This window comes from Protobothrops mucrosquamatus, unplaced genomic scaffold (genome assembly GCF_001527695.2).
Source record: "Protobothrops mucrosquamatus isolate PMUCROS unplaced genomic scaffold, P.Mucros_1.0 scaffold1795, whole genome shotgun sequence".
NCBI classification, from domain to species: domain Eukaryota; kingdom Metazoa; phylum Chordata; class Lepidosauria; order Squamata; family Viperidae; genus Protobothrops; species Protobothrops mucrosquamatus.
Genome location: NW_015387933.1, coordinates 77,252 through 149,340, shown reverse-complemented (window position 1 = coordinate 149,340; position 72,089 = coordinate 77,252). Strand labels below are relative to the sequence as shown.

Here is a 72,089-nt window from a genome sequence, read left to right as displayed (position 1 = left end):
CAATAAAACAAACAAAGACCGTATGTTTTTATCAAGCGGCAATAAGACTGTCTCAATTTCTGTTTCTCAATATTAATTGGATTGAGGATGAGAAATATCATCCCGCTCTACACATCCCACTCTATTTTTTGTCAGTTCCAAAATAATAGAATAGGAGAAATCAATTATATTGATCTTGCTTTCCATTTTTTTTAAATGCATTTCCATATAAAGCAAAAAGCATTTCTTTGGATTTAGCAAAGCCAATTGTGGAATGCAAAATTGCTGAACCTTTGTCATGTTTAGCTTACGTAAATAAGGGTAATAGATTATGAAATACAACAGTGCATATAGATAAGGTATATGTATTCATCTACCATTTTCCTGCTGCGGCATCAAGGTAAGAAGAATTTTGAAACTTTCTTCTGTTTTCATTATTTTTTTTAAATTCTGAATCCCACATAGTTTAATTTTAATCCTTTGTTTTAAACCAACCTATTTCAAACAAAATTTTATAAAAGTGGCTTGTTTTACCATACCATAAAAATTAATGATTATTGAGGATTTGCATATAAAACTAAACATTGGTTAGAAAAAATGTTCAGAGCTTTATCTCTTAGTTCTGTTAGGAAACTATACCCTTCATTATGAGAAAAGAGAAAGTGAGTATCCAAATCTTAGTGAATATCAGTACAAAACACATCTTCATTTAAATGTGGGTATGAACAGTTAACCTGTCCTATGCATATCCATCTTCCCTTCTCTTAATATATTTGAATAATAATTTTTAAATGACTATCACAACTCAAACATAAGTTTTTTCTGGACATCATAACATATACTTCTATATCTGTTCTTTTTGTCTTCAGTGTTAATTTGTGAGTTAAATATTGTAATAATTAGGTAACATATATATAATGTACAAAATTCAAATTCACCTAAATGACTTTTAGGAAAATGTTCCAGCCCATCTCGCAACATCGCCGATACCTACAGAAGATCAGTTCTTCAAACAAAATTTGATGAAGTCAGGTGAAAATGAAAAAATAGATTTAAGCTCAGAAATTCCGCAAATTGTAGAAACAGAGCCTTTTTTCCCCTCTGGGTCAGTGAAGAAAAAAAAACGAAGAAAGAGAAAATGTAAACAAGATGTGAAAAAAGAAGAACAATTCTCTTCTCTTGGAACTGAGGAAATCTTTGAAATGGAAATAAGTTCAGATGATGACAGGTGTATTCTACCTTTGAGGTAAAAAAATTTTCAAAAAGTTCTGTTTAGTCAAACAGCCACACTGTAAAACGTTCAGTAATAATATTTCTTTTATATTATATAAATCCTAAACTAAAAAAATAACTTTTATTTTATAAATTCAATTAGGTGTTTAACTTACCTTTCAAAATTCATATTCAGAGTAATATCTGTAATAATGACTTTAAAAATAGCTAATAGAATAAGTAATGAGCAAGATTAAATACAGTAGGTATGTTTGCTACAAAAACAGATTTTGTAACTGCTATATCAAGTAAAAAAGTATTACTTTTTTATTATAAAATAAGAAAAATGAAAAGGTAATCTTTCCATAAGGATACAACTTTAAATAATATATCTAGTTAATATTAAGTAACCATTTGTGGAGCTTTGTAAGGATTGTAATTGAAATCTAAAGTTTCTATAAAGACTTTTATATTTACAGCAGTTAAGGTATGGATAGATTTATTCTGCATACATTTTAGGATGTATTAATAATTATTTAAAAGCAGGCATATATATATATATATATATAGGCTATTTTTCCAGATCCACTAAGAAAACATACATTTAAACACAATCCAAGTAATTATAATACCCCCAAATATACATCATTCTATAGAGATATTTGCTATATAGACTTGAATGTTCTATCAGGGACCAAAGACAATTAACTAATCTTTCAAGCTTTGATCTGTTAAAAAAAGCTAAAACAATAGAATAGTTAACTGAATTGCTGATACTGGGATGAAAGTGTCTACCAGCTTACCCTTTTCCCTATGTGAATCTATATATAAAAGCAGATTGTTACGTTAGTCCTTTAATGCTGTCATTCAGTACTAAATAAAAGTTCCTTTAATACATCAATTCTATGTTACAGAAACCCTGCAGATTCTCCACCAAAGGTTGAAGAGTATAAAGATACATTGATTTATCCTTCAAAGGATGATTACCCTTTATCAGATGGAGATTGGCCTGTTTCAGAGAAGTAAGTTATCTTCATGTATCATTCTTTTATGAAAATGGTATTAAAGGTTAAATATTTTTGACATTAAATCTGCAGAAAAAGGATCATTAGGTTAGTAACTGTGAGCTGCCTCAACTTTTCAGTACTGTTAGGGATCATGCATTTTGACACATTACTGTTAAGATTCCTAAGATTCATTGTACAAACTTTTCTGACAAAGCACCTCTTTAAAGTATTTTTAAAATTTTTTGGGCACTTTTCACATATCCTTAAATTCTCTTACAATTTAACTTCCCCTTATATACCTATGTGCTATATTGCAATGCAAATATGAAAGGACAGAGCATGTGTTGTGATATCAAGATGCATATTCAACATTTTTGAATCATCGTAGTTAGATTATATGATTATATTCAAACTGTGTAGTTAGGGCACATCTCTCTTTACTGCCCTTTTGAAATATATGGACTAAAGCAGAAAAGATTAGTATTGAGGAGATTGAAAGAGAGGGTGAGCAAAAGGGTAAAGGTTATAATAACAGGAATTTAGCCAATCTCCCATATTCCTCCCAAAATAAGTTATATTTCAGTGTAAATTATGTGTAATTTTCAATCATACCAGTCAAATCAGTGATTTTTTTTCATTGCGTTTGAATCTTTTTTATGTATGAAAAAAGCGTTTTGCACGCACTGGAAGTAACTGCCTGTAAACTGAAATAAGGCTTATCTGGCCAGACACTTAAAAGTCTGTTAGTTGTGCTGGTAAAAAGATGTAAACTGGTTTTGAACATTTCATTTCATATAATTGAATTAATGCTAGTACAGTAGCCCTTGGTTTGAGAGAATTCTGGCTTCTGCAGATTTTGCTACAATTCTGTTGAATATACTGCTTTGTTCCTATTTAAATCTGTTACACAATGATATTGGCAAGCGGTTGTAGATAAAGCTGTTTTGGAATTCAAGTATACTTTCAGAGCATTTAATCTGAAAAGCAGCAAAACATAATAAAAAATGGAAAAAGATAAATGTTCACACTGTCTGCTATGATTTTATTTTAATTTCCTAGATCTGTCTAAACATCAGCTTGGCTTTCTGCTTTGCTGCTGAATGTTAATTAGAGAACATTCTTTGTATAACCTTGTACAATAAATGTCTTTCCTTTGTTTTAACAGCCCTTTTAGCCAGTCCACTTGTCCTAAAAGTGATTCAGAACTGGAAGTTAAGCCTACAGAGAACTTGCTTATTAGAGGAGAATCTCACATGGAATGGACATGGGGAGGCTTTCCTGCATCTACCAAGGTAAAACTTTTTGCAAATCATTCTGTTTTCTGAAAACATTTGATAATACAGTAGGAACATGTTTATCAGTAATAATGTTATGAATAATTTTCTGAAGAAATACATGAAAGATGCTGCTTCTTGTGGTTCACTATAGGTCATTTTATAAAATAGTCAAAACATTTAAAGGAAGTGTCTGGAAAAGTGTTAGTTAAAAGTCAGTGCAACAACACCTCCCCGCCCTCAACTTTTGCTTTTGTGAGCAATTTGGATAATTCTACTGGTTATTGTAATGATTCTTGTTGATCTAAACCTTGAAATTTGATATCACTCATCTATGTGACTAAGTAAACTTTGCAAATGTTTAATATAAATAGCCATAAGCTCAGCAAGTAAAATAGTGCTAAAAGTTGTGCTGATTTGTTTAACTCGCACTTTTATACAGACATAATATATACCGGTTTCAAATTTTAGAATTTTATTTAGGCTTGCAGGGAATATTTTGCTTAGTGAAGTACTAAGCAGTGGTTTAAAAGTTATTGAAGTCTAACTTCATCAATAAAGCCTATTCAGCAAACACGAGCAAAGGTTTGATTTCATTTGAATTAGAATACTAACAGTACACAAGTGTGCGCCACCTAGAGGATTCTGAATGAATTACCTATATTTTAGTTACAGAGCATGGTTTGCCAGGATCAAGCTACATCTTACTAAAATATGCAGCTGCTTCTCTGTGTTACTATAGAGTAACTCTCTATAGTTACTCATTGTAACTATAAGTTACTGTGTTCTATTAGTTTTATTAGTTACTCATTGATAAATATGTAAGGAATATACTATGGCCTTCTTACAAGAAGGGTAGGATATAAATATAAGAAGTAACCAACTATAGAGTAACAAGGTGGTCTTAGGCCACACATTTTCTGTCACTATATTTTTACAAATAAAGTTTTGTGAAAATAGAAAGAAATGGGATCTTGAAAGTTTGTTGCATGTGGTATAAACAATAAACATATTTGAGCATCTTATAGAAATAGTGAAATTTAAGGTGCAGAATAGCTTATAAATCAGTAAAGCACCAGGATTCAACATTTTACTTTCTGTTTTTGATATGAATATTGATGATAAATTCATGTATTGTTTTCTTTGTGAAATTGATTTTTTTCTCATATAAATTGATGATATATAGATATTATATAAAAACTGTAAAACAAGTTAATGTAAACATTAAAATAAGTATTTATATGGGCTAGTAATGAGGAGTTTAACCATTTAAGCTTGGGCTAACTGCAGAGACTCATAATTGCTGAAGTTTTCTTGTATTTGGTTTTTCCTACTTCAAATTATAGAAAAGGGTTTTTAAAATTCAAAGTGACTTATGTAATCAATATTAAATATTTTTATATTTAATATTGATTAAAACAATATTTAAGATTGATTAAAACAATCTTACTTGCTTTTTAAGACATGAGTATAGATTATACATGTAAGAAACAATGGCTTGTAAGTTTCATGAAGCTGAGTTAAAGGACAAGCAGCTTGCACATTATTGCAAGTTTTTCCACTGATTAAATTTCCCATTTGCAGTTATATTTTTATCAGTGATTTGGCTCTTCATATGAGATTGCTTCCTGTTGAGCCAATGCATTACCATATCTATTTCTATAGTATCTATTTCAGAATCATGAAGAGGGAGAAAACGTTACTGAAAAATATATTGAAAGTGTGGGAATAAACATCATATCCAAATTGGGACAAACAAGATGTCTATACTTTCTATAACTTATTTTATGATAGATCATCATAGTCAAATATCCTTCAAGCTTTGCTAATTTATAGGTTTGATCAGTTCACACAGTTCTGAACTGAACAACACAGATGATGAATGACCATTTTAGAAAAAGGATGCTTTCCTTTTCAGATAAGCAAGAAGGAAAAACTGGAACATCTTAGAACAGCTACCATCACTCCATCAGAGAAGACTCATTTTAGGGTTATATCTAGCAATGATATAATTGAAGATGATATTCTGATGAATGATTCAGTTTGTACAGTTTTCAAACCGGAGCCAAGAACACATCCACTACTTAAGGAGCTAGATATCAAAGATAGACTTGCTTCTGCAGTAACAGAGCCTGTTCTGGAAATTCTTGAGCATTCTCCTGACTTAGATACTGATATACTCCCCAGCCCACTAGTGGAGTCACCATCAGAAATTAAGCCACCAACAAAGCTTGACTCTCCATCGAAGAAAAAAGGTATACACCTTTAACTAATTGCTTTGTAACATTTTGAAATACTTTTCATTTTTCCTAGCTTTCAGATATATAACCAGTTTTGAGAGGTAAGTAACAAATGTATATAGTAGCTTTGCTCGCAACCATTCCTTTAGATTAGGATACAGAATAATTTGTATCTCAGATATGAGCATTTTGATTTTACATATAACATAGTGTAATTGTTTTTCTATAAACATTACAGAAGAAAATATTCATCTCCTTAGCCCTGGTAGCCATCTTAGTGCTAGTTGCACTAGTTGCACTTAGCCCTGGTAGCCATCTTAGTGCTAGTTGCACAAATACTCATTAGTGACCCTGTCCATATGTTTTACGATACTTTTAATTATAAAAATGTAAATAGGAAGCAGACCTACTACAGAGCTCCAACTAGTAGATAGTATTATCTTTATAGTTATGCCTATCACTGGGATGGTAGAGATCATCATAGGGAGCTGTTTTGCTTTCCAATAAATGAACTTTTTGTAACTGGTAATGGCAGCCATTTTGTGAGTTACCAGTATACTCATTTTGTTAGTATACGTAGTCCTCAACTTACAATCATAATTGGAACTTTCATTTCTAAGCAATGCAGTTATTAAGTTAATCATGCCAGCTTTTACAGCTTTTTGCCATAGTCATTAAATGAATCTGGCTTCCCTGTTTACTTGGTCGGAAACTCCCCAGGAATGTTGTAAAAGGCGATTGTATGATCCCAGAATGCTGCAAGCATTGTAAATACATTCCAGTTGCCAACTGCCCAAAATTTAAATGTCACTGCAGAGACAGTCTTAAGTGCAAGGACTGGTCACAAATAACTTCAAATGGTTATTAAATGAAGGGTCATAAATCAAGGACTACTTGTATAATATGTGCTCTTAAAATTACAAATTTTAGAATTTTGTTTATATGCCATATGTCTCTCTTCTTAAGAAGCCTAAATAGAGGAAAGTCAGATTCTTTTTGAACAATATGGGATAGAATGCAACAGTATTGCCAATAGAGTAGAATATATGGAGCTCAGTCTGAACAGCAGTTGTTGTTGTTTGAACTTGGTTGTTTGCTTGCAGATGTTTCATTGCTTGCAGATGTTTTGTTACCAGATTAGGTAACATCTTCAAATATCTGCAAAGAAACAATCAAACTTGGAGGACTCCATATAAGAGGGTTTTCAGAGAAAAAATACCCCAGATCACCTGGAAATATGTTGCTTAGCTTGCTGGTTAACTTCTAACTTAACGGTAAAAGGTTTTTTTTTCCTTTATAGAAGCATTTCCCTTGAATTTCTTTTCCTACTGTATTTTTTAGATTCCTCAGTTGGTCAATATAATACTTTTTTTCTTTTTAGGGATACATAAAAGAAGTCAGCACCAAGGACCTGATGACATATATTTGGATGATCTGAAGGCTCTAGAACCTGAGGTTGCTGCTCTTTATTTTCCCAAAAGGTATTTGACAAAAATATAAATATTGCAGCACACATTTCAGTAATGCTGTATATTTAATATCTCTTTTAAGAATATGTATGGAATCAAAGAGAAGTCTATGTAGATTCTCAGTCATCCAAGTCATAGTTATCTCAAAGGTGCTTTTTCATTAGGGAACTAGTCTTTAGTTGTCCAGTTGCCTCATGAAAAAGCATCTTTGGGATAATCAAAGAGAAACTTCAAAAGGCATTCTCAACTCTGTGACGTCTTAAACTGCTTAACTGCTCTCTTTAAGTAGCAGCTGTATCTTTCACCTTGTTATTTTTCTTTTCAATAATATACATTCTTTTTATAATTACCCTAGTACATGAATAAATCTTAGGCTAGTTTGAAAAATAAGTTTTTAATTCATCATAGTTCTCGGACAAAAATTATTAGATATGGAGGATGGGAATGCACTCCCTGACTTTTTAATAGCAAAGCTGACTGTGAGACTCTCCTATTCAGATACAAGTGATGTTACACATTCACTTGTTCAGTAACTGTCCAAAGTTAGGTTGGTGATGGATGAGGAGGACTTACAATGGGTCCATATAGTTGCATCCATTGCAGCTTCCCTGTGGTCACATGATTATGATTATGATTTGGGTGCTAGGCAACAGGCCTACAATTATAACATTCCAGTGTCGTATGTGATCACATGATCACCATTTATGACCTTCATTGCTGGATTCCAAAAAGAAAAGTGAATGAGGAAGCTGGCAAGAGATTGCAAATGGTAATCACATGACTATGAGAGACTGAAACCGTGCAGGATTTTGCTAACAATGGCAACTCGGGGTGCTGGGATTGCCATCATAAGTTGACGCAGTCATAATGTCACGCTTTAGGATTGTGTCAGCAACACTGCTAATTCTATTCAGTCCCAGTTATCATTGGTAAATGAGGATTATATATAATTCTACAACTCAAATAACTGAAATAATAATAATAATAATCCTTTCTAATTGTATAAAATAATTTCTACGAACTTACAATGTAATGAACATCTAACTGATCTAAAAATGGCTGTATAAATAACATTTAAGGTTTTTCTTTTGTTTTAGAACTATATTTTTATTGTCAGTTTTGTACATTTATATATAAATAATTTTTATTTTAACTTTCATTGATTTTATTCTAATTTCTTTTATTGTGGTGAGCTGTAGTTGAGAATCAGGCAGCATGCAAGTTTAATGAATTATTATTATCATTGTTATTGTTGTAAAAGGCTTCTTTTATGCTCTTTAGTGATTCTGATCCAGGTACTAGACAGTGGTTGGAGTCTGACACTTTCTCTGGTTCCCAGTCTCCACAATCAGTTGGAAGTGCTGCTGCAGACAGTGGTACCGACTGTATGTCTGATTCTGCAATGGACTTGCCTGATGTTACATTATCTCTTTGTGGAGGTCTTAGTGAAAATGGAGAGATATCTAAAGGTATATTTTTATCTTGTTATTACTTATATAACTTGGCAAGATGAAATGAATAGAAGAATCTCCAGTATGAAGCTACAAAAGTATACTACATGTAAGATAGAAGCTTTCTTTCTGAAGATAATTTCTATTGAGATGTGCAATGTATAAAATGTCTAATTGTATCTACTGGAAGTGTTTTGTACTGTTTATTTTCCTATGTTAGAAAACTTTAGTGTATATAGAAATAGAAATTTACCATATTTACTTTTATTTAGTTTAATTATATGTTTATCCCTAATGTTCAGGGAGAGAACATATTATCCTTGTTCTTTTATCTTGAATGTTTTAGCCATTATAATAGAAATGAATGTCTTGTGGATTATGTTCCTATAGTTGGTGCAATGAATTGATGGATTGATACAAACAAGCTCTGCCATATATGGACAAAAGTTATGTCTATTTGCTGCCAAATTTTTAAACATAGTAAGGTCATGTAAATCAGCTGCCCCCAACCTGTCCAGCTCCGTGGACTGGCAGGGGGGAGGGTATGGTTTCACATGCACGAATGTTGCTTGTGCAAATAGAGCTTTGCATGCTTGCCTGCCACTTGTGCAGCTGGTTCTCAACGGGCCATGGACGGTACCACTTCAGAGACTGGGGATTGGGTACCCCTAATATAAATAGTTACATACAGTTGCAAGAAATATATCAGCCTTTCTTTTACTTGCAGCTTTCTTCATTATTTTTATTAATTGTTTTAAAGTGTGGCATACATATTTTAACTATTATTATTAAATTATTTTAGGCACATTTTAGATTTATATGCTCTTATTCCCTACTACCTCCTTGAAGTAGTTAAAATATATAATGCTATAATGGAACGTATATGCTTCTCCCTGTACTAGAAAGTGCATGCAACGGGTATAGACAGAGCATAACAAATGAATGGAAATATTCTCAACAGCACAATGAGCATAACTGTGGCAAAAAGAGCATAATTATATAAGAGGAGCTAAAGGAAGAGATTGTTCGCAAAGAAGATGAAACATGTTTCATTCAATTGATGGAATATCTTTGCATTGCAGAAAAATTCATGGAACACATAATTACTTATCATGAATTTGCTGAAAATCCAAGTCTTATAGATAATCCTAACTTGGTAATAAAGATATACAACAGGTAATGTTATCTAAGTCTTCTGTTGCTAAATTATTTTATTCTAATTTTACTGTATTGACAGATAATGTGACTGGATACTTATTGGATATTTATCCTTAAAATAATTTAAAATTAAGGTTGAATTTTACTCAGAAAAGATAATGAGGCAATCTTATACAGTTAGTCCTTGAGTTACGAGTATAATGGAGCCTGCCCATTCCACTCGTAAATTGAAAACTCATAGAGTGAATCTCGTAAATCAAACGAGATCATTCCCTTGCTCGTTAAGACGCACACGGCTCATTAAGACCACACGAGGTATCTCAAGGTGGGGAAGGCCATGTCGGGCCTAGAGATGGAACAGGCCCCCAAGGCCTCCTCGACAAACTAAGAAACCTCATGCTTCCTCCTCCCTTCCTGCCACACCGGAGTCACTTGCCTTGCAAAATCTGTCTCCTCTCTGCTGCGCTTTCTTTCCTTTGCAAATGCTTTTCGTGCTGACAATGGAAGCTCCTGGGTGCCATAATATCGTGTGAGTTCAAACACCCATTCTTTGCAGAAGATACCATGGAAGCTTCCATTCTCGGGGAGGGAGAAGTGTTTGCCTCATTTGCATGGCTATGGGGCAAAGCGTGAAATTGGAGTCAATCGGGTGCAGGAACCAATACCGTCCGTGGCCCGGCTGAGCAGCTCGCTTGTGTGCACCGGAGTTAGTTTGAGGGCAGGCACGAAGCCTTCAAATGAGTGGGGAGGCATTGCAGGGTCAGGTCTTTTGCACCCGATCCAAGCCAGCAGTGGCGGCAACCACCTGAGCGGCCATGATCTCCTTCCCCAACCAGCTGCCCAACCTAGTCCTTGCCTGGCCGGCCGGCTGGTACAAATCCTCAACACTCTTCTCCTTGTCGTCCTTTTCACTCAAGTGGCGTCAGGATCTTGGGTTTCTCAGCTCCGTCTGAATGGAGGAAAGTGGAGGCGCAACAGCAAGATTGCTCTCAAACAATAAGACCCGGGTGCGCTGCTTGCTTGTGTGTGCCGGCCTTATTGAGAGCAATCCTGCTGCTGCACCTCTAGCTTTCCTCCACTAGATGGAGCCGAGAAACCCATACCGCTGCAGCTAATAAACTTCTTATCCAAAGGGAGACCTTGGGGAAACTGGATTCTCCCTCTCTGAGCAAATGGTTCAAAAGGAAGCAAATTGCTTCGTTTTCAAATGCCAGATAGGCGCACATAAACTTCTTATCCACATTCACTGGGTTTCCAAGGCTCCCATAGGCACTCAAACACCTTTTATCTGAATGGAGATCTTGGGGAGATGGGGAGCTCCATCTGTGTGCGAATGCAACACTTGAAAACTCAGTGAATTTGCTTTGTTCTGAACTGCCCATTTGCTCACAAAGGGAGAATCCAGTTTCCCCAAGGTCTCCCTTTGGATAAGAAGTTTATTAGCGGCAGCGGCTTGGGTTTCTCAGCTCCATCTGAATGGAGAAAAGCAGAGGCGCAGCAGCAGGATTGCTCTCAATAAGGCCGGTGCACACAAGCAAGCAGCGCATTTGCAAGCTTTCCTCCTCTCCCTCAAAGGAAAGAAACCGCAGCAGAGAGGAGACAGATTTTGCAAGGTGACTCTGGCGCGGCAGGAAGGGAGGGGGAAGCAGTTGTGAGGAGGGGGGAGGGGAATAGGGTGAATAGTGCAGAGCCTCTGTGGTGACTCGTAAGGGCAAACGACTGCCGTGGTGCTGTAATAGTCATAATTTCGGGACTTGCTCGTAAGCACTAGGGGGTGCTGATCACGTAACTTTGAATGTGCGTTAAGTGAATGCTCGTAACTCGGGGATTACCTGTACTTGCCAGAAATCTGAGAACAGACTACAAGAAATAAAACATTTTGATAAACTGTTATGTTTACAATAGGTATTATAATTGGGCATTGGCTGCTCCCATGATTCTCAGCTTGCAAGTGTTCCAGAAAAGCTTACCACAGGTAATTAAATGACAGTAAATATTCCATGACTATTCGCATTGTCATAGATGCAGAGACATATCAAAGTTTTGCAACAAGAAAGTGTTCAGGAGGGACAATCTCTGACAGAAAACACACCCAAAGAGATATTTGTGAAGGTAAAAATGCCAACTAAACAGTACTGGTGTGCATGGTGTAATTCAAAACCGGTAAGGTGGGGATGAAATGTTGAGATACAAAGGCAAAAAAGGCAAGGGTATGGGTTATGACATTGTCCTTCACATTTTATCATTGTTCAACAATGCAGTTTGTATTGGCTGTTCATGCAAACAATATATGAAAGATAATCAAGGTTCAGTTCCATATTTATCTGTGAAATTCACAAGATGAGTTGTTCTCAATCTAGACCACTTGAGAAAATGTAAGTATAAAAATCTAAGGAGGCCTCATATAACCTGCTTTGAACTGCTGTTACTACTGAAATATGATCATCCTCAAAATTGCAATCCCTTCTCTGATATAATAGTTAATTTGAAAACAGCTTTACTTCTTGTAATTTGGAACTGCATTCATACATGCGCCCCAGTGGTGGGATTCAAATATGTGAACAACCGGTTCTCTGTGTGGCTGCCGCTTCTGGAAGTCCGTTCTGGGCCTGGGCAACAAAAAATTAGCTATCAGTTCTGCCAAAGTGGTGCGAACCGGCTGAATCCCACCACTGCTGCGCACACATTAATGGATAAGTGGTGGAAGGTGTATGATATATTTAAATGAGGCTTAGTTTTGGTATTGCCATATTCATTGATATATCTTTGCCCATTATTTTTATGTGGTTGGATCATTTTTTGCCCCAAGTTCTGAGTTGTAGAAGAATTTTTTATTTTCATTTTTTTCCAGTGAGCTGGAAGAATAATAATATGCAAGTCAGAAAACATTATGAGAAATTAATGTGCATTGATATGACAGTGTCCTGCAATATGTAATACTGAAATGTGGTCAGGCAGAGGGGAGCTGTTTCTCTTTTTCTAGGGAGAAGAGAGTCCATGAAGGTTATACAATTGTCTCCAAATTTAAGCATGAGAAGTAGAAAGTTTAATATAATCAAATAATGATATTATTTGAAATATATTTCTGCATGTATTATGTTATGTATGTTGCAAAAAAGAAGATGATATTATGAATGTACATTAAAAATTCTTTAGACAACAATTGAATCCTGGATTAAAGATAAGATGCCGAAGAAGTCTGGAAGATGGTGGTTCTGGCGAAAAAAGGACAGTTTGATTAAACAGGTAAAAAAAAAACATGTTAGCTGTAAATCTGGATTAGTTTAGAGCAGTGGTTCTCAACCTTTTTAATGCCGCGACCCCAACCGGTCGTAAGTCGAGGACTAAACCGGTCGTAAGTCGAGGACTAAACCGGTCGTAAGTCGAGGACTACCCAACCGGTCGTAAGTTGAGGACTTTCCCTGCCCGGGAGCCCCGCTCATGCGTGGTTCCGCCCCCTGCGCCGGCCGAGGCGTAGCTGGCAAGCGGCAGAGACGGAGCAGGCCGACCACCAGCTGGCCCAGCCCAAGAGAGGTAAGGCACCCGCTGGAAAAGGGGGAAAAATGGCAGACAAAAAAAATGGCAGACAAAAAAAATGGCGGACAGCCTTGCTTGGCGACCCCCATGAAATGGTCGATCGACCCCAAATGGGGTCCCGACCCACAGGTTGAGAACCACTGGTTTAGAGGTTATATCTTAAGCTTTATACTTCATAGTTCAGAAATGTAGGTTAAACACATTCAGGTATGGAGTGAATTTTTATTTGTATAATTCACTTTGTGTCACTTGCATCACATACTCTCATATTAATTTAATGCAGTTTATATTTAATTTTAAAGTATTTATCATTAACTATATTGGCTGCAGAGATCTGTGCTAGGTTTGGGAGGGTTAGAAGATAGTGATTTTATTAGTCACATCAAACTGCTGACAATGTGTCTGACACTTTGCAGTATTAAAATATATGTCAGGTTTAACTAAAGCTGACAATTGCAAATTAACTCAACATCAGAAATGCTACAATGCATCTTTATCACATTCCCCCATCAACACTGTTTACTCCACATCTTCACATGTTATTGCATTTTTTCCTTTGGTGTTATTAGCAGTCTAGAACTGTCAAGAAGGAAACTTTCAACATAATACCAGAAAAAGTAATACATTTTGAAAATGCATAAGCAATTGCAGGCATTCTTTTCTAAAGCTCCTAGTTGAGTCTTATTCATCAATTGTATTGCTCTATTTTTCATATCAAACACCTTTTTTGTGTGTCTGTAAGTGTAATTAAAAAATTGTTGTATTCACAGTGTATGTTGTTATTTATAACTTTGGAGTCTGCTCTATAAATGTTGCATCCTGTTCTTGGTTTAGGAGTGATGTTAAACAAATGACTAAATATAATAATTGATGCTATTACAACTTTTTACAGCTAGATTGATACGTATTTCCGAAATGCAAGTTATCTTTCTGTTCAGGTGGTAATGCAAAATGATGTGGTCCTAACATACTCTTCTGATGCTAGCTTCCAGAAACAAAGGATGGGAAATCTGAGGCTCCAAAAGACAACCAATCAACAACTATAAAGGAACAACTTGAAAACCAGTATGTCACTTTGAAAATCAATTTGTGCTTAAAGACAGTATCTTGCCTTTCTAGAAAATTGGATTTTTTTAATCCATAATGTTGTGATATTTTGGCAGGATTGTAGGTATTGATAGTGCCTTTCATAAAAAAAGATTTTACCCTCAGTCTGTGGAATCTTCTAATAACACTTTTAAAATCCCTGTCCTGAACCCTGAAATGTGGTTATCAATTCTGAGCTACATAGACTAAGAAAATTTCATGACAATACTCCATCTTAATTATTTGCTGTTTCAAAAAGTGCTAGAATGCTATGGCCATTGTGGCATTTTTTATTTTTCTAAAATTCAGAATGTAAAAAAAAATAGTTGAGAAAATTACCAAAGATTAACTTCCAGGATTAAGGATCAACTTGAATTTGGATCTCTCAGGTCCTAGTCAAATACCTTAATAGCTACACAAGTTCTATATATTTGAATAGTTGTCACTAAACAGTATCTTAGCTAGGCTTAATTCAAGCAATGTTATAAATCCACTTTTTAAATTAAGGCACTGATTTATATATGTGTGTGTGTGTCTCTGTGTGTGTGTGTGTGTGTGTGTGTATGTATATGTATATATGATGAAAGCAGAACAAGCTAGAAATGGCCATCTTAGTCTCCCGATTTAATTCTTTAACTCTTTGTCAGAAAAAGAAATTTGGATATATATGTATATATATATATATATATATATATATATATATATATATATATATATATATATGTGTGTGTGTGTGTGTGTGTGTGTGTGTGTGTGTGTGTGTGTGTGTGTGTGTGTGTGTGTGTATATGTGTGTGTGTGTGTATATATATGTATATATATGTGTGTATATATGTGTGTGTGTGTATCTGTATCTAAATTGGTTTTGTCTTAAATTAGTAAAAATTATTCTTCCTTTTGCAATGTTTGATCCAAATATGCTGTTACATATTACAAACTATCAGGTGCTATAGTTAAATAAATCTCTGAAATATATCTTGGTATGTCTGCATCATCTTAGGCTTCCAGATGATGAATCTTCTAGTGATGATGAAGGTTCCCAGGAACTGAAACAATCCTTAATGGCAGATCCCATTCCATTTGAACATTCAAGCTCCGGGAACACAATGTCTTATAGAAAGTCACTTAGATTGTCTTCAGATCAAATTGTAAGTTGTTATTTTATTCCAACATTAAATATTTATGAATCTAGTTTAATAAAACTTAGCTAGAGTAGTTTTGATGAAAAAAAATACATCAGTGAAAAATTTCTGCATTAGATTACTGTTCAGATTGCAATTGAGATTATTAAAATCTGTTTGGATTTTGATCCTTAGAAAGATTTGATAAGAACTATATTTCAAGCATCTCTCAATTTGGTTTTTAATTGGAAAATTAATAATAATGAATAATAGGAATTTAAAAGTATTTGGGATATTAATACATAATCAGTGGTGGGATTCAGCCGGTTCGCACCACTTTGGCAGAACTGATAGCTATTTTTTTGTTGCCCAGGCCCAGAATGGACTTCCAGAAGCAGCATCCACACAGAGAACCGATTGTTCATATATTTGAATCCCACCACTGTACATAATGTATGGATTATTTTAAGGGGTGTGATGTCTCCATAGTTAAAAACTGAGCTTGTTAGCTGGAAAGCTGACAGCCCAGGTTTGAGACCCAAGTGCCGCATGATGGGGTGAGCTCCCATTACTTGCCCCACTTCCTGCCCACCTAGTAGTTTGAAAGCATGCAAATACGAGTAAATAAATATCACTTTGGTGGGAAAGTAACAATGTTCCATATGTCTCGGTATATAGTCATGCTGCCCACATGACCATGGGAATGTCTTTGGATAATGCTGGCTTCCTTGGCTAAGGAATGGAGATAAGCACCGCCCCCTAGAGTCAGGAACAACTGGATAGGGGAAACCTTTATTATGAATTATTTTACAATATTTTAATGCTATTAATTATTACTTAATTAGTACTAATTAAGTAGTACAATTAGTAATATCTCATCTCAATTTTGTCTCAATTGTATGCTGAGTGAAATAAGTACAAAACTAGAAACAGTTTTAAAAAATATCTTTCTTGTATATCCGCTTTTAATGTTCTTTTAGAGTTTAGAGTTAAGACTGCCTTGCATCTTAATTATTGTTCTGTTATTAAGGCTTGCACTGTTTGAAAAATAATGCTAACATAACTTCCAAAATCTTTAAAAGTTGGGTACATGCATCACAGTCTGGTTTGGAAGCATCACTGCTTCAGACAGGAAGGCAGTGCAGAAAGTGGTGAGGATGGCCGAAAAGATCATTGGCAGCTCCCTCCCTCCCATCCAGGACATAGCACAGAAGCGCTACTTGAGCAGAGTCCGTAAGATTATCTGGGACACTACACATCCTCTTCACGACCTGTTTTCCTTGTTACCTTCTGGGAGGAGGCTTCGTGGTATCAGTAGCAGAACATCCAGATTCAGCCATAGTATCATTTCATACAGCATTAACTTTGTGAACTCTCAAGCTTCCTCCTTCCGTTATATATTCAAGATGGACAGTATTTAATATGTATTTGTTATGTATATGTAGGGGTGTGGTCTATACATATGTTGTACATAGTATGTTTAGGTGTGTGTCATGTATGTGTTTCACTTTGAGAGCGGGCAACTAAATTTCATTTTTGATGTGTGCCATTGTGCCCACAGTAAAAAAAATGACAATAAAGGTTATCATCTTATCTTATCTTATCTTATGTAGTCCTCATCTTACCATGGCAAAAATGTTGTAAAATGGGGCAAAACTCACTTAACAACTGCCTCGTTTAGCAACAAATTTTGGGCTCAGTTGTGGTCATAAGTTGAGGACTACCTGAAATGTAAAATAATTTAGAAAGAAACTGTATGTTATTTTTAACTATCATGTTTACATCTTTTCATGTCAAAGGAGAAACTGAAGCTTAGAGATGGACCAAATGATGTTGTGTTCAGCATTACAACTCAGTATCAAGGAACTTGTCGTTGTTCTGGGACAATATATTTATGGAACTGGAATGACAAAATAATCATTTCTGATATTGATGGGACAATAACTAAGTAAGCTAAAATACAGTTTTCTTTTTGATGAAACTCTACAATGATGTTAACATTCAATTGCTTCCAATAGATACGCTTTGAATAATTGTTACTGAAAAGAACTGCTTTTAAATCCTATTTTGCTTGCCCTCATTCTTTTAATTCTGTTCAAGTATTTGAAGTTACTTGACCTGCTGATTTAATCAGAAAAATAAATTCAGTTAAGAACTGATAATATGAGTTAAGACCATTGATTGTTTTTATTTGTTTCTGGTTTAGATCTGATGCTTTAGGGCAGATTTTACCACAGCTTGGGAAAGATTGGACTCATCAGGGTATTGCAAAACTCTATCATTCTATTAATGAGTAAGTTATCAATGTTTGTAAAATAATTTTTGTTTGAGTTGTGTTGATAACCATTTCTATTCCATTTCTGTGTGCTAACATGGAAACTGAAAATTACATATGATACATTTATAGTATATAAACAAGTAAATGCTACTTTGAATATCATATATCACAACAGTATCGCAATGTGCTGTAAAGCAGAAGTTGTCAGACTTTTCTGATCCAGACTTCAGGGTGCAATCTCATTCAGTTCATTCTTTCCTCATCCCAGAATTCTAACAATGGGAGTATCAGTATATTTTGAATGTATTTTGTAGATTTTCAGTAACTGTGTTATGTAGCCTTGCTCTGAATTCTGTGTGCAAGAATTTATAGCAAACATGAAAAAGAAAAGACTTTTAAATTCCTTTTTCTTTTTGAGTTAACTGAGGAGCAACATGATGTTTGATGAAAAAGTAGCTTCTGTAGAAATTTGAAAGAAAAGGCAACCTGAACAATAACAGGCTCCGTTTCTTGCAGCATTTCAGAATGAACATAAGTTATTTCAGAGTAAAATAAAGCATATGTTACTCAAAGATACCTATTTAATATAGTAAGCTAGTTTCTACATTACTGGTTAAAGGATTAAAAAAAGATTGCTTTATCTTTGCAACTGCCCAATCATTACTAATCAAAGGAGTTTTCATTGTTTTTTGGACTACTTAATCAGGTAAGATTGTCATATTATTAACAAACCCTTTTTTCCTAGGAATGGCTACAAGTTTCTGTATTGTTCTGCTCGTGCAATTGGAATGGCAGATATGACAAGAGGATACTTACATTGGGTTAATGATAAAGGAACAATTTTACCCAAGGGTCCTTTGATGTTGTCACCTAGCAGCTTGTTTTCTGCCTTCCATAGGTATGTAAGTGAAACACATCTTATTTCTGATCATTTAGTGTTGTGCAAGACAACTTCAGGAACTGCAAGAATTGCTTGTGTCATTTATCCTGGTATGATATAGTGGCATTATTTTAATGCGTGGTTTCAGTTACATATACTTTATATTAAAATCCAGTTAGTCAGTCATGCTTTTAGGTTTGCAGGTAGTCCTTGACTTAATCATTCAGTGACTGTTTGAAATTACAACAGCACCATATGAAGGAATTTACAATCTGTGCCTGAAGTTACGGCTATTGCAGCACCCCTGCTGTTACGTGATCAAAAGGAAGGTGCATGGCAGCCTCCTGCATTTATGGCCATAGGAGTGATATGACTACCCCCGTTCTATGTCGTTTTGCCATCCTGCAGTGAAGCACGTCACTAATTGGCAGCAGTGCCAGGGATTGGCCTGAAGTAGAGATCTGGGGTCTTCAGCAGCATCAGCCAGCTCCCACTGCCCCTCAGGCTCCCCCACCCCCTGAGGTACCCGGCATTCCTTATCTGGGACTGTGGCCACTTAAACTGCAAAATTGCTTAAAAACCGCAATGGGAATGCAGTCGTTGCACGATTGCAGTCGCTGAGCAAAACATCACATGACATCCCACTTAATGAATGCTTCACTCAGTGATCCAGATTCTGGTCCCAATTGTGGTTGTAAGTTAGGGACTACCTGTATGTTCATTTCTTTGCCTCACTTACTTACAATTGATGACTTGTAAAGGCTTATGTTTTAAACCATATGCTTGAAGCATACTTATTTTTTTCAGCAATCATTCCTTCCAAGGTCTTTGAATGGTTCAATAGCTTTTTCCATATTTGCTTATTTTTTCGCATATCTATTTATTTTACTTACAAATATTTTTTCCATGAATTGCATTTATTTAGAATGTTCCATGGTTTTTGCCAAACATGTGACTGATTCTTCCCTTATTACCATGCAAAGGAAAATAACAGTCAGCTATCCGTGGTTTCCTAGATGACCTCAGTTCATACTTTCTGATGTAATTTTAGTTCTTTCATTTATAATCCATGATTCACCAATTCCATTCTACAAGATCAAATCACCTTTAGTTAGATCAGTTGCATCCTTTCTCTTTTCTCTTAATTTATGAACAAAGCTACCTTCCTTATAATTCATGCCAGTAGCTGACATAAGAGAAGTTTTGTAGATATTCATATGTTATGGGTGTCACCACAGATACTCAAATATTCTGAGTCTGAATTCCACTGGTTACCATGGTTTCAATCTTTTGCATTATGATTAATATTGACATGAATTGGATATAGAATAGATTTCTAGGCTTAATTCTCACTTTGCTACTAGCAGCATTTCCTGCTAATAACAATACCAGTCAATTTTAGCACATTTTAGCCAGTATGCACAAGCAAGAATCAAAGTCCAATTTTATGCTAAACATGCTCATAAATAGTGTCTCCAAGCTCACATCTCTAAACTAGAGAATATCTTGGCAAGACAGCATAAAATTATTTACATTTAACTAATTCAGAGGTATACTTAATGTACATGTTTATTAATTCATTTGTTTGCCGCTATTTCTGAAAGCTCTGAGCTGTTTACAAATCATATAAACTTTAAAAAATCAACAGCTAACAATATCAACTTGAACTGTTTTGATGGATAGTAATTCTACCAACGGTGTGCATTTCCATTGTTTCTGCCTTATGTTTAAATTAGTGATGCTGTTGGCTATTTTAAATTAGTGATGCTGTTGGCTATTTTATGTGAAAAACATGCCTGTTCATTTACCATCTTTTTAGGTTACATTTATTTTCTTATAAATTTTCAAAAATGTAAAGTGGTCCTAATATCACCTACAGAATATTTATAACTTATTTAAAATAAAGAAAATTGTTTCTAAATTTCACAAGAAATTCTGACAGTAAAGGGAACTAATCACATTTTGTATTTCTCCTTGTAGGGAAGTTATAGAAAAAAAGCCAGAGAAATTCAAAATTGAATGTTTGAATGATATTAAGAACTTATTTGCTCCATGTGAACAGCCTTTTTATGCAGCTTTTGGGAACAGACCTAATGTAAGTTACATCATCCTACAATTTGTTTCCTTTTGTACTAAACTATATTATTGAAATGAAATTATTGTTACAAGACAGGTTCCTACTATGGAAGGATGCATATCCTAGCAAAATTGGGCAATTTCCATTCTGTATCCAATGACTTTCCTCTGTCCTACAAATAATAATATACGAATAGTTCTCACTTAACAACCATTGTTTAGCAATTCTATGAAATTACAGTGGTGTTGAAAAAAGTGATATATGACTTTATTTGGACTTGTGACTATCACTGCTTTCCATGGTCTTATGATTATCATTTGAGACCTTCCCACCCAGCTTCCAACAAAGTCAATGGGAAAGCTAGCAGAAGGTCACAAGTCCTGTCGGGTGTATTTGTTTGAGGATTGCTATCAGGACAGCTGTTGCTAAGTGAGGCTTACTGTGATGTTTTGCTTAACAACTGCTTCACTTAGTGACTGAGTTGCAGGTCACAATTAGTCTTAATAAGTGAGGACTACCTGTAAAGTTAATTTGGTCTTAATTTTTCCATTAAATCTAGACTCTATAGCAGAGGTCACCAGCCTATGGACTGTGGCCCATTACCAGGAGTGGTCTCTTGGCCACCAGGCCGCGCGAGTGGCTGGCCAGTGCACGCGTGCGTGTGCATGCGCTTGCCCCCCCTTATGCCACATTTGCATGTGCGCACATGGACACATAAAGGTGCCTGTCCTTCCTTTTCCCACCGGGCCGCCAACCCAAAAAGGTTGGAGACCCCTGTTGTATAGCAATGAATTGCATCAATTCCTTATTTTTAGAACACAGATATTTTTCAAAAATACATGACAAACTCATATTCTGGATCCATTTCTTAAAACCAGGTCAGTAAGTGTTTTCTCAATCATATAAAATTACTTTGCTGTGGGTTAAGGGCAATAGAACAAAAGGTTTTTATACGATGACAAATTCCATACTTGAAAATAGAATTCAATATCACATTGAGCTCCTTAAGTATAATATTTCATTCCAAAAATGTAATGTAATCTTCAGATACTTTAAATCTATAGTATGTGTATTTTTTTCTGTAAAATGTTTTCCTTTTGTCATGCTTATTTTATTTCAATCATATCTAGTTTTTCTTCACTATATAGTCAACTATCTTTTTTCACTGTTAGTAATGTTATTTTATAAAATTAGTTGCATCTGCTCTATATTTGATTTTCTCTGTCTCATTAATTAATTAAACAAACCTATATAGACACCCATCTATCAGAAGGTTCTTTTGATGGCAGACAAAAATAACGTTTATAGCTTATTGCAAATAAAAGTAACATTTTTAATCTTTTATTGATTTTTAAGAATTACAATCTTTAGTGGTTAGTAAACAACATGTCTCGGTTCAGATATTTAACATTAACTTCTTCAATATAAATCTGTTCAGTACTACACAATCCTGTATTTTTTCCCCTCATTACAGTTACAATTTTTGGTACTATTGATGTATACAGAGTTAGATATAAGCATCTTCATCATATTTTACTAATATACAAATAATAATATCAATTCATAAATCAATATCCTTGTTACGGTTTGATTTCCCATCAGTATTTGAAATATCTTTGTCAGTTATAATTTTCTCAATATTAATTACATTTATATAGCTAAAAGTTTTATTCATACCAATCCTCTTATTTCCATATTTCCCATATCAAAAAAAAAGAAACAGAAAAAAATGCTATTTTAGTTCTAAATCATATCTTTCATTATAAAAGACTAATTATTCCTAAGGGTTATCCGTTCTTTTAATCTTATTCAAACAAGTATTTAAACATATAATGCCCCCTCTAAAAGGTCAAATCTTCTGTTTTTTTAAATCTGACTCTCACTTTCTTTCTTTGCCAAGTAGATTTCCAAGCCAGGGCAATTAGATTGCCCAGGAATTTTCTTTCTATTTTTGTAAAAATTGCTTGACATGAGGAAGACAATTTATTTTTTTTTTGGGGGGGGGGAGGGGGGAATTCTGCCCATTTAACCAACACCCTCAATTTCTCTTTTCATTCCCTGTCTTCCAAGTTGTGACATTTCCTCTAACAGCTCTATATTCCATTTTTAAAAATCTTCCTTGCCATCAGATGTATTTTGCAGACCTAAGGGATAAAGGGTCTTTTGCATTTTCATTGTTATGGCTAAATCTTGCAGTATTTTGTTTATATATGGTTTTTTATATTTTCCTTCTTTTATCTCTTCCGTCTCTAAATCCATTTTCTCTATTTCATCTTCTGATTTCTGGTTTATTTGTTTATACTTTGTGGTCGTTATCTGGGAACTTTCTAGTGTAGATTTAATTTGGAGATTTGCTCATTTATATTATCTAAATTGTTTTTAGTTTCATTATGATTTCTTTTTATGTCCTCTTTGTATGCAACAATTGTTTGGTAAATTAGTTGTAACATAGAGTATATTTCCTTCTGAAAATTATTTGTTTTTTCTTGAGACATGGTTTCTGGAGATCTTCTAGTATCACCAGTCTCAGTAAGAGTAGATCAAAATTTCCTCTAGTTTTCTGGTCTTTATATGTAGCCATTATAATCCAATAGATTCCAGAGTATAGATCCAGTCCTGAAAGCAATATTTTATAGTGATCCTTTGTCTCAAGTATCCAAAAATTGTCAGTCAGGCAAGGTTGTAATCCACAATGTTCAAAGTGTTCAAAATATTCAACCTCTCTGAAAACAGCTCAAAAGTCTCTTCCATCCAGGCGTAGTCCAAAGTAAATTTTTTCTTTCTCTCCCACTAGCTCTTGAGGTTAAAAGTCCAAGCTCGGTAGTTATTTATAATCCAAGAAGGTCAGGATAATAAGTATGCCAAAATATTTTCCTTTATTGCCAGCTGTTCTCCCAAGCTAGGAGTCACCAAGCAGCCAGAAAGCAAATTATAGTGCTGTACACAAATCCACCACTAGATGTCATTCAAAGTCCATTTTCCACTCTTAAGACAAAGGATTGATTTCTTATATTTCGCCTCAATTTTCGCCTCAATTTTTTTTTAAAGAGAAAATCTTAATGGTTATCCCAGTTTTCAAATTTATCAAAACTGTAGCTTTATGTTACTTCCACTTCAGTATTGTATTTTTCTGTCCCACATAAAATTAAAATGCCGCTTCCTCACATTCGGAGGTTTTTAGCTTCTTGGGAGCCTTTCCCAGGAAATTCAGTTGTAAAATAGTAAAGAAAGGATCAATATTCTCATCCAGTTCCAAACATGCTGTTTACGATGTGTTAATTGGTGCTTTTTATTCTTTGGTTGTCAGCAGCTAATGGCCAGCCAAGAGAATGTAGCCAGTCTTTCCCCTGCCGGTTTGGAGGGCTTTCCTTGGATCAAATGGAAAGACCGCCATCTCTCTGTGATCAACAAGGCACTCATCCTTTTCATTGCCTCTTCAGGGCGATTTTAGGCCCTTTTTAGGGCCCCCAGCAGGGCGAAATTGGGCACAGAAGGCAGAGCCCTGCCTTCCTGCGTCCCGTCCCGCTGTGATGCAAAACCAGAAGTCAAAAGTAACATTTTCTAATCATATCCTTGTTTGGATTCAGGTCTTCAGCTGATAGTTGCTTTCTCAATCAACTCATTTTTTCAATGAGTTGATATATTTTCAGAAGATTGGGAGGGTAGAAATGTTAGAAATTAATATCTTTCAACAGTAATTAGTTAACTATTTTAAATTAACCAAATTTAGAACTATGTCAAAATTATTGTGAGTGCCTATGTAATTTAGTATAATATTGATAAGTAATAAAATTGGTATCATCTCCTATGGACTGAAATACAGTTAAGTTCTGTTTATTTGCAGGATGTCTATGCCTATATGCAAGTTGGAGTTCCAGCCTGCAGAATATTTACAGTTAACCCCAAGGGTGAACTTATCCAGGAACAAACAAAAGGAAACAAGTCTTCGTAAGTATAGGATTTTAAAAACAGACTGGGCAAGATTACAATATTGTGTGAAGTTATGTTTGTTATTAATTTACAATGTGTAATTGTAAATTGACTGATAGCTAAAGAACTGCATTTCTTTACTCTAGCACAAAAGGGGTGATTAGAACTTTAATTTTAGAAAGTTACAAACAGATTAATTGTCCAGGTGGATTTTAAATATGATTTTAGAATTAAATATTACAGTTATTATATCCTTCCCATAGCAAAATGCTCTTGTTTTGATTTTATTTTTGAAAAATTACAGAACGAAGCAAAATATTCTTAGCACTGAGTATGTTGAAGGATATTTCTGAACAGTGGACCTAGAAGTTAATTTTAATAGTCTTTGCCTCTATGCATAGTCTCGGTCTAAAAAGATATTATGGAGAAAGAACAAGTATTACCTAAAAAAAAATCAAGACTGAATTAAAAATGGATTTACAAATTACAGCAACAAGAATAACATGGAAAAAGATGTTACACTGGGCATACAAAAGAAATTGGCTGATGTCTTAATAACTAAAAGGGTTCTGGTTAAAACATACAACAAACCCAGAGAGTAACCTGGATTTTCTTATATTGGATTTAAATTTGGGGGGGAAAAGGCACAAAGAAAAAATAAAGTAGATATGCTGTCTTTGGTAATCCTTAATGGACTTTTGCTGATCAGGACTGAAATGAGACTTCAAGGATTTGTTTATAGATAAGAGATGGGATATGGAAAGTAGACATAATTTGTTATACTTTAAGAGAGGATAAGTTATTAAAACTATTTATAATGATAAAAAGGGAAGTCATTTCCTTATATATTTTTTATTATTTTTTCTTTTCTATTTTTTCTGCTCCTATTTCCTTTTTCTTTTTAATTTGTATTAGATTTTATCTTTGCAATTGAAATTAGTAATAAAATTATTACTGAAAAACAATAGTGGGTGATAGCTTCAGATGAATATTATTTGAAGCCATTTTAATTAGATTTCAGGGCTGGATTTGGGATCAAAACAGTGGATGCTATGATGAATGGTCTTCTCTGGGGAAATGAAATGGGGAGAACCTTCTGAATCTTTCAATACCTTTGATACTATCAGTGATGGTATCCTAATGGAATGGCTTTATTAAGTGGGATTTGGTGGTCAGAATAAAAAAAAAGCCACCACTCGTTCATGTTGCATAGTATAAACATTCTAATTTGCATGAAGCTTCTAATGATTCATAAATTGGTTAATATTTCCTAGATTTCCAAGTCTCAGTTTGGTGAAAAAGGAAATAATAATAATAATTATTATTATTATAATAAAAATAAAAATAATAGTTGGAAGGGACATGGAGGTCATCTAGTCCAACCCCCTGCTCAGGCAGGAAACCCTATACCATTTCAGACAAATGGCTGTCCAGTCTCTTCTTAAACACTTCCAATGTTGGAGCATTCACAGCTTCTTGAGGCAGGTTATTCCACTGGTTAATTGTTATTACCTACATGACTTTGAACCAAAAGAGATGCTTTCACCTGTGAGAAAACTACAGACCAAAGACAAATTAGATTTAACCCTCTCTCTTTTTAAAAGCCCAGGAAAGAAGGATATTCGTGCTTCTAATGGCTCTGCTGCCTGGTTTTCTCAGGGTTTTTATTATCTCTGCTCACTACTTAGGATGTTGCTTTCCCTTTAACTCATGTCTGAACTCTTTCAGATGTTTTCTCTAAATTCACTAGATATCTGTGATAAATTTGTACATATCTACCTCATGGAGGTTTCACCTTATGATTAGCTTGAGCTCTAGGATTGTGAGCATTTGCAACTTTGGATTTGTTATGCCATCTTCATTGTGTTCACATATGTGCAAACAGACAATTGTGTTCACATATGTGCAAATAGACAATAAAATTTAACATTTGTCAGTCTCATTTTATTATGCCTGGTAGACTTGTAAAAAAGCCAGAAAATGTAGGGTTGATGATGATACAAGAATTTTACAAATTGAAATAAGAACTATTTTTGCTGGGATGAATAACTAGACAAACAACTGGAGAAGAGCCACTGAAGAATATTATTATATATGAGTACTGCTGCAAGATATTACAGGCACAAAATGGAATGACTTTAAAATATAAGCAGTTCTCAACTTACAACTGTAATGGAGTTTGCCCATCAAGGTTCTGAGTCATGAGAGTAGTGAAACGAGTTGGTCTGTAACTATTTTGTGTTGGTTAAGTGAATGTTATGGTTGCTAAAGTAAACCACTGGTTTGCTATGGGCGTGGTTTTGCCAAAAATTGGAAATAAATGCTGGTTTTTAGCAAAACCTTTGTAAAACATGGTCATGTGATCATATGATGCTGCAAACAGTGGCTATGTTGCTGATCACCTGAAGTTTGGTCACAAGACTGTCAGAACTTTGAATCCAGGTCATAAGTATCCCAAGGTTGTAACTTTGAACAGTTGCTAAATTGAGGACTAGCTGTACTTACAGTGGAGGAATGGTTGATGAAGATAATGGAACTAGCAAAGAAGGCAAAAGAAATTTGCTTGCTTATAGAAAACCAACTACTATTTTTATTAACGCATGGGATAACATGGGCTTTTGGCTGAGAAAAAGAAAAAATGAATTTGTGATTTTTGGATCTGATCATTAGAAAGAGTAGATTATGGAAAGAAGGAAATTATATACCCTTGGAGAAAGAGGATAAATATAAATGCATTTATAACTTCTGCTGAGAAGATTGAAAGCAGCTGTTTGTAATTTTTCTCTTTTGTTTTTTCTGTATATTTCTTTCCTTTGTTTCTTCTTTTCTTTGCACTTTTTTCTTTTTCTGAGTTTTATATGTTTTTACACTTGTATTTATAACCTTCAAATGTATATTTATGAATGTAGCATTTGCTAAGACTTGAATATCACTGTTATCCTTTGCATAAGTACAATTAAACTTAGTGGGGCAAGCTTCTTGATAGTAAGTATATATAATATTGTGCTATAAAATCAAGATAATGCATTAATATTTTTTAATTTGTTTTCTACACAGCTACTACAGATTAAATGAACTTGTGGAGCATTTGTTTCCATTAATTAATAAAGAACAGAGTTCTGCTTTTGTCTGCCCAGAATTCAGCTCTTTTTGCTACTGGAGAAAACTGCTTCCTGAAGTGAATATGGAAGATTTAGCTTGAATAGAATCACTCATACACAGAGCTTCTTTCTGGAGAGGTCATTATACCGTTTTGGTACCATATGTCTTATTAAATGCAAGAAGAGCTATTCGTTGATACAAACTAGTGAAATTCAAAACTATCTCCTTTGTTCTTTACTCAAGCCCGCTGTTTTTTTAAAGATACTGGAAAAATAACCTTCTGAAATAGCAAATTTTCAAAGTAAGGAAAATGGATGAATTTAGCTTTTCATCTTCAAGTGTATATGAAATACAAAAAAAATGTGGAACTCGTAGCATTTCTGTTTGGTGTGCTATAAGAATTCTGGATAATACTCAAAATAGCATTTAAGGTGTTTTAGATGCAACAACTGAGAACATCATGCAATTTTTAATGTGTGTCTTAAGAATGTAGTGGTTAATGGATAAATCTAGAAAAATGAAATCAAAGTAAAATGCTATTTTTAATTATGCATTTATGCAGGTTTGCCTTTAGCAGTTTGTTTAAATCCTACACAGTATGATAGACCTGCCTTGAGCTTTTTACTTGCAGCACTTTTTTCTTTTGTAAGCTACAGTACTACCTGAAATTGAAAGTCTACAGAATGGTAAGAACTTCTTTGCTGCAAAATGAGCGATTGTTGCCATTTCCTAATTAAGTTTAGTTTATGTATGATGGAAAAGTTACTAGGCAACACATATAGAAAATGTTCAGGAATAAACCTGTTTTCTAAATAAAAGGCAATACATGCAGTCAATTTTTAAAAGTGGGACTGCTGCTTTGCTTTTCAGGACCTCTGCATCAGGGTTTTTCAATTTGATAAAAAAGGTGCAGGTCAGTGAATTATTTTGAAACTGCTATAAATGTCACTTCTGATTAAATATTTTGTATTAGCTGCACAGTAAATCTCAAAAAATAACCAAAGTTCTGGATTAAGTAGCAGTTGTCTTACATTCTTTCATTTGTTTTCCACTGCTGAGGTTTTTACCCTTACGTCCTAGCAAAATAATTTTAAAGACTATCTTAAAGTTTATCTCAGATTTTAAGAATGGATAGGCAACACTTGTGAATGGGTGTTTTTTTATGGACACTGAAACATATGTAAATATATCAAACGATAAGGTCTGCTATTGATTTGAGTTCATGTTGCAGTAGTGTTTAGAAAGTGTTTCACAATATTAGGAGGAATGGCTTATTTTCTATTGAATTTGTATAGAAAATATATCTGAAAAAAATAGAAATTTCAAGGTATGGCATTTTTTACACTATTTTAAGTGTACAGATTCTTAACACCATGAAATAAACAGTGTTTGGGCTGCAGTGTAGTATTGTTGAAACAAATATACATCCTGTTGGAAGATTAACAATATTCTCAATGTATGCTGAAATTATATAATTCTGATTAGTCATTGCCAATTGTACTATATCAAATTCATTAGTGTATTATGTAATCACGTTCATATTTGATAAAGCATTTTCTTAGATTAAAATTCAGTAAAACAAAGAAAAATTCCATTAACATCCACAAAAGATGTGATATTTGTTCTACACTGCAGTGGTATTTAATTTGCATTTTAGTAATGTTTTATAAGTTCATTTTGATAAAGTGAATCCCTAACAATATAATGAAGTCATCTGAAGTTAATTTTTCTGTGATAAAGTGGCTGGTATGGAAAAAACCTATGGCTTATTTTTGAATGTTGAGAATTTCCAAATTTCTTTTCAAGGAAGAATTCCATTACACAGTTATATGCACTCAGAATTCTGCTCTTTTCTTTGTTAAATTTACAAAGTGCTTGAGTCATCCTGATCTAAACATTACTTTTCATTGCAACAAGTATACAAGTCTTAACTTGGTGATTATTTATTATCTATTTAAATCTTTCTGGATAACATATTAGACAATTGCATATTAAGTTTGGGTTTTGCCTGAGCTGGCCAGTGATTAACCTTGTCTCAGTATTCACTTTCTGATAGAGCTCATCTTTAATCTATTTCCTGGTAGCAAATACTGATGAGTTGGGAAACAATCCTTGTACTGTTTCTGTTTTGGATCAGTACATGTAAGCTAATTCTTTCTGTGAAAGAAATGGACATTTATGTTTATTTACTATGTCGGTCTGTTTTTTCAAGAGTAATTTTACTTTAGGAATATAATGAATTGCTGCTCCGGTCAATTGGAATAAATTGGAATAAATAAATACTGCAATCTAAATGAGCTGAAAATCTTGATCTGAATCTCTGCAGATTTTTTTTTTAAAAAAAACATAAAACAGGACCCAGAATGTTGGTGTTTTGTATTGTCAGACAAAGCTCAGTTTTCCTATTTCTTTCTGTTCAGGCTGTCCAGAAGACAGTAAAAATGTATAAAAATGAATAGATAAGCTTTTTTAAAAAAATGTTACTGTTAATATATTGGTTGAAAAAATCTGTCTTCATTTGGAAAATTAATATTTCACTAAATTTCATGACTCAGAATTGGGTAACTCTAAAGTCAATTCAATTAATATGATGTATCATATATAGGTTATTAGAATGTGTAAACTAAGGTCTTAAAATAATGCCAAATACAGTAAAAATACCTGAAAACATATGTTTTTTCTGACCTTACAAGTAAGAAAGTTGGCAAAAATCTTGAGACTTTTTAAAAACAAACTCTACACTTGATCAGTTCAGATTTTGAGAAAGAAGAAAACTCTTGAGAACATTCTTGTTAACTGTAGTTGGATTTTTCCTTTGATACAATATTGTTTACTTATTAATCAATAAACATTCCAGAACAGTGATTTTTGGTACAAACTGGATGTATTCGGAAAAATGTCATATCAAAGTGTTTAATAAAGTTTATAGTAAAATTGCACCTAAGTGTCTTAGTGTTTCTATAGAAATGTTTATAGCATAAATAAATACTTATAAATATTATGGGGATTAAAATTCAATTCTAAATGCAGGAGGAGAAACTCTATAGTACCAAGTATTTGGGATAGGACAAGAGAATGAAAAATGAGTGTGTTAAAACCCATTTTGATGTTAATTTTGTTCTACTGAAGAACCAAATAACAATACAGCTATTGCCATTGTATAAAAATAGTTCACATTCTAGTGGTTGCACTTGTGGTTGGGTGCTGTATTCTATAGCCTATACAGTTGTTTGGCAGTTGTAGTAATATTAGCAAAATTGTCAGTGTGCAATGGAAATATAAACATTTCCATCTCAGGATAAATAAAATAATAATTTAATCCTTACTGGAGGAAAGCGGGGAGTGGGGGAAGAAGTACTGGAAAGAATCCAAAGAGCATGGTGCATATTCAGGATACAAAATACTGAGTTGATATGAAAAAAGAATATAAAGGCTAGAAATTGGAACAAAAATACTCCACCATTTCTACTGTTCTCCCACTTGAATGTTTTATTGCATATGCAATAAATATTTAGAATGTTTTTAACTGAGTCCAACAAGCATCAGTAAGAATTCAGCTATTATATGCAAATATTTGAAAACTATGGTGAAAACATATAAAGTGATTTGCCTTTGACATTTCCTAGAAATATGAAATGTGAACTGCATAAATCCCATAAAATATGAAGATAAACAAAGATGAAGCCAATTATTGGAGAAAAAGGTGAAGTGACTGGACTTGACAAAGTTGGATGGTGAAAAAGATATGGGAACTATTTCTTCATTAAAGTATACTGTATACTGCAGCAATTTTTCAATTGAAAATAAACACTTGATACTTAAACATTGCTCTACTTTTGAATACACTCATGCTAAAGGAACAACTGAACAACCATATGCAAAATCAATTTTGTGGAAGACCAAGTACAAATGGGTACATTCTCATTTTGCTGAAATAGCTTATAAAATTTGAAAACATTCATGCAAAACCAAATCTGAAAATGACATACAGAATGTTGTGAATAACAATATATCAGGCACGAAAGACCAGGTCCACACATGAAGGTTCAATTAAACTGATTTAGTGCAAAAAGCCTGTGCACAGGAATCTTGTCAACTAGGGTTAACACTTGTTTAGTTAGATGAGGATCAACAGCACTCAAGGATTGGATATAGTTTTCTTGTGGCTGTGTAGGGATTCTAGGCTGATCACCCTTTTCACTCCGCCCCAGGTTCTGCCATCCCTTCTATAAGAAGTTATAGGCCCTTCTATTGAAAGCAATGATACATTAGCAGCCTGGACAAATAATACACTTTTGAGTTTTATTAACTAGTCCTAAAATGCTTGAAATATAATATTGTTTCTAAATGTGAGAAGTAACTCCCAGAAAAGAGTTTTTCTAATTCTAAAAGCTGATTTTTAACTTCAAATGTTAAAGAAACAAAGCAGCTGTTCACAATGATTAATTGTAATAAAAATCTTTCTAAAATGTATAGTGCTATGGCCCTCTTAGGCCCTTATTATTGTCTGACAGCATTGTGTTATTTTTAAATAAATCTGAATAGATTACTTTTTTAGAAATTAAAATTACCAGCTTTGCATTCAAGTAGATCCAGGTGAAATGGTAAAACAGAAAGCAATCACTTATTGATTATGGAGTGGTGATAATTTTACTCGACTTAAGTGAACTGCAAAAAATGAACAATTTAGTACTTACATGTTTTCATAAAATTCTGAAGAAAATAATGTTTCTAGTTTTGAGGATAGAAAACATTTTTCTGCATATGTATCATTTTAAAAATGAGCTCATCTTTCAGGAGGAAGTTTGCTTTATGTTGCTTAGAAACAATTCTTCAGGGATGGCTCATGGAACAATGAAGGACATAACTATTTCTGAGACCTCAACAGGGAAGATTAATGAGAAATAATAGCTCTTAGCTTCATTTGTAACTTACAAAGTAGAAGAAAAAAAGTATTATTTGGCAGGCTGCTATTACCATAGTATGCTCTAAAAGTACTTCTTATGAATGAATAATACAGTTTTGTGTTCTCTTGTGAGCTTGTAAATTATTAAAATGCTAAATAAAGAAGTCCTGGAAAAAAGAAAACATTTGTTATAATAATTGTAAAAGCTGATGCAAATATTGGATACATTTTTTAAAAAAATGGATTCAGATAATACAGAATTGGTAGAAAACTGACAGAGGAAATGAGAATTTTGAAAAATTAAAATAATTCTGTAAAAATTAACAGTATTATAGAGATGAGACAGCTATGAAGAATGAAGTTCTTAATTTTAATCTTTCTTTTGTGTTACACATACTAGATATAGGCAATAAACATATTAGATTCAAAATTGTGTTCTTTTAATATTGTGTGTTAAATAAGGCACAACTGAGCAGAGTCAGACAAGCTACTAAGCCACATGCCATAATTTATAATGGATGTTTTCACATTGCAAAGCTATAAACTATAGTTTACAAATTGTATGATTTATGCAGTCATGCATGCCAACTTCTCAATTTTAGCCTCACATGAGGGACAATACGACTCATTACACAGTTGTTGCAATGATCTCAATAGCTAACTCAGGAATAGAAAAATGGGTGTAAGCTGAATTTTAAAAGCCATCTGGAAGTATTCTGTTCACTTTCTGACAAAATACATTAAAAAAGAGAATAAGAGGTAGAAAAAAAGACAGCCTTCTGCAGTTCTAGCTCTTACTGCAGCAGATTATCCAAGATGAAGTGTCCTTGGAACAGAAATGAAGCCCCCATCCTTGAATGAGATAAGCAGCCTTCAAGCAACAGAATGCTTGCATTTCTTAAAACGCAAATGACCAAATCTTCATGAGAATTCAGGTGCATACATAAAGATTTTGTGAAATGTGGCTATCACTCAAAATCTCAACCATTTTTAATTTTGGAAGACAGTGATGGGTGCCCTTCACTAGATTTTCAGATTTTGTGATATAACCAACTGTCATGAAATCTGTTTGGGAATGAAGTCCCTTTTAAATCATATGCAAAGTATCCCTGTGATCTATACTACTAGTGTAAACTCCCAGTAGCTAAAGGAAGCTAATAAAAATAATGCATGAGAAAGAGTTGCTAGAGACAATAAAAAGATATCAAAGATATTGTTTCATAAGAACAGTTGTATATAGAAATCTGAATAAAGTTCCATTATATTACCATCATAGCTCTCAGATATTAGCAAATGTTGCAAAACATGCATTTTGAATATTTTGTAATGTGACTAAGTTATAGCTTCTCTTGGTATGCATATTTCTTTTCTTACATTCAGTTGTGTCCAGTTCTCAGAAATTGCCTGGATATGTCTCTGCAGTTTTCTTGGCAAGATTTTTCAGAAGTGCTTCGCCATTTCCTAGACTGGGAGAAAATGACTGGCCCAAAGTCATCCAGCTGGCTTTGTGTCTAAGGCAGGAGAAGAACTCATGGTCTCCTGGTTTCCAGCCTGATGCCTCAACTACTACACCAAATTGGGTCTATACATAAATAACCATACTCTATAAATAAAACAAATAGGAGAAGGAAAATAGATTCATATAGGAACCAAATTATTGAAATGGAGAAAAATGGAAAGAGGAATATTAACACTTATCAATTCATTATTTCCTTCAGATTCAATTTATCTGTTTTCTGCTCAGGTCTTAAGAAATTTCAGGATATAGAAATACTCCACTGAATGTAGAATACATTTCATCAGAGTCTGTATAGGCTAACCTGCCCCCAGTAACTACAACGCTTACTTCTGCACCTGTTTTGAGATGGAGAACAAGATGAAAAGCCCCAGTTCCACCACAAATCCGTTTTCCTGATCTTGGCTTGCGATATTCAGGTAGGTCTTTCTTATAGCCAGCTGTGTGAAGCTGAGCAACACTTGAATTGGAGACCGACAGCATCGCTTCAATATATTCACCTCTCTCAGGCACTAGAACAGATGTGATCAGATAACGACCTTCATATGGAGATGTAAAAACACCTGCAAAAAAAAGTATCAGTAAATAACATCTTTTAAATATTACAACAGGACAAGTGCATATTTATTGGAGTATTTTCAAGACAAAGAAACAAAACATTACAGCTTTACTGTGAAAGTCTCATTTTTATTGACCTAGTAAAGCAGAATTCCTCACATAGTAGTTAGATTTCTTATTTATTAATTAAATAAAATAATAAATATGGCTGCCCATCTCACAGAAAAGACTCTGAGAGGCATGCAATAATCAATCCAATAAAACAGTAAATATATAAAACGATCATTACTTAAAACATAATAATTATTAAAACATTAAAAACTATAAAAGAACTAAGAATACCAAAATAATAAGATGGAGGGATATTAAAAAATGATGAGCCATCTCACAAGTTCATCCACCCCCTGATGTCCCTACACCTGCTGACATAACTGGACCTTGAGGGACTTTCAAAGGTATGACAAGGCTGACTTCATTTTTGGAGCAAAAAGATTCCATGATGCAGCCACCAAAATGTCCCTCTTGCCTACAGCTCACCAAATGTAACTCCTTAAATGACAGAATGTGTAACATGCCTACTCTGTTGGATCCAATGGGATGGGCAGATTAAATCAGGAAGAAGTGTTCCCTCAAATAACTGATCTCATTTTATCTAGACCTTTAAGATACCAGACCCAGAAACAAACTGGTAACCAATGCAGCTCACACAGCAGAGATGTAACATGCAATCTACCAGAAACTCACAAAACTGCACACACCAACTGCCCACTTTAAGGGCAGTCCCATCTACAGTGCATTGCAATAGTCCAACTGAGAGTTGATTTGGCATGAAGGATTGTGAGTAGGGCCCCTTGATCCAGGAATACAATTGGTGTACAATATAAAGTTGTGTAAAGGCCCTCCTAACCATGATTGCCACCTGCTTCTTGAGCAGGAATTGTGAGTCTAGAAGATTCCTGATTGCACACAGGGTCTATTTGAGGCAATGTGATTCCATCCAGCATCAGATACTGTCTAGTCTTAAAACCAGATAGCCCCCCAGACCAAATTCATTCAGTCTTGCTCTGTTGTTCACCATCCAGACCCTCACAGCCCCTAGACACTGGGATAGGGCATCCCTTAATTCACCACGAGCAGAGATGTAGAATTGGGTATCATCAGCATATGGATGATACCTCATTCCATGGCGAGGGATGAGCTCACCCAGTAGTCTCATTTAGATGTTAAACAGGAGAGTGGAGAGCACCTACTCCTGCATCACCCCACATAGGAAGGGGGCAAAGATCAGGTCTCTTCTTCCCAATCACTACCAAATTAATTCAGTCCAGAAAAAAAGGTGAACAAGCACACTACCATGCCTCCCACTCATAATCCTTTGAATCAATGATATTGAAAGCCACTGAGAGGTCATGTAAGATAAGGACGGATACCCAATCACTAGAGATCATCCAAAAGTAGACCAATGTCGCTTGTGTTCCACATCCAGATCTGAAACCTGACTAAAAAAGATCTAGATAATCCATTCCAGTTAGGGTCCTCTAAAGTTGTTGTGCAACCACTTTCTAGACCACCTTTTCAAAAGGGAAGGTTAGATACCAGGTGAAAATCATCTGGTATTGAGGGGGTCCAGCAATGGCTTCTTGAGAAGGTGGTGAACCAAGCCTTCCTTAAGAGAGGTAAAGGAACAACTCACTCACTCAAAGAACAATTAGCCACCACTAGGATCCAGTCATGCAACACCCTGTGTGCTGCTTTCTTCTGGTTCAACAAGTTCAAGCCACTCCCAGATAACCATGCAAGATTCTATCTGAGCCATCTTTTCTGGACTTACAACAAGGCCAAGGTCTAACTGTGAGTGATCTGAGCAATTTTATCCAAAAGATGTTGAACAAATTCCTCTGCACATCCTTGCAAAATGTTCCCCTAGGTCTTCTTTACTCAAGAGAACTTGTGTCAAATGAAACAGGGCTGTGGAACAGCAATCTGTGGAAGCAATAAGGGTGGAGAAGTACTGCCATCCTTGCTGCAACAAGGTGGGCCTTAATTGTGGTTCTAATCCATGTTGGGTTGTGCTTAGTTTAGTGCCAGCAGTGCTCTACATGTCTCTTCTCCCATTTCATCTCAACTCTGCCATAAACCACAGGGAGTGATGGGATCCGTGAGAGTGGAGTTGTTGCATAGCACGATTCAATGCTTCAGCCACTCCTTTATTCCAAGTGGCAACCAAGGTGTCAGGAGACTAAGCAGCAGATCAACAGGAACAACTCCCATCTTCTTCTGAAACCTCTCCAGGTCTATCAATCACCAGGAGAGGACCAATCTAATGGTTCCAACCTCCCAGCAGTGGATCACAGCACCAGAGAATCCCACAGTAATCAGGGCCTCATCTGACCATGACAAGGGGGACACTAAAACTCCTCCCAAAGGTCATGTAGGTACTGCTCTGACAGAAACACCAGATCTAGTGTGCGATCACTGTCTTATATCAGGCTCTGGATGACATGGAGATAGAAGCTGGGGATAGGCCCTTATGATGGCCATGAATTGCTGAGCTACCTCAGACCACTCCCCGAGAAAGCAGGTTGAAGACCCAAGACCATAAGTTTGGGGAACTCAGTTTGCCAACCCAGAGATGGAATCAAGAAGCCCAGGCAGGGAGGCTGCTATGTAGCAAGGAAGCTGGTACCACAGTAACAAACCCACCTAATCTCTAGAGCCCAACTGAATGGATAGGTCTCACATCCAGTGACCTGCAGAGCAGCACCTCTGAAAGTTGAAAGCTGATGTGCACTGATGATGTTACCTAGTTTGGGTAATGAAATGTCTACAAGAAAACAACCAAGCTCAAAGAGCACCAAGGACCCTTCCCTAGAGATGCAGTGTGGAAAAGGATCACCCATGTTACTCTGAATTAACTTGGTTTGGTTATGCTTTGAACCCAGAAGAATTTAGGCTAATGAAACAGTACTATATGTATCAATCTGATGAGGCAAAAAAATTATACTGCACAGATGCACTGCTTCTCATACTTAATGCAAATTAATTGGTTTAAATCAAGCTATTTCTGCATCACTTGCTTGTGTTATACTATATAACTGCAGACGGAAATAGAAAATAAACAGCTTGAAGAAACTGAAACAGTTGAAAGTTTGTACAATAATCGATTGCATTGTAATAGCACAAATAAAATGAAAACAGAAAAAGCAGAAAGTTGTTTTTCACCCAGGAAATGTTTTTTCAAACTTGCCCAAATGTGCTACTGACCTTTTCTGTGGAGAAAAGTTATATAAACTTGTGAAACAGCTACACCACCCTACCCTTCAATCTGTAGCAGCCATTTGCAACAGAATAAACTTTGTGTGTAAGGATATCAAAAACTGTAGTCAGAACAGATAATGAGATGGTTTTCAGAGTCAACTGACAAGGAAACCAAGTCAGATTCAGGCTGCAACTAGACTGCCTTGTTACTTTCTATTTTGAGTAACCTCCAGAAAGATGGGAAAATATAAAGTATCAGAAAATTAAAGGTGAATCTTTAATCTAAATAATTGAAGTCTGCTGTTGTAATTTATTAAAATTCCCAAGCAAATTCCAAGTTGTAGGCCCACTTTGTCCCTTACCTGTGTTAGGGTTATAATAATTTCCATCATTTACAAGGACTTTGTTAAAACGTATCACACCCACATCTTCAGGGAAAGGCTTCTTTGTGAGGCCAGCAGAGAAAGACACCAAAGAAGTAAAAGCTCCTACTAAAATGGAAAAAATATATAATTTAAATATGTTTAAGAAAAATATTAATACCAAACAGCACTGAATTTGTCTTACACCTATTTCCCCCCTTAAATTAGAAAGTCCATAACTATATGCAAACTTTGGATATTATTCCAGAATACTTTCAAAAGAATATATATATATTGTGTGTGTGTGTGTGTGTGTGTGTACATGTTTAGATAGACAGACAGACAGACATGCCAATCAGTTTTTGGGTGCCTGTTCAAGACATGAATCCAAAGATTCTAGGTACCATCATCACAAATAACAATGAATTAACAAGTCTTTGATTTAGAAGATCTTGGATTTATATGCTACACATTTCTGCACCTTTTAAAAATCCTATTTGCCTTTTTTTGCATACTTAAACTCTCATTCACCATTTTATGTATGCAAAATTACATGTTTACCTATACAAAAAAAATCACATTTATTATTATTTTTTCATTCATTATTTCCCAAGCTGCTGTGCCATATATCCATTTTCAGCATTACTCACTGAACTACAGGATAAGAAAGAATATTGCAAACTTTCTTTGTAAACAAAAAGGAAGTAATAAATAGGTATTTATTTTTCTCTCCACTTGCTTCCATTATCCTTAAGTAGAGTATGAGATCATTTCATATTTTGAAATTATGTTAAGAGATGATTTCTTTATTTGTTAAGACAAGATTTCTTCAAATAAGATTTCCAAAAATAGCATTTATGGTATAAATTGTTTCAGGAAGTATAATGTGGAAATTAGCTTCAAGAGATTAAGAGAAGCAACAGCATTACCTTGTGGAGATGGAGATTTTGGTGGGTTTGGATAACCTATAAAATAAGAAGAACATATATGTAAATAATATTTTTAAAAACTATTATTCTCTTCTCTCTGTCCCATTTTACTAGTGCGGCCTTCAAATAATTTTAGGGAGTGGTCTTTTCAAACTCAGTGATTTGAGAACTGCTATCTGAAATGAAGAAGTTGGATAGTGGTAAAAATAACCTTTTCCTTTTGCTCTAGACCAGGGGTAGTCAACCTTGGCTCTTTTATGATTCGTGGACTTCAACTCCCAGCTGTGCTGGCTCAGGAATTCTGGGAGTTGAAGTCCACAAGTCATAAAAGAGCCAAGGTTGACTACCCCTGGTCTAGACTCTAGAGCAGAGGTGCCCAACATTGGCAACTTTAAGACCTGTGGACTTCAATTCCCCGAATTCCCCACCCAGCCATTAAAGTTACCAAGGTTGGATATCCTTGCTCTAAAGTAATTTCTCAGAGAAGAAAAGGGTGGGAGACAGAGTGAGAAAAATTCTATCCTTTCTCAGCAAAACAGCAATTAAGGATATAGTTAGCAGCTAGTATCTTAACACCCCCACTATAATTCCAAGACAAATGTATCATGAGCTGTTGGAAGAATTTCCAAGGTGGGGTTTTACTTCTGAGTACTGAATTTCTCAAGTCTGATCATTTTGTTAAGGAATTTGGATAATAATATTTAATACTTACTCTGTGAAAGCTAGTTAAATTTAGCATTAAGCCCTGCAAAAAAAGTCATTTATGCAATTGAGTCCTTTGGGGGTTTCAGCCATGAATGGAAAAATAAATACATTATGATTTATTAATACATTAATATCATAATTAGAGACCAGTATTTATCCTGAACTAGTAGCAGGTAATAGCAGATTGTGCTGTAATCACGCTGCGCTTCTCCTTCTTACTGTTGATTAACCCCAAGCAACCATCTATTTCTGAAGTACAGGAAGAATTAACTCCCTTCTTAATGGATTTACACAAACTCCAGAATGATATTTCAAAAACCTTAGTAATGTTCAGTCCCACTTTCTTTGCATTCCATTTGTATCTATTACCCGTTCCAATAAGGGACTACAGTGATAATCTTGATAGTGAACTTAGCAGTTAAAGCTTACAAAGCTGGGCTCCCAAATGATCACTGGAAAACTAGAGAGAGGATATAAGTGCCCTTAATGATCTTGAGATTTTCATATATATGCAAAGACAAATTCTTTAAAATGATAAGGTAAACGTCCCCAAAATATCATAATGAGGACTGAGCTATGGGATGTTAAAAATAATTTGATATATAGCAAAGAAAAACAGAATGCAAAGCAAGCTGGCTGAAAACCTGAGTGAAAGCACTTATACTGGAAAGCTTAGTCATATTACACACACACACACACACACACACACACACACACTTCAAGTCAAATATAAGTATGGCTTCCCATTTAACATCTTTTCTATGATAATATTGTCTATGTTTATCTATAATATTGTCTATGTTTATCTATGCCTAACTGATGAACACTGATGAAATTCATTGCATTTTTTAATATAGTATCTGAACAACAAATTACAATGAGTAATTTGATTTCATCAGCGATTTGAAAGAACTGATCACAGTTAAAAATGCTGATTTCCTCACCTGGTGCCCCTGCATATCCTTCAGCTACAAGCATGTTATTGTGCCCATCCTGCCCATTTATTGTTTTAGGCAGTCCTTTTCTTGACCTTAGACGTGTACCAGGAGGGCCTGCCTGTCCAGCTTCCATCAATAATCCACCTGATCCAGGCAAAGAAGAGAGCCCTGGTTTTGATGGCTGCATCGGAATTCTGGAATCGGATGGCCGAAGAGGTATTCCTTGCAAGGGGGGCTGTATGATTATTTGTGGACGCGATGGTTGCAGAGGTATTCTTAATTCTGGAATTTGTACTGATATTTGGGGTTGTGATGGTTTCAGATGCACCTCTGTTTGTGACTCTACAGGAATCCTTGGCTGTGATGGCGCTGGAAATTTGTCTGGCTGAGATGACTGTAATGGTTTTCTTGGGTCTGATTGTGGCTGAGGAATTTCTCCTTGCGCTTCCTTTGGTAGCAGCACTGATGGCTTTTCATCTAAAGATATATAGAGAATAGAAAATTTTCTATATCGATAAAATTATAGATTATAATATTATAACAAAATCTATAACATTAACCCAATTATAATACAGAATTGCAAGGCTGATCATATGCTTTTGTTTTATAATGAAAGGATCACATCAAGCAACCAATGAACCATATGTATTAATCAAGAGATCTAGGATTTTTTTCAAATAGAAACCAGATACAAGTAGTCCTTGGGTTAGGATGGCAATTGGGACAGAATTTATACTATTAAGCGATATGGTTGTAAAGTATGATGTCACATGACCATGCCAACAGCAATTCTGGCAGTCTTGGTTGCTTTCATAATCCCAGGACCACATTTATCTTTAGACAAGGACATCCCATGATCATGACATGGGAAGAGGCAGGAGTTCCAGGCAAGCAGGCTGGTAGGTGAGAGCTAAGGGCAGGCACCAGAGAATATGAGTGGGTAGATGGGTGCCCCAGACAGGGACTCATGAGTGGGTGGATGAGTGTAGATTGGTGGGTGTATGGTAGGAGTGCAAGTGGAGAATATCTGTCAATCACAAGATCATCCATATGCTTTACAATTGGTGCACATTTTCGTCTACAAGCAAAGTTAATATTGTACTGTATGGAAGGTGGAAATAAAATCATAAAAATCACGTGATTTTTCACTTAACTATGTCACTGTGCTTAATGACTGAAGGGGAAGTAAGGTAGTAAGCCCAGTTGTTGTCATATGATACTACTACTTAGTGATCACTTTCCTTAGCAACCATATTGTTGGACTGAATTGTTGTGCTGAGCAAGGACTACCTGTATGCTGCCCGCATACTGACAAAAAATATCTTTAGCAGAATAATTTCTGAACTATTCTTACAATCATCTATCAAATCTGCTCTGAGGACTGGAGGAACCTTCCTAAATAGCATTTGGGTAATGCCCGAAAGTTCAGAAAGGATATGAATAACGAGGGCTATTAGATCAGGTTAGCAAAAATATGTACTATCACTAGATGGCAGAAATGAGTTAGTTTTCTGTACCTCTTTGTTGTCATCTATTGCAGCGGTCCCCAACCTTTCTGGCATGGCAGTCCAGCGGGGGGGGAAGGGGATGGTCCCGTGTGAATGGTGGATGCTCACACAAATGGAGCTTCACATGTGAGCGCTCACGCTCGCTGCTCGTACAGGTGGAGGTGTGCATGAGCATGAACGCCTGCTGCATGCAAGCCCCACCACTTTTGCAAGTGGAGCTACATGTGGCCTGATTCCAAATGGGGCGTGGCCCGGTAGTGGGTCACGGCCTGATGGTTGGGGACTCCTGATTTATTGATCATCCAAATTTTGACAGCCCAATTATTATAGTTCTACTAAGAAGATGCACTAATTATTGAGGCAGAAAAATTAATGTAGTGACAGAACACAATTAATGTCGTTAGTTTCTGGGCAAGATCTGTTTAATTTGTACATATTTTAACCTTGCATTTTATATTTTAAAATTTAGATCATATAGTATGACCTATTTTAATTGTGATGCTTCTGACATGAATAAACAATTATTAAGGCAACATATAGTTATAAATTATTTTCTCTTTAAATATCTTTTTTTCCTGTCTCCACTTAAATAACCTTTTTAAAGGAAGAGACATCAAGGCAAACTATTATAGATGTGTGCCCCTATTCTGTCTCTCTCACATATTTTTACTTGATTATATTTTCACCAGGTCGAAGGACAACTTTTAAGTAGTCCTAAAGCTTTCTCTAAGTTGTTCCAATCTTCACTATATATTTCAGTTATACACTTCGAAAGAGATACAAATTTAAAACTGCACATGCTTTCTTTGCGTCTAATACAGCAGCTGGAAATTAGTTCTTATTTGTCTAATATAAGGAAAGGATGGACATGGGATGAGCTGCCATTTAATGTGCCAAGAAAAACAATCCACCCATGTGACTTTCACATCTGATGGAAGACATGATGTAATTCATAGCTGTGTATAAGAACAAGAGGTCAAGTCCTGCTTCCCCTAGAACAGTTTCGAAAAGAAATATAAGATTTATTGAAGTAGGGAGAAAAACCTCCCAGAGTCTAGAATAAAAGAGAGATGCATGTTACTGGTAAGTGTATGGAAAGATAAGACTCACATGATGCCAAGAAAGGAAGCTGAAGGAAAGTGAATTTTTAAAATGATAAAAATATGTTATTATATAATACTGAGGGCCAAAGTGCCTCTTAACATTATCATTTATTTTTATCCCTCCTTATTTTATAAGTAACTCAAGGTGCGAAGATACATAATATTCCTTCCTCTTCCTATTTTCCCCTGAACAGGTGGGCTGAGAGAGTGACTGTCCCAAAGTTACTCAGCTTTCCATTTTTCTTTGTACTTAGCGTGTACATTATGTTCTCAGGTTCATATTTACTTATTTTTATCAATTTTTAAATGATATTTTCTTTGGCAAGGAAGAAATAAGGAAATATATAAAAGGAATCACAAATTCTTTTGTTCCAAGGATAATTACAAAATAGCATGAGCCAGGTTCCCTGGTCAGTAACAACTAGCCTTACTAAATAGGCAGATGTATGCAGAATTATAAATATCAAATATTAAATTTAGAGATTAAATTTAAAGATATACAGTATTTGCCTCTCCAGGAAGGATTGCTACTGACAAACAGCACTGAAAAACAGATAGGTACATACCCATCCATGCCACAACACTGCACTAAACGCTATTTTGGCCTTTTGGATGTCTGATACAGTCGCTTTATATCACACACAGTTTCATTGAAAGGCCAAATGATAAAGCAGTCACCATTTATAGGCAAAACATTTGTAAATAATCTAAAAAGGACAAAGCTTATTTCAGGTGTCAATCCACTTCCATAGCATGCTCATTCTTGTGTGATGTTAAACAGCACACATCTATATGCAAAGCAGCTAGAAGACAGTACTTACATACAAAATGCTTCGTTTACACGGTTAGCAGTTGATTAACACCTGTCATTCTCTACCAATTCATGCAAAATAACATTGGCTAAACAGTTAACAATTCTTTTATATAAAATATAGAAAAGCCATGATCTGTGCCTGCAATTCTGAAATGAAACTTATTAACTATCAAGATATGCTTTCTCATGAAATGACTGATAACTTAAATATTTGTTAGGAACTGAAAACTGAAATAATACCATAAACCATATTTAAGTATCTGTAAATGTACTATGTGAACACAGCTTCTATACAAGCGTTGAGCCTAATACAGATTCTTACTGGCAGAAATAAATATTGAACTACACGTGCCTTGTTTTCCTAGATAGGGAAGTTATATTTATACAGCTGTTTTATATATTTGTATATTATGGGAACGACTGGAGAAATAACCATATTTAACTACATCTATCACACATTTTATATATTTTTAACATTGTTTATTTGAAAGCTGACATGATTTAATCCTCTTCTGATATACTGAACATGAGTTTCCATGTACAAAACAGGTATTGTGAATCCTTGCCATTAATTAATCCTATTTTAGTGGTTTGCCTAGCACTTTTGAGCAGAAATCCGTTTTTTATGGAAAATAAATTTGCTCCCAACCTAAATCTTCACATTATGAGCAGATTTTGTCATTCTAAGGATACTCTCCATAATCAACTGAATCATCTTTATGTGACACCAAGCATCTCACTACCTTAAATGGAAGTGTTGACTAAGCAACCAAATAAGGCTTTGGTCCATGTTTTATACATACAGTCTATTCAACAATATTCATTAACTTGTCAACATATATTTGAGTTGAGTCATTTAAAATGTCCTTGGCTCCATTGTGCTTCAAGTAAATAAAATAAACTATTAGAAGAATGAAATATACTTTGCAGCCTAGAGAAAAGAACTGCAGAGAATCAGAACCAGGAAGCAAGTGATAGAAAAATTTAATACAAGAAAATAAACAAAATTTAAAATGTTGCACACTCACTTTTGAATATGATATGATATAAAAAGTATATGTAGATGGCCTGAAATACATTTTTTTTAACATTGAGTATATTATATGATGAGAGTCAGTTTGTTGTAGTAATTAAAAGCACTTGATTAAAAGCCAGGACACTATGAGTTGTTGCCTTTCCTTATGTATGAAAGTCAGCTGGATGATTTCAGGCCAGTAACACACTATCAATCCTGGGAAGAAAACAATGGTAAACCTCTTCCAAAAATGTTATCAAAATATTTGCAAGAAAATTGCATACATCTGCTCATGAAGTCTCCATGTTCAAGATTGACTTGAAGGCACTGAAAAAAATAACATATGGCAAATGCACATATATATATAATTTCCTTCTTTAGTGCTCACAAGCATTTTTGTGAGAGATCGGCCCTATGATACTGATATTTACGAGACTGAACAGCTAACTGTTACTGCTTTCCAAGTTTTAAGTTTTGAAGCATATTTATAATTCTGGGCTGCAAAAATCTGTGGGACTATTAGATGGCATCTAAGAGTTACAGTATACTGTATCTCTCTGCTGCCATATCAAAGTCAATTGGGATTTTGCAGCTCCAGATATTTGCATTTTGTAATATATTTAAAGTTATAATGAAAACATAGTGACAGCATCTACCTAACCTTGAATTATTTGAACTACTTGGGAAGCCAAAGGTATTGCTGTGGGAAACATAAACATCTCCAAGAAGTCAATGGCAAACCGCTTCTGTATTATACTTCAAAAGATTCATGTATATAAATATCCATGTCAATCCAACAGTCCAACTCGACTCAATCGTGATTACTTTTACCTTAATGGTGCATGTAAAGCAATGATATGATATCTGGCACAAACTGGCATAATAGTGAAGGCTTGGACTTAAGTAAAGAGCATTCATGCAAAACATAAGGAATAATTTGACATTTTGTTCTATTTCCCTTGTTTTCTAATAAAGTTGTCACTTAATTTTTAAAATTGGTTTAACAATATTAATTATATTTCTAATTAAAAATTAATCTATAGAAAAGGCAAGCCAACTTACATATAAGAGGCTGAATTTTCTTCAGGTCCTGAAGGTCAATGGCAAATTTGTAGAACTGGCTATTGAACTGCTGGGTAAAATTTTTGAGACTAAAAATATCTTTTGAATGAGATTTTACAGTTATGTTCATCTGATTGAAACAATTCCAAAGACTGGAGATGTGTCTATTTAATCCTTCCTTTATCCTTTGAAGACTGCTAGAGACAGAATCTAATTTATTGCAAGTTTTCTCAACATTTGATACTTTATCTTCCAAGTCTGAGATGCCAGGTAATTTATCTCTACATTTGGTCAAGTTAAAAAAATCTTCTCCATTCAATTGATTTATCTTTTTGCTTGAGTGATTGCAACAATTATTGTTTTGATTAATTGTTTGATTGTTCATCGTTTTCTGTATTTCATCTGTTTTTCTGAGTAACTCAAGCTGTATCTTCCCATATGTAGAATTAACACCTAAAAGTTCATCTTTACAGCTGTTTAAGTCATTCTGAAGGAGTTTTACATCTTTATCAATAGCATTCAGACCAAACCGAACTATTCGCAGATCCCTATGAAGTTTATGAATGTCACGCTGAGTGCCTTTAATTAAATTGAACTTTTCACTGAAAGAGCTATTGAAAGATTTTAAAATATCAGAATTGTCTTTTGTTTTCAAAAATAATCGATCATATTTACTGTTAGTGTTTTCTATTCCTTTCTGAAGACTTTCCAAATACTGTGATAAAGACTGGCAAAAATCTTCAGTGTGTTGTAATTTGTTCTTCATAAGATTAATCTCCAATACAATATGCTTATTTTCAGATTCCGAATTGTTCTGCAATCTTGATCCTTGAGTAGTATATATATCATCTGGACTGGTAACATTAGCAATATCTAGAATAGTAGAACCTAGTCTGCTTTCTATTGCTTGGAACTTTTTGTCAAATAAGTCCCTTACTTCATCTACTTTAGTAGCTATAACATTACGAAGAGTTTCCTCAATGTAAAAGCAGTGTTCTTCAGCATTTTTTTCTGTAACATTAATTCTTGCTTCTATTTCCTCCCATTTTTCATCAAAGTTGTCTTCTGAATATGGAATGGAAATATGTTTTATTTCATTATCTATCCTGGCATTTAAAATTTTATTTGCTTCTGCAATTTTCTCTATCTTTTTATCCAAAGTGTTCATCTGTTCTCTAATGTCATCGCTTTTAGCATCACTGCAGCATGGTTGGTTTAATGGTGCTTTGATAACATTCTGTAGATTTTGAATTTGTTTTCTTAGGTCATTTTCTTTTTCTGCAACTGATTCTCTTAGTCCTAAGAAATTGGCCTCATAATTATCACAGTGTTGTTGTATACCTAACAGCTTGTATTCACAGGAATTTTTCAGATCTGCCATTTTCTTCTCAAATCCTTCCAACATTTCCTGTCTCAGGGCTTCAAATCTGGCGTCTATATATTCCTGATACAACTGATTGTTGGGCATTGTTATTATTGGTCCTTGGGCTGCTTCTTGGAGCTGTTTTAATTGCCCTTCATAGTCATTTACTTTCCCATTCAGTTGTTCCAACCTATTTATTTTGGCTTTCAGGTCATCCTTTATTTCATCTTCTTCAGATGTTAGGCTTTCTGTTCCAGATTTGTATGAGTCATTAGTGTTCAATGGATAAGTATTCTCTGTTTTTCCCTCCAAAGTACTGTCCAACCCTGGATGGTCATGAAGATTATTCAACCAAGATATTACTCTCTGATTTGCAGATTCTTGCCCAGTAACTTTTGGATTTTTATCCGCACTGATTATAGAGGACTGAAGTTCTAGCACAGTCTGTGTAAGCCGGAATAATTCATCCTCCAGAAACTGTATTTTTTTATCTTGTAAATCTTCTTGTTTTTGTTTTGGTCTAGAATCTGTAGAGGAAAAGTGTAGCACTCTTTTAATTATCTTTTTCAGTAGTGAACAATAAAAAGGAGCACACTGAAAAAAATTATTTACATACTCACATTTTTGCAGCTTGAAACATTTCATTACTAAGAAACCACATAAAGAAAGGAGTCATAAGAAAATTTAAATCTATGTATCATGTTAGAAACCCAAAACCAACTAAGAGACTAATTTGAAAGGCAAAAGGAAAATTTTCTCTTTAATAGTAACAGCCTATTAATGAATATACAGAAAATATGAGTTGAATAATATCTTATTATAGCAAACTGAATTTTTGTAAGATGGTCACATCAAAAATGCTGGGAAAATTATGAAAGTAGAATCTTAACAAGCTGACTGAAATAAAAAAGGCAAAATAGTTATAGCCATAAAAAATAAGATATAGATAGTCCTCACTTAATGAGTACAATTGGGATAAGCAGCTCCATCACTAAATGGCACATTATTAAGTGAAAGGCGTTAGTTCTGCTGCAGTCATTATGTAAAGCACCTGCAGTTGTTAAGGGTGGCATCATGTGACTGTGACTTGAAAGTGTACTGCTGGCTTGCTTGTAGGTAGCCAGCTGTGAAAGTTGCAAATGGCAATCACTGGACAGTGGGAATCCTGCAACCATTATAAGTTTAAGGATTGATCATAAAATACTTTTCCAGCATTGTCACAAATTAAAACAGTTGCTGATAGTTGCAATTGTTAACCTAGAACTACCTGTATATAATCCCCAAAGGACATATACTTTCAATTTTTAAAATATTACTCAGATTTATTATATAAATTTGATAATGTATCTGATGAAAAATCCAGAGAATTTTAAAGTTAAAACTTGACCTTTCACAACGGATACTTCATAATAATTATTACTCTTTCTTTCGACTATGAATAAGATCAAAAGATATTTTTGAATATGAGTAATGAAATGGCTTTTCTGTGGAATGGTATAAAATATTTATTAATACATGGTCCTAAATTTAATCAGCTCTATAATCAAATTCTATAATATGAATTTTGAAAATGAATTTTTATTTTCATTTAATGAAACATATATTGCAGTTATGCCAAAATCATAAAGATTATATGCCATGTGCTAATTATTGACCAATTTCATTGATTAATATAAATTTAAAAAACATAGCAACTAAACTTCAACTAGTGGTTAAGAATTGTCTATTGTCATGGGAAATGATTTTATTATATGCACAAGTAGAAATGATGTAGAAAATAACACATAAAATAATGTAGGAACGACTTACCTCACAGAGTTAACAGAACTAATAAATCTAGCTAGCACAGCAAAGCACATTAAACAATAAAAGGATGGTGTAAAATTCAGCAAAAAGACCATGCAGATCAAGAGCTAAAGAAACATTTACCCAAGCTTGGCTTCATATCATTGGGTGGAAGTTCTGCTGGATAAGCTATTGATCTTGGCTTTTCTGCTACAGCCTCTTTGCAATCTACACCCATGTATCCAGGACAACATCTCCACTCTAATTCGGTTACCATCTTGTAGGTTAAAGTATATTTAGGCCTCAAACTTGTTCGATACCTGTAATGAATTAAAAGTAGCATGTTGAACTATCTTTACTGTTTTGTCCTTTCAGCAAACCATGTAAGCAGACCAAATACAATAATTAAAATTAAGAAACCTGAGTGTACTATCTTTTAGACATACCAAGATGTATTTATCATTCCTTAATGTAGATCAGGGGTGTCAAACTCGCAATGTCACATGACGTGTCACGACGTAGCACAACTTTTTTGCCATTGCCGGCAATGGGGTGGGCGTGGTTTCGCTATGATGCATCCAGCCCGTGGGCTGGCAGTTTGACATCCCTGATGTAGATTGTGTAGGTTGTTTATGGAATCAACTTCCAGAGAGGTGATGGCTTATCTTTTGCTGACTGTGTTCATGCAAGGCCTTTATAGCCATCTGCCAGGGATGCTTTAATCTGGATCCCTTTATTCATCAGATCTTGGACTTGATGGTTTAAATGGCCCTTCTATCTCTATAATTATTTCAGGTGAACTCTGGCCTATGACTGTAACAAATCCATTTTCTTTCTTTTTTTGAGTGAAATGAAAATGTGAATTTTACCACAAATACAGCATGTATGAAGAAAATGGTGAATATAATAATTGTTTTCTTCAGAGACAATAGTACACAGAGATACACTTACACATTCATAGATGGATAGAGATAGTAGCAGCAGCATTCCAACTCATCTGAAGAGATTCACTTAATAGAAAATAGCAAATACATTGTGATGCTGATAATGCATCACATGTTGTACATGAACAAGCTTACAGGGATATCTGGAAACAGCAATATGAACCTTTCAAAGGATATCACTTCCTTAACTGTTAAAAGAGTTGCTTCATTCATGTCCCCACATGTTGCAAAGGACCTGTTTGAATTATTTGTATGGATTTAAATCACACTGTTGTTCTCAGACTACTGAACTCATGGCTGGATTTTCAAACTAGCTTGACTACTGCATATGATAAAGGGCTGAACACTGTCCTAAATCTTCAAAACATATGAAAAGGTTTTAAACTACTTTGTAAAATGGAAGTGGCTTGAAAGACAATTTGAATAATGAGACGTAGAATCCCATTTGACCTATATTACCTTATCAATCTAATCACTGCACATACAGGTAATCCTCGAGTAACGAACACAATTTAGCCCAACATTTCTGTTGCTAAGTGAAATGTTAAGTGAGTTTTGCCCCATTCTATGACCTTTTTGCTATAGTTGTTAAGTGAATCATTGCAATTGTTAAGTTAGCAATACGACTGTGAAGTGAATCTGGCTTTCCCATTGACTTTGCTTGTCAGAAGGTCATAAAAGGTGATCACATGACAGCAGGATACTGCAACTGTCATAAATGTGAGTCAGTTGCCAAGCATCTGAATTTTGGTCATGTGACCATGGGGATGCTGCAATGGTCATAAGTGTGAAAAATGTTTTTTTACGTGCTGTTGTAACTTTGAACGGTCACTAAACAAACTGTTGTAAGTTGAGGACTACCTATATACTGTTTTGCTAATGTTAATGTTTACATGATCTAAGCTTATAATTTAAATATTAATATAATATTTAAAGTTGCCTTCAATATCAAATGAAACTACTGCAATTCCTTTTGAAAACTAAGGGACAAATCTTTGCAGCATTTTAGAAACAGCTTTGAACCTAGTTTTGAAAGTCACACCGTTTTTTTCTGACTTTTCTGCATTATTTGAAAACAGGGAAATTCTTTTTATGTACACTAAGCACAAGTCTTTAGTGCACAAAACAAAAATAAATTCCAGTTATATAAAACGTTATAAGCATTGCTAAGACATCTGAAAAACAATTTATTATTAATTAAATAAACAAATGGGGAAAATTATGTATAGAGCATGTTCGTTCAGGAATAAATTCCAGTATCTGATACATACAAGACTAACTTTTAGCTGAAATGTAGAAATATGTAAACAATAGTTGTGGTGAAGAAGAACAAGGTGGAAAACCTAATATCCTGACCACCCACAGTTTTCCCTGTGTTCTGTTCTTACCCACAACATATACCCACTTATTATTGCACAAGTAATTTAGGCTACTTTTTTTTAATTCTCTGAAGTGAATGGAATATGATGTTTGATTTAGAGGTTTAGAGAGATATCTCTAACACTATTTAAGCTTGCATCAAACTTCATGGGCTTCATGCACATAAACTTGTTTCTATATTAAGACTTCGATATAAAGGATAAGAAAATTGAGTAAAATTTTGAATAACAAAACTTTTACAAAATTCAAAAAATGTATATTTACAATTATGCTTTAAATGATTTTTATTTTTTACATGACTGTACAAGCATCTACCAAAAATTGGAAAACTGATGTCTTAGTAGCATTGGGAGTTTCCTTTTAATGTGTTATATTAGTTCAAACGGATGATTGGAAACTGAGTTTTAAATAATTAAAAAGCTATGAAATGCATTGTACCACTTGCTTTACCAGTGGAAAGTAACATATAATGTTGGTAATGTTTCCCAAATGTTTATATTTTGATCTAAGTTTACAAATATCAATAAAACTATTGTGATTTTAAAGACTGTTCTTTTTATGTCTTTAACACACACACCCATGAAAATCACTATCCTAACAAAACAACCTCAGTATATTTTTCTTAAGGACAATGTTTCACTCAATACTCAGTCTACTGATTTATGGGGGTCAAAAGGTGAGATCTCTTTTTCCATGGAGGGAGGGGTCCCTTGGGAACATGCTAGAATTGGGAGTAGTGGTACATGAGGTAGTTTTCCTCATGGTCCGCAGCTCCCTTTGTTCCTCCTTCCTCCAGAAAGGGGCATACAGTTCCACAGATCTGCTGAGGAGGAGGAGGAGGAGGAGGAGGAGGAGGAGGAGGAGGAGGAGGAGGCGGCTTCACCTAGGGCTCTCCTGAGGGTTGTGATGGGAGGGCAAATGGCACAAGCCTATATTTTATGTGAAAAAAGGAACGGATAGAGAACAAGTGAGACGCCTGTTGGTGAGGCAGGGCTGGGTAGGAATGCCAATAATGGGAGGACCTCTTACTCACCGGAGAGAGAGTGGGGAATGGGGAGCGGAGGGGGGGTCAGTTTTTTGTTCCCCCTTCCCCCAGCAAAGGCAGGAAGTTCTGCAGGTCAGCTGAGGAGAAGGAGGAGGCAGAGGCGGAGGAGGCGGCGGAGGCTTCATTGGGACTCTCCTGAAGGTCATGAGGGGAGGGAAAATGGTGCATGCCTGTATTATATGTGGAAAAAAGAATGACCTAATGGGCCATGGGCTATCTAGTGTACACACACATACACAAACACATCATTTCCTTGCACTCAGCCAAATAGCTCTACCCCTTATGGAGAAGAGAATCTTTTCCACATCAGTGCACAAATGGGCTTATTGCAGAACACAGTAGAAATGTGAAGTGTTATGCAACTGCTGAAAACAGAACCACTCCCTTATTGCTGAATCCACAGCAGTTAAACATTCCCAAACCATGGAATCATATTTCCCATGAGATTTAACAAACTGTGTTTTTAACTATAAAGCATGAGAAACTAAAATCACACAAAGGCAAACATTGTACTATTTAAAATGTTCCAATTATCCAGAGGATCAGGGGTACTTTCTAAAGCTTTTTTCACAGAAGAGTTAAAGATGGCCTTTAAAGTCTATTGGGGATTTCCTAATTGTTTCCTTTAGAAACATATTGTGGTATCTTAATTGTTAGTTTCCTTTAGAAACGTTCTGTGATAGTTTACAGGAGTGTTTGAAGTTATAACATCTACCACCTGTGTTTTTCATTGAGATCTAAGGTTTGTCTTGAAAAGATGCACTGCCTTCCTGAAATCAAATATACGGACAAAATCCTAGTGGCATCAAGAGATGTGATAATACTTATCTTTAGAACTTACCATATGAACAGAAAGTTCTGGCTTTGTTTTCCAATGTATTGCTTTCTTTGTTCATTTTTTTAAAAATTGCAACATACACTAGGAGAGAAATGCTAGAAGTCAAGTTGTTGGGGAGGTTGCCTTTAATTTAGTTCGTGGGCTGGTCCCTGCAATTTTCTTGGCAAGGTTTTTGGAAAGTGGCTTGCCATTGTCTCCTTCCTTGAGCTAAGAGAGTGACTGGCCCAAGGTCTAGAATTCACTGTCTCCTGGTTTCTAGCCTGGTGCCTTAATCACTACATGAAGCAGGCTCTCCAGCCATTCTGTAGTATAATGAATTTGTATACTCTATTTTTATGAACTTTGTATACTACAGTATTATAAATTATATAAATCTTGTTCATAGAAAAATGTAGCTTTAAGTTTTTCAGAGGGTGTTTACAACATTACACAGTATTATCTTAGTAAAATACATGTGCCAGAACAAAAAGAAACCCATGGGAAAAAAAAACACTGGGCTCATTTTTTCTATTCTTTCTGCAATATAGTTAAATAAGCCAATTGAATAATGTCAGGATTTATAACTGGCTTCTATCAGCTAATTTGGTCTAAACTTCCATTTCTGGCTTGTATATAATTTTAAAACAGGAACTGAGCAAAGAAAAACTGAATGTATTCATCCTTCCAGCTGCATGCAATGTGTTCAACCAACTTTCTGCCTGTGCAAGTAATGCTGTCTGCTAGTGAATTATTCTTCCTTTCTTCCAAAATAATCATGAATAAGAAGCAGAGCAATGAACCTCTTCCTCTTCTTTGCATGCACTGAATTAACCCGAAGTTCTTTTGGGCAAGTTAACCCCTTATTCAAAAGGACACCATCTGCTACATGAGAATGAGGGACCATAGCAAGCAAGTCATAAATATGCTAAAACAAACTGGGGTCTGGAATATATATATTACCGTACATCCAGAGAGCATGGTCCATTTTTCAAAGCTGATCACAATGACTGTGCAGCATATAAAGTCATATAAAAAGGATTATGGGTCACCATGATGGAGAGAACATTAAGCCAGCAACACTAAGCCATTCAATTATACCACTACATGAAGTTATTCATTGTGAAACTTTTATATTTTACTCTATTATCATTTTAAACATTAATAGAGCATTATCCTTTTCTTTAAAACATCAAGTAACATTAAAACTCAAATATAGATGTCTATGTTTCATTTGGACAAAAGGGAAACTAGTGTGAACTTCATGGTTAGTTGTGAATGATGTATAAGAGTATAAACCTCTGTGCAAATAAGATAAAAGGAATGTATTGTTGCTCTTTGTTGATAGAGATAAGTAATATTAGGTCAGAGGATGCAAGATGAAAAGTTAATTCCACCCAGCAATCTGGGATTTATAAACAAAAATCTCAAAAGACTGAAATACGTGTTTAAAATACTTTATATCTTCTGTCTTTTCAATACTTTATGCTTTAGTTACCCACCCAATGTAATTAATAAGCTACAATATATAAAAAAAATCTATTCCTGGTTCATTCTGGTACATTCTAGTACTTATCCAACAATATTTTCTTCTGTGAATTTTAAAACATATTGAGCTATTTGAATGCATTATTAAAAATGATATAATTCTTCACCTATAAAGACAGATATGTTAGAGATTGATGCATATGTAAGGCTGTTTGTTCAAATGTAACCCTAAGGGATGACGTATCCAAGTTTGTTCATGTAAGGTAACATCTTAGCCTCAGGTATTCCTCCCTCCCCTTCTTTCCCTTTTATAAGCTAAAAGGAAATAGGAGAGTATGTAGCTTTACATTGTTTCAACCTAGTCAACATAAAATTTCTTTTAAGTAGTACTGATTATGGTAAAAGTAATTTACAGAGAAAAAGACATAAAGGAAAAAAACACAGAGCCTTTAAGGAAAGAGCAGTGGTGGGATTCAGCCAGTTCGCACCAGTTCAGCAGAACCGGTAGCTAATTTTTTGTTGCCCAGGCCCAGAATGGACTTCCAGAAGCGCCATCCACACAGAGAATCGGTTGTTCACATATTTGAATCCCACCACTGGGAAAGAGTATATAACATATACCCTCCTTTCATTCTTTTAGAATTCTCAAGCCATAGTTGGACACATATTTTCGAGGTTAAAATGCACCTATGGTGATATCATGGGATTCATCAAGCATAGCTGAACTGTTGTGTCTGGAGGCAGTTAGAGAAGGAACTTGCAGAAGAGAAGCAGAGACAGGACAGTTAACCTTTCTTCCCTATTTTTTCTCAGACACTTTGCCTTACTTGTCTGGCAAACAAATCCCCAAATCCTTAATTAGAAGAAAGGCAACTGACATAAAGAAATGGCAGAGGGATCCTGTGCCCTCATTATTCATACTGCCACTACCCTTGTCAGCAACAAGCTAGTTACAATCACATTTGCAATTCTGCTATCACTTTAGATCAGTGGTTCTCAACCTTTTTAATGCCGCGACCCCCAACCGGTTGTAAGTCGAGGACTAAACCGGTTGTAAGTCGAGGACTAAACCGGTCGTAAGTCGAGGACTACCCAACCGGTCGTAAGTCGAGGACTTTCCCTGCCCGGGAGCGCCGCGCATGCGTGGTTCCGCCCCCTGCGCCGGCCGAGCCGTAGCTGGCAAGCGGCAGAGACGGAGCAGGCCGACCACCAGCTGGCCCAGCTCAAGGGAGGTAAGGCACCCGCCGGAAAAAGGGAAAAAAATGGCGGACAGCCTTGCTTGGTGACCCCCGTGAAACGGTCGATCGACCCCAAATGGGGTCACGACCCATAGGTTGAGAACCGCTGCTTTAGATATAATTTTATATTTGAAATTCAGAATATTACAAAAATTGGGTTTAGTAGATTGAGAGGCAGACCAATCTACTATGTACCATAGTCAAGACTCTTGGCACTGAAACAGTGGGATTTACTTGCTAGACTTTCTCAAATATGGGAATAAAGTATCTTCTAAGTACTTCTCAATTTGAGAACCAAGTAATGGAATGGCTTCTGATACTATATTTCATGGATGATCCACTTGGCACCCACAGGATTATTCTGATGAAAACAATACCATGAAGTTTCACTACAAGTTCTGCCTCTTTTGAGCACGTGTTGTCACACATGCAAATAAAAAAGGAGTGGGTGGGTGACACTTGTGTTATTATGCTGTTCACATCAGTCTTACATCCCTCCCCTGCCACTACTGCCAAATGGCTAGCTGCTGGCCAGATGGCTAGCTAAGATTTCTATTTTAATAACTCCTTCAATGGCTTTGTGGTTTCTATTAAATAAACGTGTAACTCTTTACATTCCAAAATATGTATTTCTGAATATCAAGGCAACACACATTTCATACACACAGAATCAAAATTATGGGTATATTTGGCTTCATCCCAATTATTTCAAAGACTGCTAATGATTTACAACAAAGTTTATGACTGCTCAGGATGCCTGCAACCTGCAAATGAACAACATATAAGCCGAAGAATTGTTTCCACCAACAAGCGGTCACACAGATTGATCTGTAGACTGAACAAAACGCTAGGTACTAAATATGTTAACTCTGATTGAAGTATTATGAAAAACTCTTCTCTGGTATTAGTCTTAAATTAGTTATGTAATTATAATATTTTTGCAATTTCCTTCTTTAGTCTGAATAATGTAACAATAAATTGTTCAATGATTTATTGAAGAAGAGTCAATTTCTCTAATTTGCTTCAGCTGTCTTGGACTATAATATAAATATTTTATGCTACAGTTTCAATTTTTTTAAAACAAAAATGGTACAGATCCTCATGATATGCTGCTTATGGCCATACTGCTTTGCTGAAAAAGATAATCAAATATTCTCCCATTCTAAATTGGTATTCTTACTTACACAGGAGCATGTGGGCAGGGTTCTTGGTTCCAAAGACATACATACTGAACTTGAACAAAACTTTCAACGCCATCCAGCACAGAGCAGCTCACATTCTTGTTCACTACGTAGGCACACCAGTTTCTGTAGAGACAGCAAGAACAGAAAAGGCACACATTACAGTACATATTATTAAACTATTTGTCTAAATCAAATATGTAATATTGGTCAAATGTTTTACCCAAGGGACAATCAAAGCAGAGAAGCAATTATTTTCTTCCACTTCCTACCACTGATCCAACACACGAGGAACACAGAAGATCCTCTAGCTATAATGCATGTGTTCTTTTTTGATGCAAATATAGGAGTTAAATAAAATGCAGCGGTGTAGAGAATAACAGAATGTATGAGGATAAGAGCTCATTTTATGTATGTCTACTCAGATGCAAGATGAGCCACGTTCCCAGATAAATAGACACAGGATTTATGGTTTTTGTATTTTGAGATACGGAGACATAAATCCCTGATTCCAAAATGCAAAAGAGACAGGATTCATACACATTGTGCTAAATCATAATATGGTTTTACTTAAGGACTAATGTATTAAATAATCCAACATTTATGTTATATAAGCTATGGCTGATTATCAGTGGGTCAAACAATGCCTGCGGGGGCGAGAACAGGTGGAGTAATAATGATACAAATACATCATGATGCAAACTCTGCATGCGGAACAACTGTAGAAAACTAAATGAAAAAAGGCAAATATTTTAAGTACATAAATCAAATTTCAATATCTTTGCTTACGGTTTTTGCTTGCTGGAATTAAATTTTCCTATTGTAATAGAACTCTATTCTTTTCTTTAAAGATTAAGTATTGCCATCTGTGTGGAATTTTGCTTAATAAAATTTTGAAATATTCAAGTACAACAACAAAAACTTAAGTGTCAGGCTACTCTCAATAACAATAGCCCTGGAAAAAGCATGAACAGGCATTCAAAGATTCAAGTCTCCATAACAGTAAATGTATTTATTATTTTTTAAACAAATTATTTATTGTAAACCAGGGATGTCCAGCTTTGGCAACATTTAGACTTGTGGACTTCAGCTTTCAGAATTCCCCATCCAACTGGGAGTTGAAGTCCAAAACCCTTGCTGTTGCCAAGATTGGACATCCCTGACTCGAACCATTATGAAAGTTGTTAAGCAAATCACTGAGGTTGTTAAATGAACCATGCTTCCCCTATTGACTTTGCTTGTTGGAAGTTAGCTGGAAAGATTATAAACGGTGATCACGTGACTCCAGAACAGTGCAAGTGTCATAAACACATGCGAGTTGCCAAGCAAATTTTGATCACATGACCATGGGGATGTGCAATGGTAGTAAATGTGAAAACTGGTCATAAGTAACTTTTTTCAGTGCCATTCAGAAACTCTGAACTGTCACTAAACAAATGGTTGTAAGTAGAGGACTACCTATAAATGTTATGCAAAAATGGTAGGTTTCCAGTGCCAAGTGCTATCTAAAGTAATCTAGACTTTTCACACAACCTTTTATATAAATTAGGAACAACAGACACAAAAGTGACATGGTGGTAGTTCTACAATTACACCTGCCTACTTGGATGACCTCCTGCAAGAGACTACCAAAAAATCTCATCCCCAACTGGAACACCATTTAGAAAGACCAAGTGAAATATACATTTCTATTGAAATCATTACTTCAGATGTCAACACTATCCAGATGGAACGACAAAAATGTGATAAAATTAAAGTGCAAAGAACACTTAATAAAGTCATCTAAGACAATGTTCACAAATTTGGTGTCTTTACAGTATATGCCTAAAAACTACTTCGATTCTTAGCCAATCAGGCTGAAGATTATGGAAGCTATAGTTTCACATCTGGCGAATACCAAAATGTGGAATACTGATATACAGTACATTTTCATGAGGCTATGGGATATTAGCAAAACAGAGGAACATGGTAAATTATGGCTTCTTTATGTAAGCATAGATAGATAAAACATATCTTAGTGTGTACAGTGTAACTGTGCACTTTTTTTATCTTATACATCTGCACAGTACCGTTTCCAACTACTTTATCCTCACTCTACAACTCCCAGTAGCAAGAGGCATTTTGCTCTACTCAGGACTTTTCCCTGCTTGCACATAACCATGGCAGGACATACTCCATACTCTTTTTTCTGCTATTTTTTGCCTATTACAAAAGAAGAGCCCTGTTGGTGCAGCAGTTAGAATGCAGGCAAACTCTGCCCACAGCCTGGAGTTCAATCCTGATGGGGCACTCAGCCATCCATCCTTCCGAGGTTGATAAAATGAGGACCCATATTGTTGGGGGCAATATGATGACTTTGTAAACTGCTCAGAGAGTGCTATAAAGCTCAATGGGGCGGTATATAAGCCTAAATGCCATTGATATTGCTAAATGCTAATAGCGTATTTAGCACTCTGCATAGAAAGAGTGGGAGAAAATAGGCAAGAGTTTTGCTGCCCTAAAACTACCTATATATACTTGTTCCATTTGAGAATAGATACTTGCTTGAATTGTATTGTAACTTTTATTTTATTTATTATAAATACTCTTAGAGCTCTTGGATTCTTTTTCCTTGATTGTTTCCAATCCAGATTGTAAAGAGGGAATAACAGAATAAGAGTTAGAAGGGACCTTTGAGGTCTTCTAGTCCAACCCCTGCTCAAGCAGGAAACCCTATATACCATGTCATACAAATGGTTGTCCAGTCTCTTCTTAAAAATTTACAGTGTTGGAGCATTCACAACTTCTGGAGGCAGGTTGTTTCACTGATTAATTGTTCTAACTGTCAGGAAATTTCTCCTTAGTTTTAGATTGGTCCTCTCCTTGACTAGTTTCCATCCATTGCTTCTTGTCCTGCCTTCAAGTGCTTTGGAGAATAGGTTGATCCTCTCTTCTATGTGGCAGCCCCTCAAATATTGGAACACTGCTATCATATCAACCCTAGTCCTTTTTTCATTAAACTAGAGATACGCAGTTCCTGCAACCATTCTTTGTATGTTTTATCATCCAGTCCCCTCATCTTTGTTGCTTTTCTCTGCACTCTTTCTAGAGTCTCAACATCTTTTTTATATTGCGATGACCAAAACTGGATGCAGTATTTATTCCAAGTGTGGTCAATATTGCATCTAGGGTGCTCATTCTGCTTTGAAACATGTTTAGTGCTGTCTGGGAGTAGCACTAAATCCATGTTCAAAAGAACTCAAGTATTAATGATATCAATTGATGATTGGGCTCTCTTTGATTAACCAATAAAAAAAAATGCCATCTCTGGATGGCAAGATGGGTGACATATAAATTTAATAAAGACAAGACATGCTTTGACAGTTAAACATATAGTCTAAGCACTGTCAACATGTGTTTTCATCAAGGGGAAGACCAGCCTGATAGCATTCATACGCTATAAAAACAGCAGAGAATATTATTTTGCTGTCAGAAATAATAATCTCCAACTGAAAAGAAGCACAATCTGAACTTAGACATCACATAGAGAATAACTATTGGATTGTGTGCTCAAGAGTGCATACGCTGCATTCATTACAATTGGTTCGACTGTTGTTTGTTTTTTGTTAGCCACTAGGGCAGTGATGGCGAACCTTTTGGAGACCAAGTGCCCAAAAAACGCCCCGCACCCCACCCCACTCCGTGCCCCACCCTGCCCGCGGGGCCACCCACCGCCTCCACGGCCCACCACAGATCGCCCAGGTGGCCCAGCAGCACCATGGCGGCCACGTCCTCCACCCACATCCCGCAGTATCATCTGTGTGCGACGGTGTGCGAGGGCGGAGTTTTGTCCCTGCTACCAGGGTGACATGTCCTTGGCTGCACTGCTCTGCGCGGGCCTCGCCCGCGGGTAACTCTCCACTGAGGGAGCTGCTGGTGAGGAGGGGGCTGTGGGGTGAGGCAGGGCTGGGATGACAACACGCGTGCCCACAGAGAGGGCTCTGAGTACCGCCTCTGGCATGTGTGCCATAGGTTCGCCACCACTGCACTAGGGCTAAAATCGTTTGTCCAAAATTTTTTGGCCTGCCATAGATTGGTATGACACTCTTACAGTGATTAAAGTGTAGATAAATTCATTGGAGAACTGTCAAGTGTCACTCAATAATCCTAACTTTAAGTCATTAGTGGGGGTGGGGAGTACAACAATGTCAAAATAAGCAGAAGTATCTGACTGGTACTGAAATTCAATGGCAGGCAAACTGTTTTGGGTTGGCTAAAAAGGAACCAGATCTCTAAATTCAATCAAAGGCAGGATACTGTACAAATATTCCAAAAGGAAGAAATGAATCACAAAATAAACGTTGTAGAAGGAATCAGCCAATTCCAGTCCTACACGGTTTCTACTTAGTTCGAGCTAGGAAACTCATGGAAGGAAAAATCAGGCACGTGTGAACTCAGCCCAAGTTCTTTCAGAAGATGGCAACTCCAACAGGCCCTGCTTCCCAGCCCAGAAGGTGTAAGTGACTACTACATGGATCAGGGAAGAGGTTCCCTCGGCTCGCCAATCCACCCATTCTCCGTTTTGCCACCAGGCAGCCATTTGCTCCAACTGGCCGGGTTTGAGAAGAGTTATCCAACCCGCTTCTGACCTCGCCTCTTCCGACCTGTCAACACCAGGGAGAAAAGCCGGGATTCAGCCCCCTATCCAAGAGACGGGGGACTCCACCCGTCGATTCTGGCTTTTACATTATTCACCCTGCAGCATTACAAATGGCAGGAAAATAATACGTGAGCCCGCAAAGGTCTCTGTACGCAGACGGGGGGGAGCGGGGGGGAGAGGCAGACCTGAAATGTCCAAATAGTTTTCCCGAGGCCCGGAGAAGGAAAGGTGGATTGGGGGAAAAAGCCGGGTCGGAGGGGTGGAGGGAGTCTTACTTGTTTCTGGCGCCCGGACGACCTGGACCCGAGTGGGGGGAGACCAGACTGAGGCAGCCCCCGAGAGATAAGACGAGCGCCACAGCGCAGCCGAGGGGCTTCCCAAGCAGCTCCATTTCCGCTCGAACGGGCGCGCCACCCGCTCACTTTGACTCGCGTGGGAAGCGGCGAGGCGTGAAGATGCAGAGCCGCCGGGGTGGGATTCGCCTGCCCGCTGGCTACTCTGTGCGTTTGCTTCGTGGCTTCTTACACGCCTTTTCTCTTCTCCCGCCACTTTTTTTTTGCTTCACTTCGGTTCAGTTCTCCCGCTGAGATTTTCCACCGGCGCAAGAAATCCCACCGACTCTCTCTCCGGCCCGCTCGCTTCTTCCCTTCTTCTTCCTCCAAAGTTTCCGCCCTCCGGTTCGCACATCCTACCCGAAGGGTGGCTAGCCTCCATCTCCTCCTCCTCCTCCTCCTCCTCCCCCCCTTTCTTCTCTGACCAAACAGCGTGCAACCCTTTCTCATTCTTGCTAAGGAGAAAGGCACAAATTGCTCCCGGCGTTCTTCTGAGAAGAGCGTGTGGAGAGTTGAGGAGAAACAGCGTGTGGTGGCCGTGAGAAACTAAGTGGTAGTGAAGGGTTTGAGACTGGTGCCTATTCCTGACTCTTCGAGCAGTCACGCAAGCACCCCGGATGCCTCGCCTTCATCCCCTCACTTACGGAGCCCTTTGTCAGGAGGCCTCTTTAATCTCTCTCTGCTGGGGAAGGCTTAGCGGAAAACTCCGACCAGAAGGAGTTTTAGCTTCCAAACCGTCCCCTCCCTGGCCCTTTTCGTTCCATTCAGCTGAGGACTGGTTGAACCTTTTCCTTTTCCAAGAATGCTCTTACACAACACGTCCAAAACAAGCACTCAGTATGTTTAAGCACTTTAGTAAGCAGCTAGACAACCCCTGCCTCCTTATTTATTTATTATTTAAATTTATATACTGCCCTATCTCCCTTACGGGACTCAGGGCGGTGAACAGGCGATAATAAAAATCACAATAAATATTAAATAAAAAGCCTGCTCTAAAATACCCCCTATAAAAACCCCTACCAAAACACAATCAAAACTACGCCAGGCCGGCCGCATGGAATAGATGGGACATTGTTTCAGGATTTTGGACATATTCTGCAAGAAAGTCACTTTGAGATGCCTTGGCTCAAAAACTGTTGGCCCGTGATGCAGCATTTTCCCCATTTAAAGGTCATGAGTCATGACAACAAAAGTTTTAGTAGTACATAGATAGGCCAAGAAAGTTCCTTACCTTTAAAGGCATGCATATACTGCACAATTTATTTTGCTATCATACCTTGAGGATACATCATGGTTCACAAGACCTCTTACTTGAAGAAATCTCATTAATCATCTGCTTTTACACCAAATACAAAGTTACTGAACAAAAAGCATGCAAACTTGTCTAGCTGAATAAACTTACAACTATATGCTTGTTGACAACAATTTTCAATAGCAATAGCAATATCTCTTAGACTTATATACAGGTTCATAGTGCTTTACAGCCCTCTCTAAGTGGTTTACAGAGTCAGCATATTTCCCCCCAACAATCTGGGTCCTCATTTTACCGACCTCGGAAGGATGGAAGGCTGAATCAACCTTGAGCTGGTGAAAATTGAACTTCTGGCAGTTGGCAGAATTAGCCTGCAATATTGCATTCTAACCACTGCACCACCACGGCTCTTCAAAACTTGAAATAAGTCATAACTTCAGTATAACAGAACAATGTCCTTGAAGGCATGAAAATTACTGTTTCGGATGTAGAAGATGTTTTGAATATAAATTAGGACACATTTGTAAGTTGTGAGGAAATATTTGTTCCATGAAAAGCAATTACACATCCATCTCAATAGATATATGTTTGTATTAGTAATTTTAAAGCTAGTTTTTAATATACTTTGAAGAAAGAACTTAAGGTTTTCTACCAGTCATTTGAAAGGCATCTATATGCCTTTGACTGAGCTAGAAGTTTTGATGAGGAAAATAGTGACAGCATAGGCTATAACAAATTGCAGAATGTGCATGTGTTTTTGTTTTGAAAGGGAAAAAAAATCACAAATGTGTGAAGTCTGGTAAATGGAATGGCATGCATATAATTAATAATACAATCCAATACATCTTTAGGCAATATAATAGTATGTTCCCTAGGGTTCAATGGAGCTTACTTGATGGCAAGAATAGAACAGCATCATAGTGTAAATATGTTTTTAAAATTATATATCTTTAATAAATAGGAGGAAAGAAATGAGGAATTAATGCTGATGTTACTAGCTTGAATAAGCAGTTTTCTAAAGTACTAATCTTTAAACATATGTACACAGATCATAAACATGCTAGCCAAATTTCATAATTCGTGACCAATAATACCAATACAGAATTACCAATAACTGTAATACTGTACTTCTATTGAATTCTTACTGACTTACTGACCAGTCATTCAGTGACTGTTGGGATAGTGCTGAGTGGTACATACCGCTTATCCTTGAAGTTCCAGCCATCACATCATCTTTGCACTCGTGTGATCACTACTTGGGCTCTTGGCAAACAAGAAATGGGGAAATTGGCAAGGAAAGTTGTAAATCACTCAGATAAGTCCCTCCAAATCTCCAGGCACAAGGGCTCCACTGCACCATCCATCCTCTGGCTTCCCTGCTACACCATCTATCCCTGGTCTTCCTAACCTTGGGCTTTGCTGCACTACCCACCCCCTGATCTTCCAACCCTTGCATCCTACTGTGCCATCCACCTCATGGCCTTCTTGTGCTTGTGCCTTGCCACAGCACCCCTCATCCCCAGCCTCACCCAACTCATGTAAGGCTTGTACCAGGGCCTTGTCAATCCCCCCCCCCCCCCCCGCAGCACTTCCATGCTCCTTACCTAGGACTACTGCTGCTTCTCACTTCATGACTTGTGTGGCAAGTAGCACTTGTTAGTAAGTGATACAGCTGTATGATATTGCACTTTATGATCACACCATTTAACAATGTAATTCCAGTCTGAATTGCCATCAGAACCTGAGGACTACCTGATTCTTTATTCTTCAACAGCTATATATAAGCACACCTGTATTTCAAACGTCCAAATGGACCACAAAAAAGAGACAATGTAATTTCTCATTCCACCTTCAGACAGGAGGGTTGCATGTATGAACAGAGACACATCACGAGCTTTTACTACATAAACAAATGGGTGACACTAATTCCTGAGAGAGAGAGAGAGAGAGATTGCAGCATCTTCTTGTACCTCTGCTGGATATAAGATCACCAGGCTTTCAAATTTGTCAAAATTTATCAGATGCCTCAGGATGAGACCATGCCTTAATCAGTTGTGTTAGATTAGCGCAAGAACATTCTATTTTTAATTTACTATAATTCTCTTTAAAAAGTCCTGCAACCTATATTACTTATAACAGCTCAAAGGAATCAAGAATGAAAGGAAAGAGGGATTCTTAGTATGTTCCTTAACATATTTTTTCATCTGGGTGACTCAGGCAGCCATTAAAAAGAACAGCTACTGGCCAAGTATGAATTTACTAGTTTTAAAACTTCTCTTTTCTTTCTCTAGCACCTCTATAACATTATTCAGGAAAGTTTTTTTCAATTTCCCATTGCCCTGGGATTTCTCAATAGGCTCTCATCCAAATACTAAATAGGTCCAATCCTTCCTTAGCTTTTTTTGAAATCACCCAAATGCTTCTATGACAAAAATAATGTGTTTGCTGAAGCTCTTTCTATGTTCAGTACTGAATGATTAAACATCAGTTGTGACTTGATCAAAATAACAGGAAATACTGTCATGCCTGTATATAGAAAACATTTGCCTTGATTTACTACCCCATCAAGTACAATCTGTTTTGAGTTGTGGTGAAAATTACATCCAAATTCCAATGATTCTAGATAGCAATCTTTATTGTATAATCAAAGTAGTAGAGAAAATTAATAGTGACATATCAATTTCTTCCTTGTAGTGGAAGTAATAGAGCTTTAAAACAATCAATTGTTTCATAAGGATTTTGTCCCCATTACTTAGGGATATGAGAGAAACTAAACATTATTTTCTAAAATGTACCTATGCTCTCAGCTTATGACTAATTGCTTTCTTTTCCTTGAAGTCGTCCCAAGATGTAAAAACATTTTCCATATGTAGTATAATGTTTGCTAGTTTTGCTCTTACCATTGAACCAACAAGGATTTATTTGTTCCTTACAAATATAAATTTTAATATTAAAAGCTACTATCATGCAATTTGAGTGGAAATTTAAATTCAGCAAATAAAATACAGATAATATTATTAGTATTTAAATTTGTAAAATTGAGAAATACAGAAAACCAAACATACTGGTAGTCCTTGTTTAGTAACTGTGCAGTGACCACTCATAATTACAATGGTGCTGAAAAAGTAGTTTTGTGATTAGCCCTTGCATTTATGACCTTTGCAGGTCTGTAAAACAAAGGAAAGCTGAACGTCAGGTAGTCCTCAGTTAATGAGTTGTTCAGCAACTATTCAAAGTTACAGTGGTACTAAAGGAATTATGGTTAGCACCAGTCCTCAAGATCTGGCCATACCAACTCCCTTGCAGTCATATGATCACCATCTGGGAACTTGGGAGCTGATTCACAATGATTGCAGCATCCTGCAATCACATGATCACAACTTTTTGTTATCCTGCATTTGTTATTTTTTATAAATAACTCAACATGATGAACATATATAATTCTACTTCCTTCTCCTATTTTCCCCTCAACAACAATCCTCTGGGTAGGTTGGGCTGAGAATGGTTGGTCCAAGATCACCCAGTTGGTTTTCATGTCTAAAGCAGGACTAGAATTTAGTTTGGTTTATAGTTATAGTTCTATAGCTGGTTTCTAAGCCAGCACCTTACCCTCAACAGCAAACTTCCCTAGCACCCTCCCTGAACCTCACTGCACTCACACCACACCTCCTTGGCCAGTTGTGCACCTCTCCCACCTGCCACCAACCATCCCAAGACCCATTGCACTCATGCTGCACCTCCCCCACTACTTGCACACCCTCCCACCTGATAGCAGCCACCCCAAGCCCCATTGTGCTTGTGCATGCCTCCCCAGCCATTCAGCAGTCCCACCTGACAGCAGTCGTTTACCTGCCTGCTGGCCTGTTTGCAAGTAACCTGGGACTTGCATGTTCCTGCTGGCTTGTCTGCCTGAGTTTAGTTGTTGAAAACTGATGTCGAGAGGAAATACTTGCTTAATTTCCTACAATTTTTCATTTAATGATTGCAGCGGGGACTGCAGGGATTATGGATATTAAACAATGTGATCATGTGACATGTGCATTAGTGACATTATTGCATCAGTTAGCAACAGAAATTCTGGTCCCAATTGCCATTATAACTCAAGGACTACCTGTAAGATAATCAGCACAGCTGCAGTTCCACTTTGCGACCACTTTGCTTAACAACAGTCACTAAACATGGACTACTTCTGCAGAAGAAAAATAGGAACTTTAATGGAAGACTGGGAAAAAGGTTAATTGATACAATAGAGCAATGTTTCTCTAAGCATGATCCAACAATACCCGGAGGTTCCTCAGGACCCTCTTAAAGGTCCACAAAATCAAAATTATTTGCTAGCCTACAGTATATTAAAAATATCTTAGAATCCCATCAATTGTGAGAAGCAATAGTAGCAGCAAAAGCCATGACTTTAATTTTAAATATAGTAATATTGATTAAATATAAGCTCTGGGGGGACCTCCATAATTTTTTAAAATGGGAAGTGGTTCTGAGAGAAAACGTTTAAGAAGTGGGGGGGGTCAACCTATTCCCCAAAACACCTGAGGGCAGGACAAGAAACAATAGATGGAAACTAATCAAGGAGAGAACCAACCTAAAACTAAGGAGAAACTTCTTGACAGAACAATTAATCAGTGGAATGACTTGCCTTCAGAAGTTGTAGATGCTCCAACACTGGAGGTTTTAAAGAAAAGACTGGTCAACGATTTGTCTGAAATGGTATAGAGTTTTCTGCTTGAGCAGGGAGTTGGACTAGAAGACCACCAAGATCTCTTCCAACTTTGTTACTCTGTTAAATACTTCAATAGAGTACCCTTCATAACTTTGTTAAGTTGCAGAATAGATTGCAAGCCTAGTTCCCAGAATACCAAATCAATATGTAGTTACAGTAGTTGCAACAGAAAGACTGGCTGTAGGGAATGGTTCTATTGTTTGTTTGTTTATATTAGCAACAGCCTCTATTTTCTATGAAATAATTAAAAAAAAATAGGATGGTTACTTTGTATCTTGTCACTTTGTCATCATGCTAAGACATTGTTTTAAACTTTTATTAAATAAAACTCAATTGTTTGTTTGTGCACTTTTTAAGCCATTATCTGTTGCTTACAAATGATTGGACTCACACAATGTGCTAATCAAATACAGTACCAAACAAATCTTGACTTATAATATTAACTTATAAATAAACTTATAATGGTTTATAAACCATTCTAAGTTTCCAAAGTTTATCACAAGTACCCTATTTATAGATGCAATTGCTTTATGATAAGTGGAGATACCTGCACAAATATCTGATGAAACCATATCATATATTAAGCCTTACATATTTATATAGCTGCCAAATTTCTAACTGCACTGTAAAAGAAAACACATCCATTGGCAGTAGCAAGGCTAAAATAATTGTGTCATGTTGAATAGAAGTCTGGAGTATGGATTGCAGCCTTAAATGGCAAACTATCTTTGGAAGACAATCATATGGACTTCATTACTCACACCCTGAAATGTATGAGTGTTCAGAATTTTTTAGGTTTTCACTTTTAAGAATTCTCCCTCTAAATTCATATTTAATATGCCTGCCTAAAAACATTAAATGCATTTCATGAGGAATAACAACAATGCAATATTATAGATAGAAAACTAATATGTATAAATATCTCCCTTTTAAGAGTTTTCCAGTAAAATTGGTCCTTTCCTGTAATCTCTGATCTGGTGGAAGAAATGATTAAAGAAAACCTATAATCTTTCTTTGACTCTTAGTATACTTAATGGATCATAGTTCACAAGCCTCAAGAAAAAAAGCTTCCTTGAATTCAAAGACACATAATTCCAGATAGCTGGCCTTAGTAGTACAAAAAATTATTTCAAAATCGAGACTCCTACCATGCTTTCTGTGTGCACTCTCACATATTTTGGCATTTTAACTGCATAATGCTTGGCTGCAACGTCTAAAACTGTAAAAGATTTTATTGCAGAATGTGGCCAGTATATGAATAATGTAAATTCATTCTTCCTTTAAATTAAACCAGAATCCTTCCTTGGTGTAAAAAAAAAAAAATCTACTGGAAGCACCAATCTTAAGCTGCTGCCTTAATGAGAGGGATGGCATGTAAGAGATAACAAGCATGGTCCAAAGATAGTCTTCAGACAAACAGACAACAAAAAGCATGTAATTAAAAGAGTTTTTTGTTTAATGCTGCAATTTCAATCTTTAAATAAAAGAACTGCAACTTGTAAGAACAGTTTCCCCTTTTGGTAACAGTGTTATAGCAAAAAGGTAACTTCTTCACATAAGAAGATTCTGTGATATGAACGCTTCACAACCAGATTTTGTGAACTGTTTTATGATTATTTAGTATTTATATATATATTTATTATGTCTCATTGGTTTTTTTTATTTAGTATCTTTAGGTTGGGTTTTTTTTTACAATTGCAATCATTCTGATTAGATAAAAGAACAATATAAAAACAAATGAATATTTATTTCAATTATCTATGGGCTCCTTCTCAACCACTGAGAAAGATTAACGAGTTTTTTTCCTTGAAACCAGGGCACAAATTTGACATACCTAAGAAATGTCTTCTGCCTCCTAATAAGCAATCAGTCTGATTTTCAACACTGACAAGATTATCTTACATTTCATGTAAACAAGTCTTTCTTCCAAATACTCTTCAAAAAGTAGTTTGTTTCAAAAAGTTAATGAAGCAAGCAAGCAGTATATGATAATATCTCAGCCTAGCTTAATCTGTGTTAAACAAAAAGTATTTAAATTATTCTCTACATTTCAAAACCAATTATAGTTTTGTTCTGAGAGAGGGTAGAATAATGGGAGGTAATTTTGTTCTGAGTTATTGAACAAGAATAGTTGTATCAGAATCAAATCAGGTGGTTTTTTTTTTATTCTTTCCCTTCTAGAACTGGGATTAACTAAACAATATTTTTTTCTAAAATTGTTCACTAGTTGTGAACTTCCCAAAAACAAATAATTTTGTCACTTTATAGCTGAAAAACCTCCCAACTAACTGAATAGGTGTATCACGCAAAGTCAAGTTTATTTAATCAGTTTGTTGAATAAATCATAATGTAATGTAACTTTATGCCATAATCTATGATTTACAAAATATAATTGGCAGGCCTCATATAAATCTTCATCCAAACAAAGCCATGCCTGAACACTATGTACGAACAAGGCAATAAAGCCAAATTGTTTTTCAGTATTACTATAGACTGCATTTCTTGAGGGCAAAATTCTTGCAGTTCCTGAAGATTTTGTAAGACACATAATCAAGGGCCAAATTAGCAGAAAGAGAACTAGCCAAATTCAGAGCCAGTTTGAGTTGTTTGTGATGATTTTGTGGGCTTAGAAAGCAAATCAAGATCCCAATGAAAAACCTAAACTGACATAAAAAGCCAAAGAGGCATTGTGAATGTTTAGGCACTACTGAAATAGTAACTTTAAGATTTTATAGAATTACTCAAAGAGTCATAGAGTTGGAAGGGATCATTTAGACATCCTTCTGCTCAGTGCAGGAATGCAAATTTAAGTTCCCAGTAGGGAATTTTAGTCTCTAGTAGGTGTGTGAGAAGCACTACAGATTTGGTTTGTTAGTTACCTCCATGTTCTGAATTGCTTTATTTCACTGGAGCAGAATTACCCAGTTTGCTTTGCCAAAACGGCCTTGGTGACTTCAGACCACCTCCTTTTATTCTTCTCCCATATATAGTCTGTTGGCTTCCTCCTGAAGGAAAGTGTCCAGTCTGTGCTGATTCATAGGTGGAAATTTCTGTAGACAGCCTCAGAGTTATTTTCGTCAATCATTAGATCAGAATGGATTGGAAAGAAGAAATCTAAGAGAATTTAGATTTCTGTAACAAACAAACATAACATCTAGAGCAGAATACCTTTGCTGATTTCCAGGACTATTGTTCATGCATTTTTCAGAATAACACCTTTTTCTAATTTAATATGAACAAACACTTAATATTATGACCCAATGTAGCACTGAATTCAGTCATTTTACCTCAATTTTGTACCACTTTACAGTGGTACAAAACTGTATCACTGAAAATTGGTATATTTCTCAGAATCACTAAGTGCAGTTGTAATTTCCCACTATTAAGTTCTTCAATTTAGAATAAGGTTAATATCTGAAAAT

General features: G+C 35.8%; 2 protein-coding genes across 2 annotated transcripts in view; one reads left to right on the top strand and one right to left on the bottom strand.

Moving 5' to 3' along the window:
• LPIN2 (lipin 2) overlaps positions 1-30,737 on the top strand; it is a 32,331-nt gene extending 1,594 nt beyond the window's left edge. Inside the window, exons 3-19 of the mRNA XM_015823195.1 lie at positions 933-1,225; positions 2,106-2,213; positions 3,364-3,490; positions 5,391-5,727; positions 7,094-7,193; positions 8,463-8,650; positions 9,715-9,808; positions 11,696-11,765; positions 12,947-13,036; positions 14,313-14,392; positions 15,413-15,560; positions 17,333-17,481; positions 17,740-17,826; positions 18,557-18,709; positions 20,672-20,786; positions 24,613-24,716; positions 27,756-30,737. Coding sequence (XP_015678681.1) covers positions 933-1,225; positions 2,106-2,213; positions 3,364-3,490; positions 5,391-5,727; positions 7,094-7,193; positions 8,463-8,650; positions 9,715-9,808; positions 11,696-11,765; positions 12,947-13,036; positions 14,313-14,392; positions 15,413-15,560; positions 17,333-17,481; positions 17,740-17,826; positions 18,557-18,709; positions 20,672-20,786; positions 24,613-24,716; positions 27,756-27,900 — 2,388 coding nt within the window. The 3' untranslated portion in view covers positions 27,901-30,737. The remainder of the gene's footprint in view (positions 1-932; positions 1,226-2,105; positions 2,214-3,363; positions 3,491-5,390; positions 5,728-7,093; positions 7,194-8,462; positions 8,651-9,714; positions 9,809-11,695; positions 11,766-12,946; positions 13,037-14,312; positions 14,393-15,412; positions 15,561-17,332; positions 17,482-17,739; positions 17,827-18,556; positions 18,710-20,671; positions 20,787-24,612; positions 24,717-27,755) is intronic.
• A 3,578-nt stretch (positions 30,738-34,315) lies between these two features.
• On the bottom strand, positions 34,316-62,911 carry EMILIN2 (elastin microfibril interfacer 2). The gene is made up of 8 exons (XM_015823189.1): positions 62,627-62,911; positions 57,716-57,838; positions 49,767-49,942; positions 46,475-48,364; positions 40,979-41,449; positions 39,330-39,365; positions 38,401-38,529; positions 34,316-34,785 (listed from the first exon to the last, which is right to left on the bottom strand). Exons 1-8 carry the CDS (start codon positions 62,740-62,742, stop codon positions 34,454-34,456), a joined length of 3,273 nt encoding a protein of 1,090 aa, XP_015678675.1. The 5' UTR covers positions 62,743-62,911; the 3' UTR covers positions 34,316-34,453.
• Positions 62,912-72,089: the final 9,178 nt, after the last annotated feature.

Bases quoted from the DNA above. Each gene is read 5' to 3' on its own strand.
- EMILIN2 (XM_015823189.1), bottom strand. From the start codon at position 62,742: ATGGAGCTGCTTGGGAAGCCCCTCGGCTGCGCTGTGGCGCTCGTCTTA. The intron at 39,366-40,978 runs GTGAGGAAATCA...CTTATTTTATAG, and splicing joins AGGATATGCAGGGGCACCAG to GTTATCCAAACCCACCAAAA. The intron at 34,786-38,400 runs GTAAGGGACAAA...TTTTTTTTGCAG, and splicing joins TTATTATAACCCTAACACAG to GTGTTTTTACATCTCCATAT.